At 31.6% G+C, this 63,251-nt stretch overlaps 3 protein-coding genes and 1 long non-coding RNA gene across 11 annotated transcripts in view; all 4 read right to left on the minus strand.

Moving 5' to 3' along the window:
• Positions 1–3,455: 3,455 nt before the first annotated feature.
• On the minus strand, positions 3,456–27,119 carry LOC132746810 (baculoviral IAP repeat-containing protein 8-like). Of its 3 annotated transcripts, XM_060736063.1 has the most exons (9): positions 26,975–27,119; positions 25,969–26,776; positions 25,272–25,423; positions 24,825–24,858; positions 7,300–7,428; positions 6,779–6,954; positions 6,263–6,437; positions 5,245–5,349; positions 3,460–4,881 (listed from the first exon to the last, which is right to left on the minus strand). In XM_060736063.1, the coding sequence occupies exons 2-9, from the start codon at positions 26,327–26,329 to the stop codon at positions 4,700–4,702; spliced, it is 1,314 nt and encodes a 437-aa protein (XP_060592046.1). In that variant the 5' UTR covers positions 26,330–26,776; positions 26,975–27,119; the 3' UTR covers positions 3,460–4,699. The 3 variants fall into 3 exon arrangements, with proteins under 3 accessions (XP_060592048.1, XP_060592046.1, XP_060592047.1); XM_060736065.1 differs by lacking the exons at positions 5,245–5,349; positions 6,263–6,437; positions 6,779–6,954; positions 7,300–7,428 and adding exons at positions 21,806–21,910; positions 22,762–22,939; positions 23,356–23,531 and having other exon boundaries at positions 3,456–4,881; XM_060736064.1 differs by lacking the exons at positions 3,460–4,881; positions 5,245–5,349; positions 6,263–6,437; positions 6,779–6,954; positions 7,300–7,428 and adding exons at positions 17,989–21,327; positions 21,806–21,910; positions 22,762–22,939; positions 23,356–23,531 and having other exon boundaries at positions 26,975–27,116.
• LOC132746811 (uncharacterized) lies at positions 7,473–11,493 on the minus strand. Its single transcript, XR_009628036.1, has 4 exons — positions 10,591–11,493; positions 9,358–10,155; positions 8,706–8,829; positions 7,473–8,283 (listed from the first exon to the last, which is right to left on the minus strand). It is a non-coding gene; the product is annotated as an uncharacterized LOC132746811 (long non-coding RNA).
• Positions 27,120–31,772: 4,653 nt separating the features above from the next.
• LOC132746813 (putative inhibitor of apoptosis) lies at positions 31,773–35,723 on the minus strand. The gene is made up of 8 exons (XM_060736066.1): positions 35,565–35,723; positions 34,534–35,136; positions 34,029–34,059; positions 33,413–33,550; positions 33,071–33,246; positions 32,757–32,913; positions 32,239–32,346; positions 31,773–32,019 (listed from the first exon to the last, which is right to left on the minus strand). The coding sequence occupies exons 2-8, from the start codon at positions 34,693–34,695 to the stop codon at positions 31,829–31,831; spliced, it is 963 nt and encodes a 320-aa protein (XP_060592049.1). The 5' UTR covers positions 34,696–35,136; positions 35,565–35,723; the 3' UTR covers positions 31,773–31,828.
• Positions 35,724–57,617: 21,894 nt separating this feature from the next.
• The window catches only part of LOC132746814 (baculoviral IAP repeat-containing protein 3-like), a 15,365-nt gene continuing 9,731 nt past the window's right edge, over positions 57,618–63,251 (minus strand). For 5 of the 6 annotated variants that reach the window (XM_060736073.1, XM_060736068.1, XM_060736071.1 and 2 more), the window contains exons 2-8: positions 60,537–61,333; positions 59,917–60,068; positions 59,739–59,784; positions 59,196–59,345; positions 58,623–59,083; positions 58,193–58,288; positions 57,618–57,863 (exon numbers count right to left, since the gene is read on the minus strand). In XM_060736073.1, the coding sequence (XP_060592056.1) occupies positions 58,869–59,083; positions 59,196–59,345; positions 59,739–59,784; positions 59,917–60,068; positions 60,537–60,921 (948 nt within the window). In that variant the 5' untranslated portion in view covers positions 60,922–61,333 and the 3' untranslated portion in view covers positions 57,618–57,863; positions 58,193–58,288; positions 58,623–58,868. Of the gene's footprint in view, positions 57,864–58,192; positions 58,289–58,622; positions 59,084–59,195; positions 59,346–59,738; positions 59,785–59,916; positions 60,069–60,536; positions 61,334–62,751; positions 62,867–63,251 lie in introns of those variants that run through there. The other variant, XM_060736069.1, reaches the window with a different exon arrangement.

The following is a 63,251-nucleotide window of genomic DNA, read 5'->3' on the forward strand; positions in this document are numbered from 1 at the left end:
ATTAAATACTGCTAGTAGTTTGTCCTGCGAATGCCGGACAAGGTTTTTTCTACTTTTAGCTCAGACGTTCATTTTGTGCATTGAACCAGAACGTGCCAGCCATATGCACAAAAAGATCTTATACTGATCACCCCTGAACTCTGTTCAATTTTTTCTGTATATATCTATAGTGGCTATTATGTGTAGCGAGCGGGACATGCAGAACGTGCCGCACAACTAGGGATGGTACTGATGAATCTGTTAAGTAATGTCGAAATCTTGCCAGCTGTTTAACCTGTGACAGGTGGAAAAGGTTTATTTATTCTTAGCACTCGTGGCCATTTTGGACAGCAAAGCAAAACGTGTAGGCGATATGCACAACTTGTCATAGTACTAATTACTACTCTGAAGTTGCATTAAAATACCACCAGCAGTTTGGCCTGTGAAAGCCGAAAAGATTTGGCTATTTATAGCTGTTGTTGCCATTTTGTTCAGCGAAGCGGAACATTCCGGCGATATGCTCAAGTACGTTTGGTACTGATCACTCCTGTGAAGACTGGTTGTAATTTCTCCTGTTTAAGGCGGCAAGTTTAATGACAGACATACAGACAGGAGGAGAAGGCAAAAACAAAATGTATCCCAATAATTTTGGGAGACATACTTAAATAATTATGGAGATTAGAATTATATTGGAATAAAACTACGGTATACAAAAATGTTGTTAAATACTTCAATGTTTAAAAGTTGAGCACATCGACTTTTTCAAAATTGATTATTTCCGCAAAATATAAAGACACAGACAGCAGTATTAATCAGTTTGATGAGTTTGCAAATCTGTTTCGTTTGAGACTGATATAAACAGAAACTAGAACTCCGCGAGTCGGATGTGTCGCCATGTGAACAATATCGTTTAGGAGAAATGGCCAGGACAAAAATGAAATACGAAAACTAACAAAGGGCAATAGCTCAAAAAATAATAAGTGCAGAGCAGCAGTTTCTATGCATTGCACTTCTTATCAATAAGATCTATCATTCTATGAAGTTTCAAGTCCATATCTTTTATAATTTATGAGTAATGGCCTGGACAAAAATAAAATATGAAAATATATAAAGGGTAATAACTCAAAAAAAGAAATGCAGAGTACCGGTTCTTGTACACTGCACTTTTTCTTAATGAGATCTATCATCCTAAGAAGTTTCATGTCTATAGCTTTCATACTTGAGGAGAAATGACCTGGTTAAAATAAAGTATGAAAATTAACAAAGGGCAATAACTCAAAAAATAAGAAATGCAGAGTACCGGTTCTTGTGCACTGCACTTCTTCTTAATGAGATCTATCATCCTATGAAGTTTCAAGTCCATAGCTTATATACTTTTGGAGAAATGGCCCGGACAAAGATAAAGTATGAAAATTAACAAAGGGCAAAAACTCAAAAAATATGAAATGTAGAGTACCTGTTCCTGTGCACTGCATTTCTTCTTGATGAGATCTATCATCCTATGAAGTTTCAAGTCCATAGCTGTTACACATTAGGAGAAATGGCCCAGACAAAAATAAAGTATGAAAATTAACAAAGGGCAATAACTCAAAAAAATAAGAAATGCAGAGTACCGGTTCTTATGCACTTCACTTCTTCTTAATGAGATCTATCATCATATGAAGTTTCAAGTCCATAGCTTATATACTTTCGGAGAAATGGTCCGGACAAAAATAAAGTATGAAAATTAACAAAGGGCAAAAACTCAAAAAATAAGAAATGCAGAGTATCTGTTCTTGTGCACTGCACTTCTTCTTAATGAGATCTATTATCCTATGAAGTTTCAAATCCATGGCTTTTATACATTAGGAGAAATGGCCCGGACAAAAATAAAGTATGAAAATTAACAAAGGACAATAACTCAAAAATTAGGAAGTGCAGAGTACCAGTTCTTGTGCACTGCACTTCTTCTTAATGAGATCTATCATCCTATGAAGTGTCAAGTCCATAGCTTTTTTAGTTGAAGAGAAATGGTCCGGACAAAATTAAAGTATGAAAATTTACAAAGGGCAATAACTCAAAAATTAAAAAGTGCAGAGTAGCGGTCCTTGTGCACTGCACTTCGTATTATTGAAAGAAGCATGCATACCAAGTTTGAAGTCAATCCAACTTAAAATGACTGAGTTATGCTCCGGACAAGCTTTAGGGGACGCCGACGCCGACAACGACGCAGACGCCGACGCCGACACCGCCGACGCCGCCGACAAAAGTAATCCCTATATGTCGCCTTTTTCAATGCGACACAATAAAACGACAGATCTCTCGCTGTTTTTTTTGTTCAATAAATAACAATTCAGAATACGAAAGAAGATAAAAAAGAATATTTTTTTACCATGATTGAACTGACAAATATTCCGATCCGAACCGCAAAAATATGTCAGATATTTTATCTTGCATATCCTGCCATATTCCAATATATTTTATACTCTTTACACAATTAAACAATTTTCCATGGTAATCTATGACTATTTTCTTACAACAGCTTATGAAGTTAACGTTAAAATAACGTGAGCCTAAGAGTGCCATTGTACAGCATGCGACTCATTTAACACCCCAATGCCAGATGCCAGATAAAATGCCCGGCATGGGTAAAACTAACGGAAACGCCAGTCTGAAATGCAAGAAAGGATAGTCTGATATGCAAGAAGTTTGCCTGCTAACTAGCAAGTGGTCAGCTGTATCAAGTTTTCACCAATATCTCAATGAAAATATGCATATCAGGGGGTACTTGTAATGTTTATCTAAGTTGTGGAAACCTGTCATTGTCATATTTAACAGTGTTAGTACACTGTGTAATAAAACAGACCGAAAATAACAAAATGACGTTTTCACCGTCAAAGAATAATTTAGAAATAACAGACCCGGAAGTCACATTGAATTTGTGTGACCTATATTCCGAACGATTTTTCATTATCAAATTTCAAAAGACCTGTCAAAGTTTCATTCATTTGCTTTGCTATTGAAAGTCTACCTATGTCTGACGTATATAGGACAAAAGAACGACGTAAATGCTGTATCTGTTAAAAAGTTAATTGAACATACACAAAAAGAAAATGAAAAGAATTTATAATACGAACAATCATTAACAAATATCAGAAGTGCTGCCTTTATTTATATTTAATATCACAGACAGTTGAAAATAATTATTATGAGCTATTGATGATTTTCTTTAGAAGCCGAGTTACACAAAGATTGTTTTAACAAAGATATATATTCCAATTTTGATTTACTGGCTTATTACAGTTGAATTAAACACATGGCAAAATTATTTTAATACATTGTATCAATGTTAGTAATTAAGTTTGTCACTTAAAAGAAAAACTTTACTGCTTTTAGTATATTTCAAAGATTTCACATTGTTAAACAGTAGTTGTAAATTAGTATAGTAGATTGATATAATATGCAGCAACGGTATGTAACACCTGTGATATATTAAGTAAAAACGTATAGCTATATAAATATTTATTTACAAATGTATATAAATATTAGTACACAAATGTAGTAGACGTTTTGGTAAGTTAAACGTAACAATACAGATAATGTTTTAATTATAGGCAGATCAAACAGTTGAATAAAGCAAAATAATGTAATAACATAAACTACTAATAAACTACATATCATAAATATATCATAATAGAATGTAGCAAAAATGAACAATACACACACAAAAAACAACAAAAAACAACGTGTTGCTATAATTGAACGTCACATGCAATTTTACAATAATTGTAATAATAGCAACAGTTTCAATAATAATAAATATAATGTACATGTATTGTGCAGCACCATTTTAAAATTACTAGAATTAGGATTTCTCTCTTAATATAATTCGGTCTGCCTTTGCCTCAATATTAAAAGAAAATGATGTTTTTACGGGATAGCATTGACATTACAAGTAGTGTAGGAATAAAATACAAATCGCATGTAAATGTATATACGTTTAAGTATGTAACATAATGTCTTATATCGAAAATGAAAGTACAAGACAATTGTTACTACTTCTAAAAGAATTTGAACTATTTACGAAAGTAAGTAGACGAAAAAAAACCCTAGTATATATATATTGGTCATACATGTAGATGCTTCAACAATTATGATTTACGCATGAGGTCTTCCAGAAAAAAAATGACGTCATCCATGCTCCAATATTGCACCATTTATTTATTTCCATTTAAAGGTTATATAAAGTTGTAATGTAACTATCAAATTAATATACATTTTATATACTCATGAATTAAAGCAATCATTGTTTTGACACATGTTTTGCAATTTTAATACATGGTATATATATACATATTACAGCAGGCATTGTTTTGTCAGAATTTGTCTTACACTAGCAATTGTTCTGATACCTATTTGTCTTATACTAAATATGTCCTTATCTTCTGTCGAATCTGTCTGTCACACACAGGACACTGAGTGAAAAGTATAGACAATGAAGCCATTTCAACATGACAATGATTGAATACCTCCAATTATCGTCATGATTCAATATTGCACTTTTGTTTATTTCCTTGGAAGTGTTTTAGAATAACCATGAGGCACTACATGTTTCCATTTCATGACACGTCAACCAGCGGCAAGTCGTGCAATGTCTGGACTGTTTAATGCACTTCAAATCTAAATTACAGTTTAAAAATATGTTTATTACACTATAAATTGTTCTGACACAGTGTTTGTCTTACACTAAGTATGTCCTTATTTTCTGTCTGTCACACACAGGACACTGCGTGAATAGTGTAGCGCACTCCATGCACACTCGGTGATGAGTGCACGGGAGGAATAAACAATTAACATTGTTTTTACCACATGTCATGCAGGTGTCAAAGCTTTTAAGACGTTGGTTTTCTTCAAGAGGAGTTTCTGAAATGTTCAAGATTTGAAGAGTTCAGTTCTTGAAGTGTATATGTATCAATATACATATAATATTATAATTAAAGATGTTTACATTGTAAATTATTATGCTACATATTTCTATTTAGACATATTACATTTAGACATACAAATTCCTATGATAAAAGTACTAGTAAATGATGACATACGAACAAAACGTGTCATGTATCCGTTCATTAAACAGGACCAGGCAAATCAATTTAATTCAGAGAGAGAGAGATAAATCACCTTTGGATTGGTTTGGCATACATATTTTCAATGATTTTGATTTATGTTATATTTCTTTGTAAAAAGAAGAAGAAAACAAATCGTTCTAAGTTTACTAATTCATACCTTGATGACGCTTCTCCAACTGGCGAGCTATCTCCTTACTTAGTTTTCTTTCTTTAACAACTTCTACCATGTCAATCAACTCTTCAATAGTTGGTGTGATAGTTCCTGTGATTTAAAACGATTTAATTCTCATGAAAAAGGATACATCAAGATTGAATGATATACAAAGCGAACAAAATTTCAGTATAAACGATGCAAACAATTGATATGAGTATTGGATGCGTAAACAAATTTGGAAATACATAATATACATAAATGTTTTAAGGAATCACATATACATGATGTAAGCTTATATTCCGTCATTATCATACTCATTCATAAATAACAAACTCCTCATGTTTATGATTGCCTAACATCTGACAGAAAATTTTATTAATGTGCTTATAATTTTCCTCTTCTTTTGATGTACCTGAATATAAAATGGACACATATTAATTTGAAAGTTTTATATTTATCAAGAGCATTTTTTTGTCTGCATCATCCGTCTAGAGTATTCATAACTTTTAACATCAATCTACATTGTATATAACATCTCAAATAAAGGTATAGCATGGTAAAATGTGAATATTTTGATCTAGGTTAGCAAATAATATCATGATCGCTATTAACAGGACTGTCAATTACCTTATAAATACAAGACAGATAAAACTTATGACATTTCTTCACTTGAAGGTTGTTAAAGCACTCAAATATCATACGTTCTACTGTTAAGTTTAAATGCCATGATTAAGCAATAAGAGTATTAGTGTATACAGATTTATTTAATGTAATGGATATATGTTAAAAAGTCTTTACTTGACTGTGTGATATAGATATTATGTTTTCATTCTTAAGTTCAAGAACAACACAAAATAAATTATTTTCGTGTTAAGAGTAAAATTAAATTATCAAAATGTTAATATTTCTTTTTTGATATTATTGAAAGCATTCACAAACACATACTTTAGTTCAATGCTTCCCATGGATTTTATCAAATGTGCAAGACCTAATCAATATATAATCAATTTAAAAAATTTACCCATATTCCTTAAATCATCTACAGCTTCATTTACGTCAGCAGTGTCATATCCCATTTCTAGACACGTGGTTTTGTGTTCTTCTAGCGCAGCTCTTAATACTGGATCTCTAAGTATCATCTGAGTCATTGCTCCTTGTAGATCCTCACTACCAACACTTTCATTATTCGTTGGTCCCTAAAATGTAAACATACTCACACGTCAGAATCACACGTATATGCCGATTGTTTCCTTATTTGCAAACAATGTTGACGGTAACTACAATATAATAAGTTTATAATAGACATTCTGAATGACTTGCATGACATCAGTCATTAGGAACACAATTTGAAAGGCTCTAAAGTGGCATTATAACCACAGAAAGAAAGCACCAATGGGTTTTATGGTTATAAATGATACATTTTTATTACAATCACTATAAAGAAATGAAGCGTATAATCTTTGAGAAACGATACACCTTATGTTAAAATGATAAACCCTCTAAAGCACTTTGAATAGTAACAAAACCATACACGGACCTCCTGATTATACGCTGAAGAAGCTAAGAGAAGAGCTATAAAGTCCTCGCCTTTCCTTTCCCTTGCATATGGGCATGTTGGGAACCAACGGCAATGCTCAGTCCACGGGACGTCTTCAGCATCCCAGCGCTTTAACCCTCCATCACAACTGAAGCATCGTACAAGATCTTCAACACCTGTTGGTACCAAAAACAATAGAGAAAACAAACAAAAAACACGTATAACAATAGTTAAATACAGCAAATCAATGCAAAGTTCATAGAGATTTAAGAACACATTAAGTACTATAATTTACATATACTTAATTGACCGGATATTAAAACTTTCTTGTTCGACATATCTCTGCTCTCTTAAATACAGAATCCTTTTAAATGCTTCACATAACCAATGTAAAAGATTACAAAAGGCATGTATTAAGGTCTTTTGACCTCAGTGGAGCTTCTTTTAGGAAGTAAAAGTTATAATTTTAACTGAAGTCGTAAATGAAGTCATAGAACAGAAGAGCAAGAGAAATATTTTACCTATGTAAAATAGCCCAGCATCTGCTAAATCTTCTGGTCTTTGAGACAGATGACTCGGCCAGCCAGTAAATGTAGAGAGACGGGATTCATAAGACTGATACTTTGGATGTCGACACTGAGTAGCGGAATCTACAGGAATAGAAGGCATTACAATCAAAATTTTATAATATAGGACATACAACATTTTTTTTCGATTAAACTTGACTTAACGTATTATATTTCCTTCCTTTTGACATTTAATGCATAAGGTAGTGTTATTTCTTTATGTATTTAGTAGCACGTATTGTTCCTTAAGCTTTAAAACATCCTAATGTTTCTGTTTTTACACGTGCTATACTCAATTTTTTTCACTTTTATTGTGAAAACTTCCGTCTTAACTTAAGCCGAAGAAGGAAATTATTACATTTGTTTTGAGATTTTTATATATGTACATTACTTTTATGTAAATTGTTTGTTTGGTTCTATTCTTATGCACAAACTCGCATTATTATTGCATGCACTTAAAAACTGATTTACATGAAAGTGGGCGTCCTCGACCGAGAAGTTTAAGATCCCAATCGCTGTTGTGCCGAATCACATCATGGACATTGAATTCTTTGGAATATTGTTACTCTTTATAAGCTCCTAAAACATTCAATACAAGTTTGTCTTTTTTGGACACTGGTTCAATAATTTGGAGACGTTAAGGACGCTGATTTATAATCACTTGCTCTTCACCGCTTTGATTTTGAGTTCCGTCAGATGCTTTTGATTCTTTCTTGTTAACAAGCTATCCAGCTAGCTTACGGAACGCAGGTGGTTCTATTCAGGTGCCCGCTCTTACCTGAAATAATGCACGAAGTGGCATTCGGGGTCCTCCTTCACTAGTACAGATGGTAAATTGCTAAATGTCGGTGTGACTTAAATAGCAACGCAACAAAACACAAAAAAAACCCCAGATATTACTTACTTCCTTGAATTTTTTGTGGTTTCTGACAGCTAGCCCTAAAATCAAAACGTAAAATAACATATAAGTAACAGACGTAACAATAGCATTGTTATTGACAAAAAGGATTATTCAATTACATGTTGTTTGTTTAATGCATTGTCAGAATTATGGCATGTGATTTTAGACGTACAATGAATATTTAGTAAAATACAATATGACCATGAATATATTATTGATATTCCGAAATAAATGATTACCCATTTTGCAAAACAATTCTTATATCGGACACCATAGACATTTGAACTTCATTTGTTTTAGAATAAAAATTGACACATCAGATATGATCATCAAAGAGATAATATATCAATTTTATTTAGTTTGAAGAGGTATAATAAATATCTAGTATGTTAACGTATCTTCCTTTGTATATAGGTTAATGAGATTGTGTCATTTTTTTATTGATATGTTTATATTGTACCTTTATGGAAGGAGGTACAGACAATTTCCAGAATTTCTGACGTGTTCCAGCAAAGGATCATCACGATCTGTAAAGTCCTTTAGGCCTATGCCACAACTGAAACATCGCACTAGATCTCCTTCATCTTAAATAAAAATAAAAATTGAAAGTAAATTAAGTTGAAATTTAAGAATATTCAACTCTTAATCATTTTAACCTCTTCGTCTTCAGATGACATACAATAAGACAATATAAATAGCTTGATGTGACTTGATGGGTATTGAAAACGGATTCAAGTAAAGATCGTTCAGACCTGAATTGCATTTAAGTAATATATACAACGGCAAATATTTGGATATAAAGTAAAACTTTTGCATAAAAATCGGTCTTTCTTATCATTTAATTTATGATTTTGACATTGCTTAAAGTACGGCGATTTTTTTAGCAGTATCCTGTAAATATACATTGACTACATTTATTGTTTCAGCAATATTTATAACAGTAGCAGTGATATCTTTATAGAAATCATATAGAACTATAAATTAAACTACCCACAGGGTTTGTATGAACCAGGAAAATTTGTTATAATTCAGATGATGAGGAATGATATGTCTACTACTCGTTATCGTTTTATTAAAATCATTCTATGGTTTCATGTATGTGATAAATATACTTGTAAAGAAGAATCCTGCGTTGCAAAGACAAACTGGATCAGGATTTGAACGAGTCCATCTAGCAAAGGATCTAAGTCTTTCACCGTACTCAGCATACATAGGATGTCTGGCTTGGTGAGTTAGTCTTACGGTAGCTCCGGTCACTCCATTATGTAAAGATGGTAGCCTTTTAAACGGGTTTAAACATCCATCTCTGACAAAAGGTATCTCCGAGTTCATGGAGTACTTATGTGCATGAGTTGGAAACGAGGGTCCGTTTGAAAAGGCAATTTCACTCCTGTCTTCACTTGCTTGCTCAGAGGAAACCTGTTGCGGATACTCATTTCTAGGAAGAACACAAGCAATAGTATTTAGTCAATTCAAGTTATGTTAACATAGAGTCATTTTTTTTAACTCATAATATAATATTCAATAAAAACTGTCGCACTTGTTTTGTTAGCCCCGTACTACACATTTTAAATTCAGCAATGTCTGGGAAAGTTAAATATCCCCTCTGCCAAGTGTTCTTTTATTCAGCATTACGTTTGAAGCGTCGTTCACACTTGTGTACAAATGAGTGGAGTATTCCGCACATATGTCGCTTGCAATCATTTGTCTCGAATTTGTCTCTGCTTTCAATTCAGAACGAGACAAGCATTTTGCTCCGTTAGAACGTTTTCTTAACTGACATCTCTTTTTATAAAGTACAATGAGGTCTGATTTTGATGCAAACTTATAATTTATGATTTTAGTACAATTCCATTCCATTTTTTCTGTTCCAGGGTAAGCTGTATATTTTGGTCATTCGTTTGACATATCTGAAATAAAAAGAATTTGAAAGTAACAAAATTTGAATTAACATATTAAAGATGGCTGTAATGCGCATTTCCTAATATAATCTGGGACGGAAGAGTATCTTTCTGTCCAAGATATAATAAAGAATAATATCACACTTTGGGAATGTCTAAAAGTCATTGAAAAAATCTCTAACACTTATTTGAGATAACAGATATGAAAACCTAAGACAAAAGCGCTAAATTAAGACTTATGAACAAACACTTTATTCGAATGATTGTACCCTAAATTCTGATTATAATAATTAGGCAAAGTGTACATTTACCTATATCAAAACAAAAGAAGAAATAAAATATTTAGTCTAAATTATATGAATGTTCAAAGCGATACGTATAGCCTAAAATCAATTAATACGATTATGCGATTCAATTAATGTTTCACAATATAAATAGTTTAACCTAATTTTGCGTCAATAGTAGTCCATACAATAACTTAAAAATTTTATCGATCTTCTTCGAACTTAACAATGCAAATCACTTACTTTCCTCCTACACTCAGCTGTTTGTTTGTTTACTAAATTTATTGCGCGTGTCAGTTTCTATATTTATATAATGATTATTAGATCAAACAAACACTGATCTGTTCTTTTTTTTAGCTGCTCTAAATCTTGTTTTTCCTTATTCATATCTATCTAATAAAACAGAAGCAGGTAGTATGTTATGAACATAGGTTTATCTCATGAAGAGAATCAACAAACTAAAATAGGGCAGATAAACAAGATACAAATACACGTAGTTGCATTTTGAAACGGGATTGATCTATCGTGAATATATTATGATTGTATGTACATTTAAAAAAAATACAATTCATTTCTTAAAACAAGTATTATTTATCATAACTTAGATATATTATGGAATGTCATTTGAAGACGACAATCCGGATAACAAGATCAGCTGTAGACGTCCAGACGCATCTACTCCGTTATTACGAGGGGATTTTAATACATTTGTAGACTGTGCATATAACTTTCTTTTTAGGCAAATGTAATTCTTAAAAATAACATGACTGGAAACGGCAATTTAATATACACTTGTACATGAAATTTCAATCGCGTATGACAAACTGTCTGTATATGAGGGCGCATAAGGCAATGCCATCCGACTGTGACCGCCCAAGATCACGATGGTGTTTTCTGACGTCAGCGACGTCACTGGACGTTACTTAGATTTCTGATGTGTTGTACATCGCTTATAGTCCAAAAGTAGCGTCCGTTACGTTCAATACATTTCTGATGTCGATAAATCAACTGATTAATAATGTTTTCGTACCATTTTGAAACATTTTGATAATTTATCTATTTTAATGGAAAAAAAATATTAAAAAATATTTAAAAATCCACTGTAAAATTAAAATATTACAATTTATGATTTAGGAGTGTAAAACAACATAATTTGACTAGTGTGATTATTTAAAAAAAAATGCAATATAATAAAATAATCGTATTAAGTCTGAAATAAACAAGAAATTAGATAAGAATATAAAATCTAAAAATAATTGGGGTACATAAAATTTTTATATCATTTTTTTATGCTTTTCAGTGGATTACTGATATATCCGTGAATATTATATTTGATAATTTCACAGTAAAAATTATCAAAATATAATTTCACTCTTTTCAATGACGAAACTACTTTTTTCAAGATTTTCCCCATGTGATACCTCAATTTTATTTTTGCTGGCAATTCTGACAATGTCAGGTTGTTTAAAGAAAAGCAAAGCTGAAATTGATAAATAACTTATATGTCAAAAGTAATAAAAAGAAGAAAACTTACTTCTATTCATTCAAATTCCAATCACCAAATTTCGTCTCTATTTTTTTTTCATTTTTACAGTCTGAAAAACACATTCCTTCCACATGCAAAACTGCTCTTGATGACATTTGGGCATATTAAAGTATCCTACGAGCAATAACTGCCGTATGCTTTATGAAAACTTGAAAAGCAATGACAGCCATCCCCGTAGAATATGTAAACAACCCAGCGTTCCTGAGCCAGCTTTTGAAGTTTTCCATTTTCGTAGCTGCTTTTTGAATGATTTCACATCAGTCAACTCTTATTTTTTGTCTGTTACAATCCTCAAATAAGTTTTCTTTCTTTTAAAAAGATGTATGACTAACAAATCCAAATGATATCCCTCTGAATCAAACACAATTATTTTCCTCCCGTGAAATACACAAAAATGGCTGCCGGTTACATTTAACAAAGCCAGGTCTAATATAAATTCGCTGTAAGTAACGAAAATATGGATGGATGGTTGGACTTTTTCTCCTACAAGAATTGTTTGTTTTTATTTTTAAAACAAGCGATCATTCATATTTTTTTAATAAAATGAATAATATCACCGTCATTTAACGTCGATTGTCGAACTAATTTTTCAGCTCAAGACTTCTTGTATTTAATGAGAAATTCCGACTAAATGGGGCTCTCAATGGGGAAAACAGATTTTAATATTAACGTTAATGTTATGGAAACTTCGTTTTAAATTGTTTTTAAGCATAAAATAAAAAGAAAATTTGTTTGTTTGTTTTGTAAGATGTAATTTTATTTTTCATCTCGTGAACTTTAAAAACAATATTCTCACTCGTAATTACGCCACTCGTGAGAATACTGTTTTTAAAGCCCACTCGATGAAATAAAATTTCATCTTACACACAAACAAACAAATATTCTCTATTTATTACGCTCAAGACATCCAGCGTTTTATTACAATTTTAATCGTTCCCTGTAATACAATCTTTTTCTTTTAAATATAAATTTTACCTTACCACTTTAAAAGAGTAATATGCACGGTGCCTACACTCAAATCGGCACTCTCCTACAACTCCCTAACTGTCACACGGCGATCAATTCCTAACACTTCCTTGCTTCCTCCCTGATCATGAGTCGTCCTGAATACTTTCTCGCACTTCAGAGAAATGTTTATGCCATTTAAAAACAAGCTCACGGCTATAAGATGTCTAACCTCGACTTTTTTGCAACATTTTATAAGTGTCAGTCGGTTTTTTCCTTGTTAAAAATGTTATAATTGCCCTGGTTTCCAGCTTATCTTGGGACATCATTTCTGACGTCAATTCTGTTGATGCTCTTACAGCGAAAATGTTGTTTATTCAAACGCCAAAGTCAAACAGACGTCATATTTTCAGGTAAAGTCGTAATAACGTCATACATTACCTTTCCGGATTTTTAAGTGTTTATCTTATTGAGAAAGTAGTATGTTTACACACTTAATAATAAGTTCATTCTGGGGGCTGGCGCGTTACCATCTTTATGAAAATGGCTGGCGCAATTTTCAATCTGAATTTTCATTGTTTTGAAAAGGAGTAACAACGCTATCAGTTGATACAATTTACATGATTTAATGAAAAATTTCTGAAATGAAAAAATGAGGACATTAGTCTACGAATATATTGAACGCCCCTCGTATATTTAATAATAAAAAATGACCGAAAATAAGAAGAATACTTTGCCATCAAATAATTGATTTAAACAATAAACAAATGAAACATGTGAGAATAAGTGTTTATTTATGAAGCATATGTTAAATCTATAGATTTTTACATACTATACAATGAATCAAATGGCGTTTAATTAATTTACCCAAATTTAAAGTGACAATATGCTTGTTTTTTCGATGGAGAGTTGAATAAGATATATATTTCTAGAGATTTGCTATTATTCTAATGATAATTGATAATAAAAAACGTGTATGATACAATATTAAATGTACCACAATACCCATGTTTTCTTAAAAAAAAACAACAACAAAAAACAACAACAACAACAACAACAAAAGCGTTACCGACTTATTTCTGGTCGCTTATAATGAAATATTCTGTTGGTCCAATGGATTATTGACTAAGTTTTCATAGTAAAATATAAAATTGAACGCAATTTTGGCAAAACATCAAGTCTTTAACTTTATTTTTACCTATTCACTAACCATTTATACCTGGATTAGCATAATGTCAGTTTAAGAAGCATGTCGCATTTATATGTTGGGTTTGTTTTTTATTCCAATGGTGGATAAACTGTTACGTAACTAGTTAACCTCTTAATTAACTAGTTAGGTATCAGGTTAACTAGTTACGTAACTAGTTAACCTCTTAATTAACTAGTTAGGTATCAGGTTATCTGGTGGCAGAAATATGCCACCATACTATTATAATAATAAGATATATATAATTTTTAGTATCTCTATTTATTATTACAGGTGACACTAATACTTTTGTTATATTAATAAATTTTCATTATAAACAATTTAATTTTCGTAAAATTTGATTTAGATAGCATAAGAACATTGATATAAAAATAATAATAAAATATAGAAATATCAGTTAATTACGCAACGTACTTCGTTAGGAGTAATCCGGTACGTACCGGGACCAGAGTTTAGCTAGATTTGCAAAAAAGATCAATTATTACATAAAAACAATAAAATTTACATAGTGTTTAGTATATTTGGATAGTTAAATCTTTATACTATACACTCACAATATTAACATGTTCTTTCCTACTTTAAAACAAATTCATATGTAATATGATTCTTGTTAACAAAAAATCCTTTGACATAGATGATTCATGAAAGTTTTTGTCGAAGCCAAGATATATAACTGAAGTCAAATGACAAAAGAACAGTATAATTTCTCTATTTATCTAAAAACATAAATAAGTATACTTATTTATTCACCTTCATAAAAAAGAAAACAAGAAAAAATATGGACTGCTATAACCTAAAATATTATCAAGGATGAGAAAAACTGCCTTATTTATCGTTGAATATCACAGATACAGAAGAATTTATGGCAAATAACAATAACACAAAAAGACGAGCTGGATAAACGATAAAAATATTTCGTTCTATATAACTGTGATTATAATTTAAAACCACAATACATTTTATGAATAATTTACAAAGTGCTCAATGATTAAATTTCTTTAAAAAATGTATCACACTTTGATGATTTAAAAAAGATATAAATACAAACACCAACAATAGTTGATACACGCCATGAGGGAATTTTTTTACAAATGGATACGTGTATGATTGTTAAGTGTATTTATAAACATGAACATTGTTTGATTGAATATTGAATCTGGTATATTAAACCTTTATTAATCAATAGGTTACGTGTATGATTAGGTTCCGATAAATTTGGCAATTAAGCTGTAATCATTTTAAAATTTGACTAGCTATTTACAAAATTATTGTTCATTCGTTCCCAAACCCTTTGTTACGTGTTGTTTCGACAGGAAAATGTATTAAATTAAATATTTATTCAAATATTGTATTACTGGTTAACGCCTATTATACTGACGAAAAGGCGGATTAATTTCTTCAATACATTATATAATAACAAATCTTTCACATTGTAGAATAACAAGTGTTTCCTTTCAATTTTCAATTAGTTGCTTTTAGACTTTTGCATTTATTGATATCTTAGAAATACATAACTAACTATAAAACAATTAAATATTTGATGTTGTAGAGATACATACAGTATTATAGCTACAATATATTACTAGAGTATACCTGAGAGTCGAATGTTTATTTACAAATCTGCCTACACACGGACGCACACAGGCAAACACTCACGCACACACAGAGAAGTAAAAACAGTACGAAAAATTGGCACACAGCAGCCGGTACTCGAAACACGGGTCTCTAGATTGCCGGTTCTATATGCTAACCACTACACCATAGCGGCCGTTGCAAATCAACCGTGCTAATTGTCTTTTTATTGTGAGACAATCATCTTTATAACCAGAGGGGCAATCTATTTATAGCCAAATTTACCGCTGACGCTGCCTATATACATAATAATACATATATACGTTAGTTAGTATTGGTTTTAAAATCCCATGACATTAAACAATATGTACAACAACATTTCAATTAAAAGACGGAAACGGCACTTATGTAGTTAATATTATAGATTTAATATCTACAAGTATATAAACATTTTAGTAATTGAAATAATGTCTAAATGGCAAATTTCATTTCTACATTTACTTGTGAAGGAAGACCTCAGATGCAAATCCTTGCATAAAAGACGCTTTTCACATAACAATTATGTCTCCCCTGGCCGCCAATTTTGGAGTCACTCTAAATATATCATATAAACAAGAGGGCCATGATGGCCCTAGATCGCTCACCTGAATTATCAAACTCATCCAAACAATTACCTAGACAAGCATTCTGACCAAGTCTCATGACAGGTGAGTCAAAAATGTGACCACTACAGTGTTGACAAGGATTATCCATATTTGAGCAGTGCGACCTAGTTTTTTACCCAGGTGACACATATTCAAACTTGACCTAGAAATCATCAAAACAAACTTTCAGACCAATTTCTAGGATACTTGGATCAAAATAGTAGCAACTAGAGTGTTAACAAGATTTTTCTATTTTTAGCTCCGGTGACCTAGTTTCACATGCGATTTCGAACTCATCCAAGCAATTACCTAGACAAACATCCTGACCAAGTTTGATGATAATTGAGTCGAAAATGTGACCACTAGAATGTTAACAAGGTTTTTCCATATTTGGGCGGTGTGACCTAGTTTTTCATCCAAGATGACCCATGTTCGATCTTGACTTAGAAATCATCAAAACAAACTTTCAGACCAATTAACAGAATATTTGGATCACAACAGTAGCCACTAGAGTGTTAACAAGATTTTTCTATTTTTAGCTCCTGTGACCTAGTTTTTCATCCGAGATGTCCCATGTTCAATTTATTCCCAGCAATGACCTAGACAAGTTTCCTGACCAAGTTTGATGACAATTGAGTCAAAATTGTGACCACTAGAGTGTTAACAAGGTTTTTCTATTTTTAGCTCCTGTGACCTAGTTTTTCATCCGAGATGACCCATGTTCGAACTCATCCGAGCTATCACCTAGACAAGCATCTTGACCAAGTTTGATGATGATTGATGCAAAAATGTGACCGCTAGAGTGTTAACAAGGTTTTTCTATTTTTAGCTCCGGTGACCTACTTTTTCATCTGAGATGACCCATGTTCGAACTCATCCGAGCTATCAACTAGATAAGCATCCTGACCAAGTTTGATGATGATTGATGCAAAAATGTGACCGCTAGAGTGTTAACAAGGTTTTTCTATTTATAGCTCCGGTGACCTAGTTTTTCATCCGAGATGACCCATATTCGAACTCATCCGAGCTATTATCTAAACAAGCATCCTGACAAAGTTTGATGATGATTGGGTCAAAAATGTGACCACTAGAGTGTTCACAAGGTTTTTCTATTTTTAGCTCCTGTGACCTAGTTTTTCATCAGAGATGACCCATGTTCGAACTCATCCAAGCAATTGACTAGACAAGCATTCTGACCAAGTTTGATGATGATTGGTTCAAAAATGTGACCACTAGAGTGTTCACAAGGTTTTTCTATTTATAGCTCCTGTGACCTACTTTTTCATCCGAGATGACCCATGTTCGAACTCATCCAAGCTATCACCTAGACAAACATCCTGACCAAGTTTGATGATGATTGGGTCAAAAATGTGACCTCTAGAGTGTTCACAAGGTTTTTCTATTTTTAGCTCTTGTGACCTAGTTTTTCATCCGAGATGACCCATGTTCGAACTCATCCGAGCTTTCAACTAGATAAGCATCCTGACCAAGTTTGATGATGATTGAGGCAAAAATGCGACCGCTAGAGTGTTCACAAGCAATTGTGGACGGCCGGACGGACGACGGACGACGGACGACGGACATTCACCGATCCTAAAAGCTCACCCTGAGCAAGCTCAGGTGAGCTAAAAATCGCTCATAATCCAATCATTTCCAAGAAAACTGATAAAAACCTTTTACATATGATCTTAAGATTTAAAATAGATAAATTTTATTTTAACCATTTTCATATTTTGTTCATGGAACATATTGGAACATGGGAATATGCACCATATTATTAAGTTCATTTACCAGACTCAATCAAAGATTAAACATTTAATGTTTTTTTTTAAGTAAAATATGTTTCTTATTACATGGTACACTTAACTCAATTACATATAAACATACATACAAAAACATGTGTACATAGAAAATACATATATTGGCAGTATTGGAGGGATTTCTAAAGATAACTATTTTTACATTGTTTAAATATACAGTAAGTAAGTAAGCAAATTCTTTATTAAAGTGACATGTGTTATACGTATATACATACACAAAAATACACAAAGATGAACGCCCGGCCCATAGGACCTTTAATTCACTTTAACAAAAGATCATAATCTGAGCACGTGATATAGTTTTTAACACGTTATTTACATAATAGTAAATTCATATCAATACATGTTATGCATTTACGGACAGTTCAATTTTACGATATGACATACAATTATCAATAATTAATTAATCATGTATTGATCTATGATATAATAAGTCTCTCCTTAACAGATATGCTTGTACAATAAATTTAATAACTTTATTTTGATGGTTGTTTACGAGGTAAAATAGTATACATATAGGATGAATTGTGTATATATAACCGAAACTGTAAGGACTGTTTCCCTTTAACATAGTAAGTTCTTAAGAACACTAAGTAATACTTTCACTGCGGATATAGTACATTTAATTGAATTATTTGCAATGTATACATATATGAATATTGTGACACATTCATTTTATTACCCGAGCAGCAATCTATGTATAGCTACTTTTACCGTTGATGCTGCCTATATACATAATAATACATGTATATACGTTAGTAAGTATTGATTAAAATCCCTTGACATTTTACAATATGTTCAACAACATTTCAATTAAAAGACGGAAACGGCATTAATGTAGTTAGTATTATAGATTACAAGTATAATTATATACGTTTCAGTAATTAAAATAATGTATAAATGGCGACTTTCTAGATTAAGTAGTGCAGGAAGACCTCAGCAGCAACTCATTGCATTTAAACGCTTTGCACATTACACTTATGTCTCCCCTGGCCGCAATATAGGAGTCATTTTAAATATATCATTAAAAATCTATCATAACCCTATCAATTTTATGAAAACTGATAAAAAATCTTTTACATAAGATCTAAAGATCTAGATAAATTAAAGTTTAACCATTTTCATAAATAATAGTTTAACCATTTTCATATTCTGTTCATGGCGGCATATTTGAACATTGGAATATGGAACACTGCCTTCAGACTCAAACAAAGATTTTAAACTTAATGACTTCTTTATAAAGATACGTAAAATATCATTAGACATGTTTCTTATTAATTGGTGCACTTAACTTATTTACATATAAACATATATAAACAAAACATATATACATAGATACATAGGATACATATATTGCCAGTGATGGAGGGATTTCTAATAATAATAATAACTATTTTTACATTATTTAGATATACAAACATGATGAATTGTGTCTATATTAACGATATTGTAAGGACTTGTTATCCTTTATCATCATAAGTCCTTACAATGACCCAGACAGAGCACTCAGTAATACTTTTCCAACGGATATAGCAGTTAAATTATTTGTAATGAGTAAGTGTATATTACAATGATCATGAACGTATTAACATCATGTTATGCATCGAAAATGATCTCACATGTCAATTGCTACTACTATTGAAATATTCAAGAATTATTTTAAAAATAACAATAACTGCAATAAAAAGACCCCTGTTAACTGGCGACAAACATAAAAGTTGAATAACAAATGCTAGCAATAATGATATGTTCATGTACATGCAAATTACTACTATAAAATAACAACACCAATATCATAAACATCACTCAGCATATGTGGCATGTTTAACTCAGAATGAAATAATTGCCCTTCATCGAAACAAAATATAAAGAGTCACACCAAACATGCAATGTTAATTTAATCGTTTGTTTTTGTATGGTTACAAGTTGTAAAATGATGATGAAAGTATTAACATCAGCAGCAGCAAAGTAATGCGTATCAGTAATTAAAGGGAACTGTAAGCTGCAAATACCTGATATGATAACAGTCCCTTAGCACGTGTGGCATGTTTTTCTCAGAATGAAAAAAATGCCATGTACATGTCACTCTTCATCGAAACAAAATATAAAGAGTAACACCAAACATGTAAGGTAATTCTAAACGTTTGTATGTGTATGGTTACTTGTTGTTGTATGAAAAGATTTGCAACAAGTTGTTTATCTGAAGATATACTGTGCTCATCTTTGAGCTTAGGTAAAGCCTGTATTATGAAAAAAAAAGACAAATGACAAGCTTAAAGTTATACGCCTCCCAACTGATATACATGTATATACAATATGAATTTTAAAACCACTATATAGAATACTGAGTATATACAATACAAATCAACTCATATTAAGCAGTGTAATTCAAATGAAAATTTGGTAAACTTAAAACATAAAAATTAATATGATTTATGAGTTGCGGCATAGCCGATTGGATAACGCTTCTAAGGATCGCAAGTCGCATGGGGGTTCAAAATCGGTCATATGCAAACCGTTGAGCAAGAAACTTTTCAATCAACTGACAGCTCCCTACACAACTAAAATAATTTCTGTATAAACCAAATATGATTCATTTCAATAGTTACTACTTATTGATGCACCAAAGCCTCTAGGAAGAAATCTTGAGCAATGATCTGATTTTAGAATCACTTTCGACACAAAGAATCCATTTCAACATTGACAATGATTGTATACCTCCAATTATCGTCATGATTCAATATTGCTCTTTTGTGTATATCCCTGGAAGAGTCTTAGAATAACCGTTTTGCACTACATGTTTACATTGCATGATATGCAACAAGCTGTCAGTGCAATTTCTGGACTGTGTGATGCACTTCAAATCTAAATTACAGTAGAAATTGTCGTGACATAGTATTTGTCTTACACTAGAACTTGTTCTGACACGGTATTTGTATTACCCTAGAAATTGTTCTGACACAGTGTTTGCCTTACACTAAGTACGTCCGTATCTTCTGTCGAATCTGTCTGTCACACACAGGACACTGAGTGAAAAGTGAAGCGCACTCCATGCATACTCTGTGATGCGTGCACGGGAGGAATAAACAATTAACATTGTTTTTACCACATGTCATGCAGGTGACAAAGCTTTTAAGTCTTTGGTTTTCTTCAAGAGGTGTTTCTGAAGTATTCAACATTTGAAGTTTTCAACATTTGTTCCATATTAAAAGCTATCAATATTTGAATTGATCCATATTTGAAGTCTTTCAAACAATATTATATTCTATTGACTGATGGAAGAGAATAGTTTTTATAAAGAATATGAATATTATGCATATCAACACAAAGTGATTTCAAGATAAGATAATATACTAATTGAAGGTGTTTTCAATGTTAATATATGTAATGCGATATGTTTCAATATATATTTAAATTAGACAGAAAAATCCTATAATAAAAATACGCATAAATGATGAATAACGAACAAAAATGTTATGTATCCAATTCATTTATCCTGAACAGGCAAATCAGTTTAATTTAGAGAGTAATCACCTTTGGATTGGTTAAAACATATCCATATTTTCAATGATTTTGTTTAAAGTTATGTTTTTATTTTGTAAAAAGAAGGAAAAATCCGTAATAAATTTACTAAATCATACCTTGTTGACGCTTCTCCAATTGGCGAGCTATCTCCTTACTTTGTTTCCTTTCTTTAACAACTTCTACCATGTCAATCAACTCTTCAATAGTTGGTGTGATAGTTCCTGTAATTTAAAACGATTTAATTCTAATAAAAAGGATACATAAAGATTGAATGATATACAAAACGAAACTAATGGCAGTAAGAACGATTTAAACGATTACTGAATGCGTCAAAAAATTTGGAAATACATAATATACATAAATGTTTTAATGGAATCAAATGTAAGCTAGTATTACGCCATTATTATTCTTAATCATAAATTTCAATCTTTCAATGCTATACATTGTTATGAATGGGTTTAAAACCCTTCTCTTTTAATGTATTAGGCATATATTAATTTGAAAGTTTTGATTTTAAAATATCAAGAACAATTTATATATCTGCATCACCCATTTTGCAGTATTCTTAACTTTCAACATCAATCTACACTGTATTTAGCGCCTCAAATAAAGCTATTACGTGTTAAAATTTTAATATTTTGATCTAGATTAATTTACCAAATAAAATATGGTTGTCACAATGACGGTCATTTATCTTGTTAATACAAGACAGACCAAAATTATGACCTTTCTTTTCTTTCAGCGAAACTTTTCCGACTTGTAAAACATTTGGAAACACATTATTGTTAAGTTAAATGCCACCCTTAAGCAATTAGGGTTATTTAAAGTAAAGAATATATGTTCTTGACTGTGTCATATAGATATCACTAAATGTTTGCATTCTAAAGTTCAAGAACAAAACAAAACAAAACATCTTCATGTTACATAGCACAATTAAATCATCTAAATGTTATAAACTTTATTGATATTATTTAAAAGCATTCAAAAACACATAGTTCAGTACTTCCAATGCATTTAATCCAATGTGTAAGCACAAATCAATATAATATTATGATTTATCTAACAAATTTACCCATATTCCTTAAATCATCCACAGCTTCATTTACGTCAGCAATGTCATATCCCATTTCTAGACACGTGGTTTTGTGTTCCTCTAGCGCAGCTCTTAATACAGGATCTCTAAGTGTCATCTGATCCATTGCTCCTTGAAGATCCTCACTACCAACACTTTCTTCATTATTCGTTGGTCCCTAAAATGTTAACATATCAAAACGTCAGAATTAATAGATCTATGCATTAAAATTACAAACACATTTGATGAGGTTTGTTAAATTTTCTTCTTTATTGCAAGCGTTAAATATGTCACAGCGAGGTGATTTTAATGAAGCTTCTTTTTCAAGTCTTAGTGAATTGCAGAATTATAATCATCATCTAGGGCCAGAATATGAATGCTACAAAAATTGCATTACAAAGGTTCCATTTACACCACAGAAAGAAGACATGTATAGTTAGTATTCATACTTTTATGTGTTTTTCAAATATGATATTTTTCAATATTAATCAAATTTAGGAGAATTGATGCCTAAGCGCTTTAAGTAACATACGCCTAAAATAAATTGATTAACACTCTTAAGCACTTTGAAAAGTAATACAATCAAAAACGGACCTCCTGATTATACGCTGAAGAAGCTAAGACAAGAGCTATAAAGTCCTCGCCTTTTCTTTCCCTTGCATATGGGCATGTAGGGAACCAACGACAATGCTCAGTCCACGGGACGTCTTCAGCATCCCAGCGCTTTAACCCTCCATCACAACTGAAGCATCGTACAAGATCTTCAACACCTGTTGGTACCAAAAAACAATAGAGAAAACAAAAAACATGCACGTATAACAATAGTTAAATACAGAAAATCAATGCAAAGTTTATAGAGATTAAAGAACACATTAAGTACTATAATTTACATATACTAAATTGACCAGATGTTAAAACTGTCTTGTTCGACATATCTCTGCTCTCTTCAAAACAAAATCCTTTTAAATGCTTCACATGACCTATGTAAAAGATTACAAAAGGCATGTAGTTAGGTTTTTGACCCAAGCGGAGCTTCTTTAAGAAAGTTAAAGTTATCATTTTAACTGAAATCGTACAAGGACATAAAACAGAAGAGAAAGATAAATATTTTAAATATTTTACCTATATAAAATAGCCCAGCATCTGCTAAATCTTCTGGTCTTTGAGACAGTTGACTCGGGCCAGCCAGTAAATAGAGAGACGGGAATTCATAAGACTGAATACTTTGGATTGTCGACACTGAAGTAGCGGAATCTACAGGAATAGAAGGCTATTACAATCAAAATTTTATAATTATAGGACATACAACATTTCTTTATTCGATTAAACCTGACAAAACGTATTATAATTTTTCCTTTCCTTTTGGCATTTAATGCAAAAGGTCGTGTTGTTTCTTTATGTATCAGTAGCACGTATTGTTCCTTAAAGCTTTAGAAAATCCTAATGTTTCTGTTTCCACAGTGCTATACTCAACCTTTTTTCACTTTAATTGTGTTAACTTCCGTCTTTAACTTAAGGCGAAGAAGGAAATTTATTACATTTGTTTTGAGATTTTTATATATGTACATTAATTTTATGTATATTGTTTGTTTGGTTCTATTCTTTTGAACAAACTCGCATTATTACTGCATGCACTTAAAAACTGATTTACATGAAAGTGGGCGTCCTCGACTGAGAAGTTTAAGTTCCCAATCGCTGTTGTGCCGAATCACATCATGGACATTGAATTCTTTGGAATATTGTTACTCTTTATAAGCTCCTAAAATTTGTCTTTTTTGGACACTGGTTCAATAATTTGGAGACGTTAAGGACGCTGATTTTAAATCACTTGGTCTTCACCGCTTTAATTTTGAGTTTCTTCAGATGCTTTTGATTCTTTCTTGTTAGCAAGCTATCCAGCCAGCTTACGGAACGCAGGTGGTTCTATTCAGGTGCCTGCTCTTACCTTAAATAATTCACGAAAGGGGCATTCGGGGTCCTCCTTCACCAGTACAGATGGAAAATTGCTAAATGTCGGTGTGACTTAAATAGCAACAAAACACAAAAAACCAGATATTACTTACTTCCTTGAATTCTTTGTTGTTCCTGACAGCTAGCCTTAAAATCAAAATGTAAAATAACATATAAGTAACAGACGTAACAATAGCATTGTTATTGACAAAAGAGGATTATTCAATTACATCTTTTAATGCATTGTCAGAATTATGCCAAGTGATTTAAGACGTACATTAAATATTTAGTAAAATACAATATAACAATGAATATATAATTGATATTCAGAAAATAAATGATTACATGTTTTGCCAAATATCGGACACCATAGACATTTGAACTTTATTTGTTTTTGAATAAAAATTGACACATCAGATATGATTCATCAAAGAGATAATATATCAATTTTATTTAGTTTCCAGAGGTAGAATAAATAACTAGTATGTTAACTTATCTTCCTTTGTGTATAGGTTGTTGAGATTTTGTCATTATTTTTTATTGATATGTTTACATTGTACCTTTATGGAAGCTAATGTTTCTGTTCCAAGATGTTCAAGGAGGTACAGACAATTTCCAGAATGTCTGACGTGTTCCCGCAAAGGATCATCACGATCTGTAAAGTCCTTTAAGCCTATCCCACAACTGAAACATCGCACTAGATCCCCTTCATCTGAAAAAAAAAGAATATTGAAGTAAATCTGCTTTTATTTTGCGACGACTGTCACAAAATTTAAGAATATTCAACTCTTAATCAGAACCTCTTCGTCTTCATACAGTGACATACAATAAGACGAATTTAAGAGCTTTATGTGAACTGATGAGTATTGAAAACGTTTTCAAGTAAAGATAGCTTAGACTTGAATTGCACTGAAGTAATACTTAAATTGCAGTGATTTGTGTATGAATTAAAATTATTGCACACAAATCAGTTTTTCTTGATCATTTAATTTATGATTGAGACATTGCTTACAGTACAATGATTTTAGAGCAGTATGCTGTAAAAATACATTACCCACATAAGAATATCAGCAATACTTATAACAGCAGTGATATCTATATAGAATTCATATAGACATATTAATTTAGCAAGACTACACCCAACTTTTTTTATAAGACAGAAAATTTGTTATCATTCAGATGATTAGGAATGATATATCAATTATTCGTTATCGTTTAAATAAAATAATTCTAGGGTTTCACATGTGTTAAAAATACTTGTAAAGAAGAATCCTGCATCGCAAAGACAAACTGGATCAGGGTTTGTTCGAGTCCATCTAGCAAATGATCTAAGTCTTTCACCGTAATCAGCATACATAGGATGTCTGGCTTGGTGCGTTAGTCCTAGGGTAGCTCCGGTCACTCCATAATGTGGAGATGGTAACCTAGCTGGGTCTCTTTCAGGCGGGTTTGAAAATCCATCCCTGACATAATAAGTCTCAGAGTTCATGGAATATCCGTTTACATGACTTGGAAACGAGGCTCCGTTTGAAAAGGCAATTTCACTCCTGTCTTCACTTGCTTGGTCAGCGGAAACCTGTTGTGGAAATTCGTTTCCAGGACGATGGAAAGCAGCCATGATGATATATAGTCAATTTAAGTTATGCTTGTAAATAGTTGTTTTATTATTTAATTCATTTTATTAATAAAAAAAGAATATTGCACTTGTTTTGTTAGCCCCGTACTACAGATTTTGAATTCAGAAATGTCTGGAAAAGTTACATATCCCCTCTGTCAAGTGTTCTTTTATTTAGCATTACGTGAGAACCGTCGTTCACACTGGTGTACAAATGGCTCGAATATGCCTCACAGATGTCCCGTGCAATTATTTGTCTATAATTTCTCACTGCTTTCCATTCAGTACGAGACAAGCATTTTGTACCATAAAAACATTTTCTTAATTGACATCGTTTTTTGTAAAATGCAATGAGTTCTGATTTTGATAAATACTTAGCGTTCATAAACTTAGTGCAATTCCATTTCATTGTAATGAGCGTACCAGGCCAACAAAGCTCTGTTGAAATATCTGAAAATTAACAATAAAATATAACTGAATTTAAACCAAAAATGTATTACTTTTGGTAAACAGAAGTATTTTTTGTCAGGAATCTAGACATATATGTTTACGTACAAAATTAATTTATACTGTTAAACGATGCACATTTAAGCATATTTGATAAATGATCATAAAAAAATTAAACAGCAAAATATAAATATACATGACCTTGTTGTACAATCCTAATTTGCTGTTACCGCCGCAATATTTGCAATAAATGACATTTAAGCACACATATTGATTGTTTTTAGCAACGAAAAAAAATCTTTAACCGTAATAAATATATAATGCACCCGGCAAATACTCTTATAAGTTGAAGTTTATTTCCCCAAACAAACACTGTTTGTAAATTGCTGTAAACAAATGCCACAAAAGAACTTTATCAATGTTTTTTTGAACTTCTGAATTCAACACTATGGTAAACATGTTTATAAATATTTTACGCACTAAAGTAAATAGTTTAACTCACTTGGCTATTGATGAAATGCATTTGAAGCAAAAGTATCGAAAAAAGTTATGCTTTTACTAAAATTGATTAACTAGCATTGATGCATAGACAATTTAACGATTTAAGAGTGAATTTATATATAAAACGAATCTACGTTCTACTTACTTAAATAGGGCAGACGATTCAATATCTTTGTACACAGCTTACACACAAATAAATGACCTGATTTAGTTTCAGTATGTATTCCTTTATACATTATTAATATTTCACCAAGTAATCTGCATATATTTCCCTTTTAATAATCACAAATTGATTTAGTTTAATTTAAAAAAGACTCCCTTCATCCGTTCACACAAACTATAAATCGACAGAATTTAGAGCTAATGTTTACAAACACAGAAAATGGGAAACCATTATTATTAACTGTTTCTATTTTTAACATTATTGTAAACACATCCTGGTGACCTACAAAATCAACATTATTATTTACATTACCGGCTGATCTGAACATGGATTTACATAAATGTTTGACAAATGTTAAGGTAGTATGGAGTTATTGTTCCGGTTGAAGATTATCTTATGATTTTATAAAAAAACATATTGATTTAATTCATAACAAAATGTATAGCTTACAGATACATTTACAAATCATTGACGTGTATGCTTTATTATAATTACATTTTGACTGACTATAATTATAATAATTTCTGTGAACATTAGGTAATATAGGCTACAACCTGACTGAAGGTCAGATCTAATGAGAAGCGTTAATTAGGAGATTATTTGCAGATATAATGGAACAATTACCAATTATGACTGTTTTAAAACATTCACTATAATTGGATGCATCTTGAGGCGTGCTCCTTTGATATATCAGAAACTTAAACTGTAGATGATATTTTATAAGTAAATTCAAAATGCGAGCAAATATGGTATTTCTTTTTTTTAAATATTATCTTACAAAGACTGCAATTGACAATTCCTGAAAAATATACTTAAAATGCATATATATGAGTTTTTATTATTTTCACTTACAGATCTTTGTTGTGAAGATTCTCATGATATAACACGGCATACATAATGGTTATTTTCACACATTAAGTATAACAGCAATATCAAACATAACTAATGTGGAGTCTGTATTCCATATTATTGTTAACTTATTTTCAACTATGCATCTGATATTTAATGTGTAGAAACTGCATTATTTGAAAACTTACAAAAACAAATGGATTGCAAGCACAATCAATCATTTTAAAATAAATTCCACTCTCTATGCGAGTCTTATTGAAAAGAGTACCATTTTATCAATATCCATCTAAGATAAGTAAAGATAACAGAACTAATTGCAAATCTAAAAATTGTCAAAAAGTAAATACTATAAACTGTTTTGTCCTCGCACTTCCTATTTAAGACACTTAAATCGTGGTGTTCAAATTTTCTGACATTCAGTCAACTTTTCAAAGTCACATTCAACAAACTTAAAGGACAATTATTAATAATGTTATATGATTTAAAAAAAAAGACTCGATCAATTGATTAGATGTAAAATAAGCTTTGAATTCGAATACTAACTATAGATAATATGTCTATGTAATTTATACTAAATAAGTTGACACGCAAATGTTTAATGGACAGATTTTGTTATGATTCTATTTTGCTTATGATAAGTTATTATTAGTTGGAAAATTAGACGATGTTTTTATCATTTTAATTCATTATCTATTTCCAAAATTATCTTTTTAGTTTCGCGAGCGCCAAAAACACACTTCTAGAGACCATTCTCTATAGAAAACAAAGACACATTACTTAAGCAGTGTTTATCTTTGTATGGCTGAATACATCTGCACATGTTTTTTTATTTAAATTTATCTTTATCTGGGACAAAATTACGACTTCGATTTGATGCAGTGCTAGGGATCACAGAAAACATCCCGGATAAAAGCGGCCTTCAGATTTTCTAAAGGTTAATATGTTATCTTGAAATAAATCGTTTCACATAATTGTCAAATTAAAAGAATCAAATGGAAAATGAAAATTGCCGTCAATAAAATACATAAACAATTAGTAAATCCCTTGATACATCTACTCTACTGGTCCGCGCTGTAAATTTTTAAAGCGGACGATTCGTTAAGAGCTGAAGGCCGTGTCATCATGAACAGTCTTTATCTTAACGAATCTGCAACATTTACAATATTTCAATGATGTTTAACGTTTGTTTTCTAATTTTACCTCTTTATAAAAATACGATCAAATTGATAAACGGTGTGTGGCTGTACTCTTCAGAGAAAACAAACCAAACGGGTGTGATATTATTGAAAGGCTACATGAAAAAAATGCTGTAACGGTTATTCCAATGTTCCACAAAACAGCTGATTTGTAGTGCATATTTTACACAAGTTTAACGTTAATGTAATATTAGATAAAAAAAAATCATAATAAGAAGTTGATATATCAACTTAAGAAATAAATTGAAGGACATCTTTTACCATTTCAAAGTAAAAGCACTAAATCCAATTATTTTTGACTTCTGTAAGTTCATCAAAATCAAGAAAGGTTTTATGAAATAATGATGATATTAATATAAATATAATATATATAAATTCAATAAACTTGATATGTCTGTATTGAAATCATGCTTTGAAATTCTTATCATGAACTCATACATGTAAGATTTAAGCAAATTATTACAGGCAAATTTTAAACATCTTTAAAACCTTCCATAGAAGTCGATATATTATAATGGTTAGGATGTAGATAAATAAAGAAACTCATGACTCAGTTTAGTGTTTATAAAACAAGAATTGTAACAAAAAACGAAAAGAATAAATACCTTGAAAACATGTTAAACCTTGTTTGTAAAAATTCTTCAACATTTGAATTTAGCACGCTTAAGCCACGTTTAATTTGATTGGTTAATGGTCACGTGGTACCTGCTGGAAAATTGAAAATCCGGTATTCAAATTAGAAAAAACAAAACATTTAAATTTTATTTTGCAAGTGCTTTTCTCTTGCATTAAATTTTTGCATAGTTACTCACGGGAATTCGTGTGCATTAATCATAGTACATTAAATGAAAACATATCTAGAGTATGTGTTAACAAATATTATTGATACACTTACCAATTTCGTTCATAACTTCCTTGTTATAGTATGTCACGGTCTGTTTGAAATAGGCCATATGATTATTTGTTTGTTTGTTTCATTTACGCCTTTTCCCAACAGTATTTCAGTCATATAGGCGGGTAGTTTCCTAACCATCGTTCCTTGAGAGTTACACCAGTACTAGACTACATTCCTTCGCGCTTAACTACCAAAGCATCTCCCGGGGATCGAACCCCTGCCAAAGAGGTAACTGGATTAGAAGTCATCGACTCTAACCCCTCGACCACGAAGGCGGTTGTAGGCCATATGATAAAAGCTTTAGCCATATGATAAAAGCTTAGCAACTCATATTTACAATATTGTTTTTCTTCCCGGTTATGCTAAATGGACTTGTGTAAATGATCCCGTATTAGTTAGAGCTTTTAAATGTCAACGGGGTTGAAGGCTACAAGTAATGTAGAATACCAGCTTCAGATGTTTTATTTTCCAAGTACATCAAATGATTATAATATGAATGTTTACGATTGAATCGCACATCTAGAAAAAATAAAGGAAATTAACAAATGTCGCAAGACATATTGGTGAGTGAATAAGATTTATTTCGTTTAAATAAAAAAGTAACTCGGAAAGTCATATATACTTATGAAGAATTTAATATCTGTATCAGTTCGCAGCTGAAGACGTAAATGAAACTTAGATAACGATATTATTTAATTGGCGACACTACCTTAACCGTGTATACATGTACGTGTAATAAACAATTAAACAATACATGACGACAATACAGCTGCTGTAGAATTATATGAAATATATAACATCACAACCTTTAGCGTTTAATGAAGTCTATTTTACCAAAGATTACAAATTAATACTTTATGAGAATTTTTCTTCTATTATTATAAGTGATAAGATATGATTCATATCATCATTATACGTGTTTAGTCTCCTTTAATGTCATTAACATACACGGCGTAAAGACGTTATGAATGATAGTGTTTGTACATTGTACACAATCAATACGGGTTTTGTTATGGCACGAAAAAGTAGTGCTTACAGTCAGATTATCACAACTAAATAATTTTTTTTTACTCCGTCCGGTATTTTTACACGGCAATTTTTCTCTAACGACTTAACTAAATAATTATAATTTCATGCTTTTAAAACTGACATTGTCTGAAATAAAATTTTATTCATTGCAACAGTAATCTAAAGCTGCATGTCGAATATCTAATATCAAAACACAACTGTGATTTCTTAATAAATTTGCAAACTTAATGACATGTTAGTTGTGATAGAAATTAGGATGATTCGAAAAACACATTTTGATAAAGCACGCAAGCGTACTTAAACCAATAATGAGGTATGGAATGCATTTTCGTAGAATTGAATGCTAAAATAAACGACAAAAAATGATGTAATAAAATAAGTTTTATTTGTGTCTGCCTTAACAGTAATTGATAACATGTTCATCATTGAAGTGACGTCTCTATTTTCTCTTGAATCTGGTAACCGCAAGCTGGACACTGTAACAAATCTTTTCCACAATCAGCACAAGTTTTGTTATGAGCACATGGAAGGAAAAGAATACCAACAATCCGTCTCATACAAACCATACAGAACAGCATGCTTTTAAGACGCCGGTTTTCTTGAAACGATTGTTCTAAAAATATTGAACAAACTATATAAATTCAAACCTCGTTATTATGCTGTACAGTCATTCAAAAATGTAAGGTATTTACTGCGTTTCAAAGAATGTGATAAGTAATAAAATAACTCCAAATAAATAATAAAAACTAGCTTTTGAAATGAATTTACAATTGTTTACAAACAACTTCTATATTCATATTTGTTTCTATAATAAAAATAATTAAGAGTTTACCATAATCATCATCATCTTCTTCTTCATCGTCCGTCATATTCTCAATGAATCCATCTTTTACAACAGCCACTAAATTTACAATATCATAAACTGATGGCTCCGTGATACCTGAAAATCAAAACAATATGCAGTATTTTATAAAAGAGCATTTCTGTTATAGAATACAGGTAAAAATCTAATATCAATTACATAGAAATGAATTCATCTTTTGTAATAAAATTATTTAAAGTAATTTAAGTTCTAATGTGAATTTCTTGAAACTTTCTAATCCGCTTCTTGGTACTAACCATTACTAGTAACACATGACAATACACGGCCGTGACATTTTTTTTGGTTATAGTAATGATCCCTGGAACGAGGGGCGTACATCCCAACCATAGGCCAAGAGCTCAAATTATTGAATGAAATTGCAGTTAAATTCATGTGTATATCATCTGATTTCAACAAAAGACATTGATAAAAAGCAACAAATATCGGTATAATAATCATAAATTATATTACCCTCTATGGCAACATACCTAAGTTTCTTAAGTGTATAATAGCTTTCATGAAGTAAGAATCTGTATATCCCATTTGTAAAAGCCTGTTTCTGTTTTCTTCAAGAACAGCTCTCTGTAAATGTTGTTCCATTCCTGAACGGGTTCGATCATTTGTATCATCAGGGCAATGGAATATCTTTATCAGTAAAAAAACATCAAATAAGTCGTCTACATTTGTACTCATTTCACATATCTAATGATAACACATATAAAAATCTTTATTATCATAAATAAGTAATTTGAAATGAAATACAATGAAACTTGATAAAATAGAGATACATGAACAAAATCACCTCATTTTCAAAATCTGACCCAGAAAGTGCCTGGTTTATAAATTGCTCTCCTTTATGCTCCCAGGTAAACGGACACAAGGGAAACAGCCGGCAATGCTCTATCCAAGGATCATCTTCAAGTGCCCATTGACGTATGTGTCCTCCACAGACGTAGCAACATACACAGTCATCATAACCTCGTAGAGAAAAAAACGAACATATCTAAGATAACGAAAGACAAAAAGGGACTGTTGTGGGGAATAGTAAATTATTCAGTATCAATATCAAAACTCATAAAAATGTCATTGCTCTAAAATAGGCGAAATCATATGATAAATCACAAATGCTAAATTCAATACACACCAGTGAAGAAAAGTCCAGCCCTTGTCAATTGCTGCGGACTCTGCTTTATTTGTTTTGGCCATCTTTTATAAGTCGAAAGTCTTGTTGCTTCGGATTGAATTCTAGAGTACTTTGGCACATACCTCGGTGAACGTGACTCTGTAATATACAATGCATTTTATCTTCCAATCTATCTTATTCATGAGACCCAACCATGCGCTTTCTTGACATCTTGGATTAAACAATCGCAAACAATTTATATGAAAGGCTCACATTTAAAAAACATGATAAACAGTAGAGTAAGGATTCAATTAAAAAGAGAATACAATCATACTTATTACATGTATGACTTTAAAATGTCGCTTCAGATTGCAAAACAAATGATTTCCTATCTGATAAAAACATCAGTATCAGTATAATTTTTATCTTGTTGTAACCGGCGAGGCACATATCACATAATTATGTGTTGTTATGCAAATAATGCCTACGATTTCAATCTCACTCACCATACAGATCTGAATTTACATTCAAGGCGGTTATGTCCTAGTATACCTTATATATTGATATAATCAATACATCGTAACAAGACAAACAAAGTTATTTAAGTTTGACAAACCAGGTTTTGTTTATAACTTACGACAGCTTTCAGTACGACTTGGTCTGTCATCCTGTAACAAAATGGCAGCATGAATTGTCATAAAATAATATTAAAATGTCATTCTTAAACCTGTGTGTTATTATTTCCGTATTGAAAAGCATTGTATACTAGATTAATCAAGAAATGAAACTAATTGTATAAATTGCTAGCATTGAAAGATTGGAACTTTTCCTGTGAGTGAATGCTTTTCATGTTAAAGTCAAAACACAACCCGCATTTTGTTTACTATTGGTAGGTAATGTATGTTAGACATAATAATATTATATAAATTAATCAAATTTTTTAAAAGTTCTAGCATTACAAGCTTGGAACTATTCAGAATGCCTTAAAAAGTGTAAAGTGAAAATGCAACACACTATCTTTATTTCCTTGAAAACATATGCCAATATAAAAATGCCTTAAACTACAAATTTTCTTATTTAAAAACGACATAAAATCAAACACTACAATTGGACAAAAAGCTTTTGACTTATAATTTAATTACCATGCTCGGTGTTTCAATCATTTCTACCGTCAGAGAACAGTTGAACGCAATACTCTGCCCACAAGGCTCTGTTTCTAATTGACTGCCATTTGAACTTTCATTGATGTCAGGATCCTGAGTACTTTCAGTTAACGATTCTTGTATTGGATATTTGTCAGCCATATTCGTAAATTATATCGTGTTACTATTTGATGAATTCAATTAAGCCAATTTAGTATGTTAAACACTATAAACACGACTGATGTAGACACACTGATATGTTTTAATAACAATTTACAAAATCAAATATGGTGTCAAAATAAGAGTTAAATGAAATTTAAACAATACGAGTGTTGGTAATAATATTCTTCTTTTCCCCTGTCTATAGTCCTTGAGTTTAGCATTGGATGCGAGCCGTCATCTCTGCTAGTGTACAAATGACTGGAGTTAGCTTCACATATATTGTTGGCAACTATGTAGTCAGAATTCGTAGGACAGTGTATGTAGTTATAACGTGTTTGAAATCTGTATTGACCTGATTTTGAGAGTGTATTTTTCCCTTCAAAATTTACAACTGACCCCACTGAAACCTTTTGTCCCATTCTTGAGTCATAATTGATGATTCTGAAACGTAAAGGCGACATAGCGATTTTAGTGCAAAAACGTATTGTTTATAATAAATTAGTTCTGGATTCGCTTTGTCGTTTTTATTTTGACGTTTTGCGACAGTAAACAGGTCTAACAGTACTATAAAACCTATTTGCGTAACTCTCTTTAAATTAGTTTGTTTGATTGGGTTTTACGTCCCATCGACACAGTGTAGGTCATATCGCGACGTTCCAGCCCTTCCCTGCATTATTTCAGGCACAAACGGACACCTGAATAGAACCCCGACGTTCCGTAAGCTGGATTCGAACCCACAGCGGTGAGGGGAAAGTGGTTTGAAGTCAACTACCTTATTCACTCGGCCACTGACGCCCCTCTTTAAATTAGCTAAAAAATAAAAATACATGTATGCACACTTAAATTAACTTTTATATGTACATATTTACCAATATTCATTTAATTCCAACAAAATTTGTATCATCTTTCACAAATCTAACTTCGTTTTTCCAACACTCACTCATGAAGTAACGTTGACAAATAATGTCTGTTAACGTTGCAAAGTTTTACTTTTGTAAACAAAAATCAGCTGATTTTCATTTACCCAGGTCAAGGTCATATATTCATTTTCGGAAAAGCACTAGATATAATATCATGTTGGGATTCCAATATATGACAAACATAAAACGCTTGACTACCTATCCCACACGAAAGAGAAGAAAAATTCACATGTCCTTGAAATTGTTCAACTGTGCAGAAATCGATAACACATACGCTAAAAAAGAATACGGGTCTTAAATTGTTTAAAGTGTTTTGTTAACCACGTAATGTTAAACTAGAGCACAATGACAAGTTACCGATTATTGCACTACTTAGCTGGTATATGATAATATGTGTAATAATATACACGATTGTTCATTAACAAACATGAAACATGAACCATTTTATTTGATTAAACGCCTATTTCAATAACAATTTTCAATGGCGTTGTACAATGGTACATATAAAACGTTTAAATGGATAAAATGATAAAATCTTACTACAAAAAATAAAAAATAATTGTGAAATCAAATCAAACAATAAAAATAACATTTAGAAAGCTAACGTACAAAGAACTCCTCCCTCAAGGACCAAAACACACGCAAGTCTCCTATGCTTTGTGTCTACATTAGTCTTCACCGCAAGAGTATGCAAACTGGGCTGATCCAACCAATATAGACACACACACGCACGCACACACGCAAGTTTAAAATAAGTACAATATATAGAAGCTGTATGAAAAAAATGTAAGTCGTTATCACATTTGTACTTTATCAGATCACTTTTCTATCAGAAAAAAAACAACAGAACTATATGAATATCCAAACTAGAAAAAAGAGAAATAGTCTCTGAAGTACCATGTTTTCAGTTTACTTTTGAAAATGTCTACAGAGTCTGACTGACGAATGTCTATTGGAAGTTCGTTGGAAAACTGAATTCAAACTTCCAGAATCATTTGAAGAAGATAAAATAATTTGTTTAAATATGTAAAAGTATCAAATTAAAAAACTCAAGCATCTAAAGGCTTAAACAGTTTTGGCAAGATAAAAAACCGTCTTTTTCATATTCATTTTTTTCCCCAATATATGAGCTGATCGATCGTTTGCTATTACCATTTCTTTGTAATGAGGACAGTTAGTTTTGTTGCAACACAATGACTTTTCGTTATTGAGTAATCGCAATGTACAACCGTTTTCTTTTTCGTTGCTGCATAACAATGTATACTTGCTCTATATCAGAAGAAAATGTTGCAATAGAGTCTTGTTTCTTTTCAAAAGTTGATTTCTAACATTTTCTAATATAATAATTTAATTCCCACTACTGTGCACGCCAGCGTATTTTAGGCGCACATCTTGTCTCTAAACTCTGCTAGACAATCTCGCCAGATAAGACATTTCTTCGTAATATGTGTTTGACATACCTGTTTGATAGATCCCTAGAAGATTCTACAAATGTCTGAGAATATAAATCTTCTTGGTCATCTTACTAAATATGAAGACCTTCTTTTAGCTATCAGTTCTTCAGAGCTTCAGATAGTAAGTGGTTATGCCGGGATTAATTAAATGTAAAGGAAGACAATAATAAATGCCAATTTCTTTATATGAAATGCTTATTGATATTCCGATAAGACATAACAATTCAAGAAGTTTCTGCATGCTACAGGTTTCATATTAATTAGGCGTTGACTTTTATTATTCTTTTTGTAAGAAGAAACCGTATAAACGATATAAATTTGAATTGAGTCTACATTTATCGAAGGAAACTAATATTTTATTCAGTAGAAATGTTGTACTTTGTTTAAATATGTAAAAATATCAAATTAAAAAACTCAAGCATCTAAAGGCTTAAACAGTATAATATTTAATCACAGGAAAGTTTGCTTTTAAAGGTCTTTCTGTCCTGCGTTGACTAGATTGTATTTATTTAATATACACTTACATGAATGTGGACTCCTGTTATAGCACGTGTATGGTCTGCGTTGGCATAAATCTGAACGAAAGGATGGTCCATATCGTACTTTCTTCAACTACTTTTATCATTTCATTAGTTTAATGGGAGACAGTGTAGAGCCCGGTGATTTCTGCTTGGTCAAATATATCATTACATTGTACGAAAAAAGTGGCTGTTATCTTACAATAGAGTAGATCAATTGTCTGGATCTGATATATTTCATTGTTAAATGTTATTATTAAATCTTCCATTTTACAGACTTATTAACCAACATATTCTATTTTGGTGGTTCAAAACCAATTCCCCAAATTTCACTTTTATGTTATGAGAGCACTTAGTCGCTAAGAGAACCTACATTCTTTGAATAGTTTTTCAAGGCTTTGAAATAACATTCAAATTTACGAGGCCATGTTTACCACCGTATCAATATGAACTGAACACATCTGCATACCATTTCTGGACTTAACTCGAATCATAGTCATGAGTAGAACCAGGAGTTAAACAAGGAGATGCTTTCCATTATTGAGGACAATTTACATTAACATTTGCCGTTCATAAGCAGTCTATATTTTACCGAGTCTGCAACATCTGCAATTTGTCTATGTTGTGAAATCGTTACATTTTCACTGTTACTATTTTTGTCAGAATATGATCAAACAAGTAAAAGATGTGTGGCAATTATTCTTCAGTATTGACAAATGGAATTTAATATGCACAGAAACAATGCTTTACTTGACACAAGTAAGGGGTCATTTCAAGGTTGAAATAGCAGATTGCTCGAACTGTTCGCATACTTCATATCCTTTTAACGTAAAGATCGACAATACTTACTGACATGTAAGTTTTGGTGGTAAGATATACATTCAATATATCGTAAAGTGGTTATTAAACAGAGACCGTTTGTAATTTTTACAAGTTTTATGTCTTACTAACTATAATTTACATGACAAACCTTTCGTCTGTCTGCTTAATAAACACTCTGTCAACTGCGCTGTCCAGCTTTATATCATATACAATAATGAATATACGAACTATAGAGTTATTAATGGAAACTATGACATATTGACCAACCAGTGTGCATTTTCAAACACACATACTGTCATATACACTACTATTAATATTTGTCAAGTTTAACGTGCATATGCATGTTATGAAATAAAAAAACTTGTGTGCATCATTCATTTGAATCATAAAACTATATATTATGTACAATTAATCTTAAAGTTAATTCGTTAATTTAACGAACTGTATGTTATTTTCATGTTACTTATATACATGTAATAGCATTATTTTTGCAGTTTCCTTTTCAGTGGAATCATTTGTACAGATCTTTATTTCCAGACTATTACAAAAGTAAATGCTTTTGAGTTACAGCTCATTATTTCAATCTGTGCAACTTGCATGTATGATTCAACCCGTTTTTGTACACAGCTATAAATCGAAAAAAAAAATTAGAGTGTAACCTGTTTTTGCACACACATATGTAGCCTAAACAGATTCACTATATGAGTGCAACCCGTTTCTTCACACACCTTTATACCCTTAAGAGATTCAAATTAAGAGTGCAATCAGTTTTTTGTACACATTTATATACACTTGACACATATAATTTTAGAGTGTAAACGCATAAGTACTCTACATATATTGAATTTAAGAATACAACCCATTTGTGTACATACATAAAACCTTAATTAGATCAAATGTAAGAGTGCAACCTGTTTTTGATCAATACTATATAGACTTAATTGATATAATGTAAGTGTGCAACCCGTTTTTGCACACGCATAAACACCTTATATAGATTTAATTTTAGAAGGCAAGCTAATGCTGTACAAAACATAAATACTTTAATTAAAGTCAATATCTAAGTGTAAAATATAATAAACAAGATCCACAAGGAAAGGCGGCGTTCAAAGAACGCAACCCGTTCTGCGCCCACCTTTATACCCTAAAGAGATTCAAGTTATACAAATCTATATACAATTCTAGAGTGCAACTCGTTTTTGCACATGCATAAGTTTAACCAGTTCATGTTTTTTGGTCTTTTCGTTTATTTACCAACTTCATTCTTAAATATGGTATTCCAACTCGTCTACACTCAGATCAGGGAGCTTATTTTGAAAGTGAATTAATTAAAGAATTATGCCAACTTATAAACATTAAGAAATCACACACAACATATTACAAACCACAAAGGAATTCGGGTTTGGATCGCTTAAACCGGACATTGCTTTGCATGCTGGGGACACTGGAGAACTCGCAGAAACCAGACTGGAAAAATACATCTATAGATCCATTGGTCTTCGCTTACAAGTGTACAGCTCATGAATCTACAGGACTCTCGCCCTTTGAATTGATGTTTTTAAGAAAATCAAAACTATAAAAAGATGCTATGTTTGAATTGGCAGGAGAAGAAACAGAAGCAAGAAACACACAGAAATACATACAGCTTAGAGAAAGAATGAAGAAAACCAGAAAACCAGTTAATTAGTTTCAATACACTGTATATAAAAGTAACCTGTTTTTTCACATACATATATAACTTAATTTAAAGAGTGCAACTCGTTTTTGTAGACACCTTTATACCCAGATAGAGTCTATATAAGAGTGTAACCCGTTTTTGTACACATTTATATACCCAAGGGATATTTAAATCCAAAGAGTGCAACCCGTTTTTGTACATATATTTATATCTTTGATTGATTCAATTTATTAGTGCAACAACTATGCACAACTATATATCGGAGACAGATTCTATATATGTGTGCAAGCTGCTTTTGTACACACTAGATTCAATATCAGAATGCCGTTTTTTCACACACACACGCACACGCACACACACACGCACGCACGCACGCTCACACACACATAAAATTTAAACAGAAATATGTATATAATTATGTAAACATTTTATCATAAATAACAGTTATTACAATATATATATTTGATACGTTTCATTTCTGTTTAAATTTATGAATAACATATATATTTGTCGTTTTTGTAAACAAATATTGTAATTTTTTGTTTCATGTGCACTTGTTAGTTTCTATATATCGAACTTCTAACATCAGAAAATCTGCGGTTTATTGGTTCTTTAAATACAAAGTGAATAAATCATGTTGTTCTTATGTGTATGTACTGTAGAACCTGATTGTAAATATATGTCTGTCTGCCATTATTTCAATGAAGATACATGTTTATGTATTAAAAATATATTAAATTGAATTTCCTACATTATACTGTATTTGCATACACATTGGCAATATCCCATTTTCATAGTAGCACTATTATAAATTAATATAAGACAACATTTACAGTGTGACAGTGTCAACAGAGGCATACAATGTATAAAAAACATACTTTCATGAGTCGGACTTTTTTGAATTTAATATAAATATTTTGGAAAAAAAGGTAATAAAATGGGCAAACGAAGTTCACTATAAGCAAAGTAACGTATAACAATTCATTTCCCAATCACAAACTCGGTTAAAAATTAAATGCAGCTATTGTTTATTTAGTACAACAACAACAACAACAACAATTTAGTGATTGACAGGATATTTTACACAAGTGTTAAATACATGTACAGTACCGATATTTAGCGCACCACTGATGATTAAATTATGGAAATTTGAATAAAATTATAAAGATTTAATGACGCGTGATTGATATGATTTGGCATGCGTATTCACAAGATTTAGTTGAAAGATATTTAGAGGAATGAATATTGAATTTAATATGAAATTATTTAAAGATTTGTTCAAAATGTCGTTTAAAGATAAATTTTTGAACCTTGTTTAGGCAAAACTACATTCAATATATGTGAGAAAAATGCATACATGTAATGCGAGATCTATACATTATATTAAATAAAAAAAATTGTGAATTAACTTTATCTTTTTATGTTAAAAATTATCATATAAAATAAACGAAACTATCTCAGTTTATAAATGTTAACATCATACTATACTATACATTACTAAATATAATTCTCAAATTAAGTTTAGTAGAAAAAACGAAATAAGTTTTTTCTTTATTATTTTTAAATTGCAACCAATAATTCATTGATCGTTTGTTAATTGAATTTCTTTTTCATAATGTGAATGCCATAATTTTAAATGAAATAATCGCAACTTAAATTGGAACCACAGACTTGTAAGTCAATTCAATATACGACATCAATTACATGTGTCTCACGTGGAATAATATTTTATCCGCAATATTAAAGTATATTGCGTCTTGAGCGACGTAGTTTCAGAGAGTACGTGTTTCACTTTGCCGCAGTATCCCCTGAATGATTTTGAAAGAGGGTCGAAAGGAGCTTTCGTCGTGGTATACTACTCTCTTGACGGACAATTTCAAAGGAGATGCCGCTTTAATTGTGGACTGTCAGACGACGAACACGCGCTCAAAAGAAAATTTGTCGTCGGCGTTCTCCTATGTTTGGACTTTTTATTTCAATTGTCAGATTAACCGTAATAAAAATGTATCTTCTATTATAATGCACGAGGAACTGATATAAATAAATAATATGTGACAATGTTGCATTCGATGCCTTTAATGATAAAGCAGAGGGTTTTCCAAGAAAATCTAATTTTAGAAACGAGTTCTGGATTTTCCAGAATCGCCAGAAATAGAATCTACATTAAATTGTGGTTCCAAATAAATGCATATTTAATCATCATTATATTGTTTTCCAGCCCACGGAACAAAAATATCTCAGATGTGATATTGACATTACAATTCCGATTTACTTAGGTGAAAAATAAAGCGGTAGGTTACCTTTCCAATGCTGTAAAACCTACGTGTTTGGTTTGATTCTCAATTAACTTAAAATCTTGAAAATAAACTTTGCGATCCAATGATTTACGAATTACATTGTAGTAGCTCCTTTGGTCGACTCTGAAAACGCCTACGCCGTAATTTAAAAACATGTACAAAGTGCTATATATATACTGTTTTTAAGCGCGATTGCAAATAAATTACCGAATGGGCAAGTGATTAAAAAGTACATGTATGTGAAAATTCACGGCAATTTCATAATCAATAGTCTTTTTTATAAACGTATTGTTCACCAAACAGAAAGAAGAAAACCAAGATATTAAGTAATTTCATAAGTAAGCCCACAGCATATTTACGTTGAATAAACCAGATTTACAAGTCCACGAAGAAACTGTCCACATTTATATAATTACAAATGAAGGCAAGTACAAAAAGTAAATATAATAGAATAGATAAATAATAACATTTTAGCAAGTAGTTAGTACCGATTTCATAAAACTAAAGTATTCATTCGTTTAATCAATATACATGCATATTGAATTGAAGGCAACTTAATTTGCGAATATGGGCATTTACAATCAATCTTATCACGAAATAACAAAATCTTATAGCAACTCTATATCGAAAATGAAACTGAATAAACTACTGCAAAATACATAGAACGAAAGCTTATACAGCAGAACTTCGCCTGTAGAGATCTGTGGTAGCATTTTCCATTTGGTCATTCTCGTCTGTTCGATCTATCAGGCGCCAGATACATTTTGTGTTGTCTTTTGCATGTTTCCAGACATACACACGTCCAGTCCAATCTTCGTATATACAGCGATTTCCTTTTGAGCCCAATCTGAATACAATGCAAGGGTTATGGTCTGGTGTTTCTGGTTCAATTTCCACAACTTGCCATTCTCGGGACTGTTCTGCCGGATTCGAAGCCATTCTAATCCAATCTCGATCGTAAACAAAGAAATCTAGACGTGAAAGGGGATGAATCGTTACAACACTGTTCTGTGTTACTCTGATTTGGAATAAGGTATGGTCTCCCTCTGTCCCAGCTTGACTTCGCATGCATGTAAAAAGTCCCAGGTTGTGGAACGATAGCAATTTTTCCGGATTAGTAACTGAGCGTATCTGATAGATTCTGTTAAATCGATTCAAATCGGTCCCAAGCCTTCTTCGCTGAATGAATTCGGCAACGATAGGCCATTCATTTGGGTCATATTTTAAAAATATGTGAAGTGTGTTTCGATTTGGTTTATAAAGAAATCTTAGCAATTTTTGGTCATCATCTCGCTGTCCTTCGAGAACATTTACCACAGATTGAGGACTAATACCATATGAGGATTCAATGGTGAAACGAGCAAGCAAAAACAGTTCACGAAATGTAGCTAGGCAGCAGTACATTTGCACTTTATTCATTAATAAGGGCATGTCGGGTGTCTCTGAACCAATCAGCATTTGAATTTCTACTCCCAGTATAGCAAAATTTCCCTTTTTTAAAATATTTTTTTTTCCCATTTTTTTTTATGGGCCCATTACGCTTCCTTTCTAAATCTTTAAAATCTTCAAGGTTTTCGGCTAATAAATTTAAAATACTAAACAAGTCTTGATTGTAGGCTTTTGGTGCACCAGGTTCATTTTTTATCCAGGGCCAGCCTTTTTGTTTTTGCATTTTCCGACATAACCTTCAAATCCTTTCGAAAACGACCGTACCCCATCAAAATGATTTTGGTTGGTGGCAATTTCCAACTTTGCCCTTTCCCCGGGTGTTTCCATTAACCTTTATTTTCTTAAAACAGCGCGAAGGCAAAACTTCGTTGTTTCCTGTTTAATGGGTTTGGGTCTTCCTTGCCATCCGCGTTGCATCTTAAAATTTCCCATTGAACACTTGTTTTGAAGAACCTGGCGAATTCTGTTTTCTTAAAGAAAAAGGTCCGCATTCGTCAATGTCGTTTATGACTGACTGCAAATCTGGTAGCATTGCACTGTTTGTAGATTGTTTTCAATCAAGCTTATTTAATTTGCCTTTAGAAAGATAACACAATTTTAATATTCCACAAATTTGCATATATTGATAATATACTAGTTCAATATACTATCGTCTCTCCGAACAAAGTTGAACACGTAACAGATGCGACAGGAGAGTACAAAAGCAATAATGTGAGATGAATGACACGCTCCAGCTCTTGTTATGATATCAGTCGTATGCGGTTACTATGATAACGCATTTGCTTCTATGCATCAATAAATCTACATATATTTTGAACTAAAAATAGATGGGTTTTTCTGTTTTATTTGCCGTGTTGGGATTTCTTTAGGGATTCTGTTTATCACTATTTCTGAAGGGTGGGGGGATAACTTGCAAGAACAATCAGACATGATATTCTATCACACACACACGAAGGCACGCGCACACTCTCGCCTATATTTAAAAAAAACTATTTTATTTTTTTTAAATAAACTTTTTTCCGTATTTTATAAATCCGAAATGATGCTCGGGTACTAATGCTACTAGGGAAGATCATTAAGCATTTGGTTTTACAAATAACCCTAGATTGTTGCCGTGCACACCTACACATATAAATTGAAGTGCCTGTATTCAAAAACAATAACTCTCTCTTCCCCTTGGTATGTGCGGCACTAGGCATCGGTAGAAGAGATTAAGGGGCACGACTTAGATTGTATGAAGTTGCCGGTGTCCTGAGTGGCTATAAAATATATAGCATGTATACGAGTGCCTGCAAATTTGTGACACATTGTTTTGTTTGTTGTTTTTTAATAGAAAAAAGATGGATTAACAACTATAATAAATCTTGTTTTTGCAAGAACTATTTATGGTTAAAACTTAAACTCATTATCAAACTCAAATAATTTTATTTTATTGCACAACATATCCATAGGCAGAACCAGAAAAGAAATATTCTTTAAATAAATGGCATAATCAAGCTGATGTTTGCAAGCGTTTTGGCACCTTCGATTCGACCTTGTAAAATTACACAAGTTTATGAACTTTATAAATATGAAAGTAAAGAAAACATTACAATATTGTTTATACAAACTCACCTGTTTTGTCAATATGAAACAAACAAAGTATTTAAAATGAAAGAAAATGGAGACCAAGGCTTATTAGTCATGATTTACTACAGATATAAACGTAAAAATTTACATACAACGTGTAGTTGCAGCAATCAATCATATATTTCTTTACATTTCTAAATGACCATGAAAGATTCACACTGGACATAGCTTTCGCACAATGTATAAACAATTCCATTCAAGGTAAGTGTCGCTGCGACAATTCCTAATACAGAAAACATGAATAAGCGCACCTTACCCGGATACCATTTGGCTTTTTAGGAATACTATATACAAAGACTATTATCCACGCATTTTTTGGAAGAATCGAACACAGTTTGGTGTGTCAGAGACAGAAAGATAAACTATAAGTGGAAATCTTTATTTTTGTGTACAAAAAAGAGATTTTGCTGGTAAAGTTGCACTGCATGTACGCATAGGGTCAAGCAAAACATAATCTGATATGAATTTAAAAGAAATTAAGCTATTTGGAAATATCTTGGTCTGAACACTTATAAAACTTGTACACAAAAATAAATATTTCCACATATAGTTTATCTTTCTGTCTCTGTATTTATAAAGCTTTTAAATGTGTGTGTTAAACGGGTTGCACTCTGACAGGATCTATTATGGGTATATATAAAATCATTCACGTTTCCCATTGTTACTTTATTCCAGTTCATAGTTTAGTTTATGCTTTGATAAGTCTACAACATATTTTGTTTCATGCATATCTTATTACATGGCACGGTCTCACGTGTTTTCTATCCGTGTGTAGGCATACATTCGGTGTTTAACTATTGTTTCTCACTCGAGTGTCCAGTATTTGACAGCTTTTCACACATTCTTTGAAGTCATAGTTATTTAGAATACTATGTCGCGGGAAAATTTTGGCCCCCAACTGAAATTTTTTTCAATATTTTTCCAAAATCCGAATTTAAAAGGGTTTGTATTTTGATGAAAAATTTTTAGTTCGCTTAAAACATGAATTTAAAAAGTGATGCGAGTGGACTGTTTCTTAAAGCGAAAAAAGAAGGAAAAAAAGGATTTTTTAAATTTTTCTTTTTAAAATCAGTTTTTTATCAAAAACGGGGAAACATTTTCGAGTTTCAATAAAAACTTTTTTTTAGATTTACTTGGAAAAATTTTGGGGACAGGGGGCAGTTTCTTACAAGAAATCGTTTTTACAACTAAAGGACTTTTTGCTAAGCTAAGCATACTTTAATCGTAGAAATAAATTGATACGTATTGCGGCCCGGTTCAAAATTTTGGGAGGGGTTTTCCCAAATAAATAAAGTACGGGGTTACTAGAAGAAAAGCGTCTGACTCAGATGATGATAAAAGAATTCGTCGTGCTAAAGAGCGAGCTAAAAAGAAGGCCGATAGAAATGCTTATTCTTATGATAATCGTTTTGCTAGTTCGTTTCGAACAAACAGAATTTCCCGATCCGCAGAAGGACGTCGTTTCGGTCACGGAGACGTGGTAGGACGAGGTTACGTTCAGCTGTTCAGGGATACTTGGTCGTACGACGTTCTTTCTTAATCAGTTTCCCGATAGATAGACGCTTCTCTAGACACTAAGAGTATATAAGTATGGAAGAAAAATTTATAAAAAAATCTGTATGCGTCCTCGTCTGCAATGAAGAAAATTAGCGCCAATTTGGCACCGGAACGAATAGAGTTTCGAAAGAATGGCTCCAGTAAATGGGAATGGCTCAATTAATTATAAATTAAAAACAGACAAAAGTATTAATAAACTTTGTATGTAAATTGAATACAAGTATAAAAATTGAGAACAACCAAAAATATCAATCATCCGTCAAAGTCTTCCAAGAGTGTTAATTCATGTTTAAATTTCTAAGGAATCGGAATTTGCAGGTTCTCTTAAGCTCAAACTTTTTGTAGGTCAGTTCTTGACTTGTAACGCTTGTATAAATTCTGACCTGCCAAACACTGTCTGGGGAGCTTATGTAGTTGAAGGACAGGGCTATTAGCATACATTTTGGTCGGAATACTGATAAGCTAGTGGCAGCTACTAGCTTCAGAGAGTTTTGGTTAGAGATTAAATACTCTTAACGTATTTGTTCCTGGAAATTGTCTGGCAAACATATTTTATGGTATCAACTGTGTTCATATTGTAAATAAGGGCAGTGTTATGGAAAATTTGCTGGTTGTTGCCTTAGATATTCATTCACTGTGTGTAAAATTTAGTATTTCTTTGAACATTCAATGGATCAAAAGAGATTTAAATAAACTTGCTGATGAATACAGTAAAATGGTAGATGTAGTTGATTATAGTGTGTCCGACGAGTTCTTTGATTTAGTAAATTCCATGTATGGGCCTCATACTGTGGACAGGTTTGCTAATGGCTACAATACTTGGTTGCCAATATTTAACTCCCTTTATTGGACTCCTACTTCTGAAAATGTTGATACATTCATGCAAGACTGGTCATCTGAAAATAACTGGTTCGTACTTCCAGTTGCAAAGGCAATAAATCATCTCGTTGAGTGGTGTCAAAGTCAGGGTACTCTTGTCGCACCTTATTGGCCGCCTAGTCCGTTTTATCCTATGATTTTTGGACAAACTTCAATGCAAAAGCATTTTATTACAGATATTCTTTTATTTAAGCCCACACAGCGCATTTAGGAAAAGGAAAGAATAAAAATTTAATTTTTGGTACGGAACATTTTACTAGTAAAGTGCTTGTTATACACTTTGATTGTAAATCAGGGGAGATAACTGTAAAAATAGGTATCAATTTAACACACGTTTATTATCTTCTCTTGTTTTTACCTTTGTATATTTTGCCAATTTGCAGGCTTGTTTGATTCATGTAGATAGAAAGACATAACAGACACATGCAACAGTTCTGGTCTTCCGATGTCCGTTGTTTCAGAAGTAAAACACACTATCTTGGGTAGCAGAGAACATAGTACAGTGAAAAATTATATGTATGCTTTTGAAAAAAAATTGTAATTAGTGCGATAAATGCAAGTTATCTTCTTTGCATGCTTTGCCTGTCACAATCGCGCCTTATTGAGTTTCGCTTATTCAGATATAAAAACATACTCATGCGGAAATCTAAGTTAAATCAAATCTTCTATGCTATAAATTGGGCGCATGAAACTGCATATTTTAAAGAAAATCCTTGTCAAGATAGATGGCTTAAATTATGTTTAGAAGGCTGTATACGAAAGATTTCGAGGCCTAAACAGAAAAAGGAGCCTATTACTCCTGGTATGCTGAAATTACTCATTAAATGTTTTGTTTCTGAAAAGTGTTCATTGGCAAATTTAAGAATTGTGACATTGTTTGTGATTTGTTTCGCTGTTTTCCAAGAATTTCAGAAGGTCTTTATTTAAAACGTTGTCATGTTGATTTCAAAGATGATCATTGTTCATTATATATTGAAAGTGCCAGAGCAGAATTATATAGAGAAGGAAATAATGTTGTTTTGGCAAAACTGGACAGTTTTCATGTCCGATACAATTATTACATAAATATATAACATAGGCCGGTTTGATGGAATGTTATGATCAGTTTATTTTTAGAGAAAAAGTCTAAAAGTATGTATTAAAACGAAAAAAAAAATTTCTCCGCTTTTTACTCGAAACAGGGGAAAACCTTTTAATAAAAACTTACTTCAAAGACTTAAAAGTTATAAATAGGTTTTGCTTTCACAAAGGCCAGGTTGAACTATTTGTGCTATTCTGGAAATAAGATATAGTGGGGAAAAAAAAACATGGACGTTGGGTTTAGAACGCAAAGGGATGGTTTATTTAAAGACAGTCTGAAACAACGTATATGTCTGTGTATTAAATATTTAACAATATTAATGATTTGTAGCAGCATATTATGAAATGAATATTATCAATTTTGAATAATTTTTTATAACTATGAAAAAGTGATATGACTTGTGATTATAAAACCTTCATTAATGATTATTTAATATAGATGGAATTCAATTATACATAAATAAGTGTAATATAAACCATAGATAAATAATATAAAGCAACGGATCAATAAATGGTGAATGATTGACAAGGCTTCATACAGAAACAGAAAATAATAAAATAAAATAAAAAAAAAACATAAAAAATTTAAAAACGATGATTATTAATTCTAAATTTTTATTATTCATTTGCAATTATTTATTCTTAACTGTTAAATATTTTATAGAATATTTGAATAAGTAGATTTATAAATGATATATATACATAAGATTAATGGAAATGGGTAGTGAAAAAACTGTTTATTGAGATAATTTAATTTTGCTGCACAGGCTTTAAATTTCAGTTTTAAATCGTGAAATATAAAATTGTTTGTTATAATTTTTCAGGTGATCAATTCATATGTTGTCGTTGTTGTTTATTTTTTGTGTTTTGTTTTATAGCTTCTTACGATGATTGACATGAGGTTTTGACGTTTGTCACGAGAATGGGAAGACCTGTTGTGTTTGCACAAAGTTACAAAGGGCTTTTGATTCCAGTTCTTCGTAACGACTTATCGTCATGGATGAAATACAAAATGCTTGCAACAAAGAATGTCATCTTCTTCAGCACACACATTAGCAGATAAGTATTTATTTTCAAAGTTGAATTAATGCTGATTAAGCTTACCAATTTTATCATGATGCTGAGATAGCTCACCGATTTGTTTTGTGATGCTGAGATAGCTCACCGATCTGTTTTGTGATGCTGAGATAGCTCACTGATTTATTTTAAGATGCTGAGATAGCTCCCCGATTTGTTTTGTGATGCTGACATAGCTCAACGATTTTTTGTGATGCTGTGATAGCTCACCATTTTCGTTTTGTGATACTGAGATAGCTTACCGATTTGTTTTGTGATACTGAGATAGCTCACCGATTTATTTTGTGATGCTGAGATAGCTCACCATTTTTGTTTTGTGATGCTGAGATAGCTCACTGATTTATTTTGTCATGCTGTGATAGCTCACTATTTTTGTTTTGTGATGCTGAGATAGCTCACCGATTTGATTTGTGATGCTGAGATAGCTCACCAGTTTTGTTTTGTAATGCTGAGATAGCTCACCGATTTATTTTGTGATGCTGAGATAGCTCACTGATTTATTTCGTGATGCTGAGATAGCTCGCCGATTTGTTTCGTGATGCTGAGATAGCTCACTGATTTATTTTGTGATGCTGAGATAGCTCACTGATTTATTTTGTGATGCTGAGATAGTTCACCGATTTGTTATGTGATGCTGAGATAGCTCACCATTTTTATTTTGTGATGCTGAGATAGCTCACTCACTTATTCATTTTGTGATGCTGAGATAGCTCACCGTTTTATTTTGTGATGCTGAGATAGTTTGTTGTTTTATTTCAGAATCCGTAAATGCAGCCAAATACCAAAAGGCATATCAATTGCTTTGCTTTCGTCTACAAGATTAAAAGTTCATCATTCCAGGACACAACACAGCTTTCTATAGATGAGTATTATTTTCAAGTATATATCATTTTATTTGAATCAAGTCTCATAGAGCAGGTTTTATTTTATTATTTATTTAATATGATAGCGTGTTTTAAATTGATGAATACTGTTGTTTAAAATATTTTGATATAAATGCTTTCTTTGTTTTGTTCGATTGAAAGTTGTCGAATACAATGCGTAAATCCTATTCTGTTGTTTTGGTTTCTTTCTAGTAACATTATAAGTAATAGTTACCGTACGAGGAATAGGTCTGCATAGTATTTACCGACCCGGTGGCGATTTGAAGACCGAGAGAGCGTATTCATTTTCTATGGGAGTATTATAATATTTGCACAAGTTCACTTTTAATATGTAATAAAAATGATTATATCCTATCGCTTCAAAGGTAACCTAGATATCCCTGTTGCATAACATTTCGACTTATTTGACAAAATAGATATGTGATGGTGACAAACAAAATTGCTGCATTAAAAAAAATCTTCGCTTGATTCTTGTAGTACTCTATCTCCGTAAAAAAGTTCGTCTCCACTTGTATATTTATATACGTGCACCTAAAATAAACGTGAGTTCTGACAAATATCCCTAGTAAGCTTAACTGTTTGCGCAATCGCCAAAGTTACATTATACCCCTACAATTTATCAAATAATTGCTGCATGAACATAAGGAAATGCTCTTATTCAGTTCATAAAAGTAGAAAGATGTTTGCTCTATTTCAAAGCGATGTACAAAATGCTTCCAAAACAATGGTAGAAATACCGTAATACAATTATTTTTGTTTTCAAATTAAGCACATTTCCACAAGTAATATGCCACTTTCATCCAGGACAAAATTCAAATTATAGGTTTGTTAATTATTTTCAAGCGATGTTATTAACATTGAAAACTGTTAGTTTAAACATTGGTACACTTAGGACGAAATGTTGATTTCCCTTTTGAAATAACATGTTTAAAAAATAACAATTTGCTAAATAGTATAAATTTTATATGATCTATTTACAGACTGTAAATATACTTATTTTCCTTTTTCAGAGACACCAGCAGAAGAAACCAAGCGACTAAAGAAAACCATACTTTGTAGGAAATGTGGTCTTAACGTCACAAATTGTCTCTTCCTACCATGTACTCACCATCGTTTATGCATGGAGTGTGCAGAACCACTGTCAAAGTGTATAGTATGCGATAGAAATATCCGCCAGAAGATTCGAACATACATGGTGTAATTGAATATGATGAACCTAACATCATTATTATTTTCAAGAACACTAGAAGTTTTCCGGCTGCAAAGCGGATGATTTTATTTATCTTTAGTCATTGTTAAATTATCTATGTTAAGCGTAACTCTATATACATTTTTATGTTTAAGGCAGTGCATTTGAAGAAAATTAGCACCCTTTAAAGATGCATGCCTCCAGATTAGCCAAAATATTTCAAGAAAATCCGTATTTAAAAATATGCACGAAGATTTTAATAAAAGTAAAACTATTTATAATTCCAGAAATTATATGCATCATGACTGTTTTTGCAGTATTTGTCACAAATTACTACTGACTACTGCGTAACTAACAGATTAACGGCTATTTTTGCATATGTTGGCCTATTTTTTGGTAATTTTCGTAGATTTTAAGTTCAGTTTGCAAAGTGCAAATTACATTTATTGTTCACTGTTCAAAATTTTACTTTTTGATACATTTTCAAAATTTTATAAAAATAAACACGGATCTGGAGAACGCTGTTTTTAATATTTTGGTAAGTAAGATGAAATTCTTTACATTGTTTGGACTTGACACTGTGTCACATATAGAAGAAGATCTGTGAGATGTGAGCTGTAATAACTTTAAAATATTATGCATTATTCTTGCCAAGGAAATTACATTATGCTCATTTAATTTACATGTATGTATCATGTTCTCATGATCTGATTTATACAGCTTTATCATCCACATCATATCAAAGAATCCTCATCAAGGGTGTAAAAGATAGCTTTTACTTACTGTATTAACAGTCTCAATTAAGCGGGTCTGCAACATTTTCAATTTTGTCTTCTGGGCGTTTTTTTGTATTCTATTTTTTATTTATTGTATTTTCTGTGGTAAATATAATTGTCGTTACATCACTTGTTTAAATCTCATCTTTGAAACAGCATCTGACAGTTTCTCAATGTATGATCAATTAATCAAGGGCACTCGAAGTAGTAAATCAATAAAATCAACGATAAATGACTATTGAAAACTGATGTTCTTCCTTGAAAAGCAATGGTAATTTTACCCTGCCTACGTCTCAGTTTTATTACATGATCATATCAGATGAGATGTTATGGTGGTCACGCTGACTATATATTTGAAGACACTTGCGTGTAAGCTAATTAAAAGCCTTGATAACTCAATAAATTGTATGTTGTTTGTACTCTCGAATGTTTCACTATTGCTCACTTACTTCAGCAGAGATATGTGGGAGACGCTATTTTGTTCATAAACTGGCGAGGAAATGCCCGTCTATTAATAAATGTTGCAGTCACGTCATCTGCTTCAACCAATGCAAATGCGTATGAAGATTTTCGCGTCAAACGAAATTTTGTTAACTTTCATCGGTCGATCAAAGTTGACTAATACAGGTCAAGATAATAAAATCTATGCTCATTAAAGCAACGGTCTGAAGTAACGGTAGTATATTCAGTGAGCTGCGAAGGGAGTGTCTACAGGCTGTTTGTAGATAATCAATTTAAAAGTTAAATTAGATATTTTATCCCCCTCTCGCTCCACTATTACAGTAATTATATTCAAATAATAACACTTAGTACCAGTATAATGTAAATTGAAAATTTCTACCAAGTGTTGACACGGTTTTACACTTGGGTAGTGTTTTTCCCCAACAATACAATCGTTGCTAAAAGCTGTGTTAAAGAAAGTTGTGCGAGTTAAGTATTCATTTGACCTTAAACGTAGAAACCATATTGTCAATCCGTTAATTTGATGGACGAAATGCACGGAAATGTACATTCATTGCAATCTGATTCGACTGTCTGAATCATTCAAAATGATTAAGTTCCTGCTAAATTAAGTCATGTCCCTTTTATACGTGTTCGTAAAACCTTCTGTGCGTTTAGGTATGTTTGAAAGAGGACATCAACAATTGTAAATGCTTTTTTATAGATTCAAATGTAATCTTCATAAAATTGTAATTAAAGAATTTCAATTTTATTTATACGTATGCATAATAAAATTTACTTTATATTAACAAACATTGTCACTATGACTTTGATTAGAGAGATAATAATTATGCAAAAGTAAATGTCTGATTATAAACTACTGTCGTCGCTTTTCTTGCCAAGAAATATACAAATTGAAAATATTTTTTTCTTTTGTGTGAGTGTGTGTGTTGTTTCTTTTTTTTTAATACATTATTAAAAAACAGCCAATACCAATAATTGCTCTCACATATACATGTATAATGCCAATATTTGACAAAAATGACATAATCTCAAATATGAATATCTCCGGATATACTAAAAGAAAATCCAAACGATTTTCCAAATTTAGCATCATCTTATCGCAATGTTTGGAACTTTTCCTTAGTTCTTACTAACCCATTTTACTCAGTACACTTTCAAAGAGCATTTGATCATATAGGAAAAAGAACTCAGCTGCTATATAGCGGTTGAGGTTTTTTTTCGCACCTTGTATATATCAGTGTAACTTTTTTCACTGAGGCTCCAATGGGGCCGCGGAAACGAACATTCCCAGTAGCAAAAAAAAAAAGAGAAGAAATAATAATAATTTTAACGATAATAAGTTAAAAAGAAAGTTAATGAAATTACTTTTTCCCATATAATTATGCAGCTGCTGAAATCAAAAGGTACATCCGCTGAATGAATTATTTCCACTGTAAAGCTGTCAGGTAGCTTACGACATTATTAGCTGGTATTCGTTTTATCTGGGAGTGAGAAGGTGAGAAAGTGAAAGGGCACAAGAGAGAGAAATGCACGTTTTTTGTATTTTTTTTTCTGATTTCTATTACTAAAAAATGAAAATGTTACGGGGGTATAACACCACTTGCTGGGGCGACATCTCGGGATGTTTCTGCACAAAAAAATTGTCTCAGCCTAAAGGTCTCAACAGACGGTAGGATTTAGCTGTACAGCACTAATTAGAGATAAGATGTACAATTTTCAAACCAATACAACACTTATATTCAGACGGTAATTCTACACTGTAGGAATCATCTGATGTTTCCCTTAAATGGATCCCTCCCAATTGATACTTTACATACTTTACTCACAAAATACTTTTTTCGCCATGAGTAATGATCGATACACCTCCATTTAAAAATATATATATATATATTTTTAATGTGAAGCCTGACCGAGACTCAAACCTGGGACCCTAGGAATACCGTACTGCGGCTCTACTGACTAAGCTATCCGGCCGCCTACACACTACCTCCCCTCCTCTAATTAGAGAACAGTTCAATACCGTGACATAATCATTTTCGGAATAATTTGGGATTCGAACATAACACAACTTTGGGTCTCCTGAAGAGTTTTTCAACATCATTTTTATCCCATCTTACTACTATGTTTACCTTTTAGCCCTAATTGTTCAGGAATTTCATTCACTACACTCATTATCAGGAGATAATTTGGTAATCTGTTACTTGTAATTGTGGGAGGTCTGTAGAAATCTGTACGACAAGATTTTCAAAATAGAACATGTCTTATCCCTTACATCTAGACTTAAGGTGTCCGAATTCGAGAAATAGTAGTCTTCACACATTAAGATTTGCTTCGCCTGTACATCTTAGTTTTAATTGATGTCGTACTTCAAAATCCTACCGTCTGTTGAGGCCTTAACGGGCCCGACATTTTTAGCAGAAACACCCATTGATGTCGCCCCAGCCAGTGTTATATTCTCGTAATATACTACGTTGTCAAAGTGCTCCATGATGAGGTATATATGTTGTATGTAATTACTGTTAAAATACAAATTTAAGTCATAGTTCAGTAATTTTTTATAAATGTGTTCGCTAGATATGTATATTTTTGCTGACAAAATTTGTACAACATATGTATTATTATACAATAAAAATGAAGAAGTATATGAACTTTCCGGACATCCCTCGTATAACTAATACGTAATTAAAGTCGAAGGAAATGATATCTCGAAAAATGTTGACATTTTCTTTGGTTCACCGCATAATGAGTTTATATTTCAGTACGGAATAAATCTTCCCATTATCTTTTATTTAGACACTTAACATGAGCATTGCGTTTAAAATTGGAACAATTTATTTGAATTAAGTGTAGGGGGATAATACATTTAAAATTTTAAAGCTGTTTAGGGTTTGTCAGATTCGAATATAGTATAACAAGCCAAACTTTAGTTAAGATTCGTCCTATCTTTCCAATAAAATAATTCGATTTTTTTCTCATGCGATAAATAAAGACCAATATATAATCAAACATTAATTTATAAGTAAAAAATATCGTACGACTACGTGTCATATTTACAAGTGAAGTATCAACTTTTTTATATGAATCAAATTTTTTACTTCATATGATTGAAAACACACGGAGCAGATTTGTTGTTCGATATCATAGTTTAGTAAAATTATTTAGAATGACTAATTTATGATATTTTGTAAAATTATTTAAATGACTTATTTATATTTATACGTAATTAAATTGATTGGTTTACAATAAGCATATTTTCCATAAGTATTGAAACTATTTGTTAAAAACAATAAAAATGTTCAGTTCAATATTTTTATTAAATATTTCTTGAAAAAGAAAATTAATGCGGATAAAGTTTAAACTGTTCGGTATGATCATTTATATGATAAATAGTACTCGTTATCATTTGTTGTAGAAAAATTAATGAACTGCAATATATAGACATGTGATATCCACACTTACAAACATATATACCATATATAGATCTTTCGTGGTGTGCTGTCATGTATCGTCTAAATACGATCTGAATAATCATTTATGTAATGACAGACATCATTTTATGGACTTATTTACTAAACCTACTCGTTAAAACACAATTCGAGAAAGTCTTAAAATGAAACTATTCTATCAAGTGATGTCAACAGAATTTCTAATCATGTGTACTTAAATTTTTTTTAAATAGTATACTTAAAGATAAATACGCGTGTAGATAAATATGTCCTTAAACGTGTCGTATTCTTAATCTCTTTAAGGTATTTGTGAGATACGAAAGTATGATATAACATAAACCAAGCTAAAGTTGTAAATTGTCATCATTCACTGGTTATCTAAACGTTGATTTTAACTATCAATGTTTCGTTTTAATTATAAAAAGGGATCCCAAATTATCGAATTAGTATTTTGTTACTTGCACTTTGTGGTCAGGAAATAAAAAGAAGTCTGGTAATTTCGCTAGAAAACTAGAATCACTAAATGTATATATTCCTAATATTTCCTATACTAATTTCGACTATATATTTTAAGCAGCATATCACCGTTAAAGAAATGTCATATTTGACAGTTTAACGTATAGATGTAAATGTAGATATTATTCATAAGTTAAGTAAACGCTTGAATGTTTTCGCGATAGATAAAGAATTTATTACTTTATATACAGCAATGTTGCACACGATGCAATCAATGCTAGCATCTATTTCCTTATCAGGTTCTGTAAATATGTATCCGCCTGAAATATGCAGAAAACAAAAGAAATGCAGATCATAAAATGTAATATAATTTGAATTACAAGATATTCGAATTTCTAATTTTAAACTAAGTATGTGCGTATCTTTTGACGTATAACTTTATCGCAAACTGGACACCGTCTTAATGGTTCTGCGCATTCCATGCAGAAACGATGATGAGTACAGGGCAGAAATAGAGCATTAGTGTTGTTTTGTTCACACATCGTGCAAATGATGATAGTTTTTAGCCTCTTATTTTCTTCTAAAGGAGTTTCTGAAATTACACATTATCATTTATCACTACATCGTTTCTTTATTACGAATAAAATCAACAAAAAATGTTAAGCTTGGCCTGTGGCAAGTCTTGATAATCATTGACAAAAAAACAGTGTAATGAATGCAATGAAAAGTGTCAGCGTATTCATCAAGTAAGGTAAAGATTGTTTTGGTTTTTGTCTATATTAGTGCCGTCCATAAAGTTATATATTGTACTGGGGAAAATGAGACACTAACGGGCATGCCTAATACATGTATATAGGTGTCAATATAAGAGGTTAATTATAACTACCGGCTATTACAAAATTATTATTGTAATTACCGTACCATGTTCAATGATCTCTTGTTCTTTTTCTATCCGGAGTTGTGTTTCTCTGTTATAGATTGTGTCTATTAGTTCATCTATTGTAGGTTTCACCTTACCTGTATGTATTGATTAACATTTTTAAAGCATAACAAACAAAAATTATAATTACAATAATGATTATAATAATCATTGATCCTGGCACAAAATTTCAGGACGACCTTAACTGCCTTCTTATCGAGGAATATCATACTTATTTTCCTTTACAATCCCATATGACTTTAATTAAAGAAAAATGTCTTTACTTTCTTCAGATCAAAAGAAACATGTGCATTTTTCGTTAGTCAAACAAGTTTTAATTGTTCAAAATTATATGATGAATTATACAATTAAATAAATATCAAAGGAACGTCATTGTAAACATAATGTCAGATACTAGTAACTCATATGTACCTTGCATGATCAATTCTTCAGCAGCAGCGTTGATATCTTTTAACTGAAAGCCCATTTCTAAACAAGTGTCTTTATGTTCTTGCAAAGAAGTTTGAAGCTCTGGATCTCTCAGCGTCATTTGCTCCATTTTACTTGAAATATCCGCCGACTTTTCAATATGTTCTGTATGACTTGACTGGTCGTCATCCTTAACATAATAAAAATACATTGGTTGTATTTCATTTCGTACACGTTGTGATGCACATGTTAAATTAAAAGATTCACAATTAAGAAAAACTTATCAGTTACCCCATTTGTTAATTTAGTAGACGATTGAATCAATGCTATCAATTCTCCTTTCATTCGTCTGGCAAACGAGCATGTAGGAAACCAACGGCAATGCTCCGTCCATGGGTCATCTTCAGGGTCCCATCTCCGGAGTCCACCATCACATGTAAAACAACGTACTTGGTCATCAATACCTAAAGTACAAGTTATCAAATAAAACATATTAATTTCTAGGTCAGAAACAATGTTGAATGTACTACTCTTATCCTAGCAATTATAGGTATTTGAAAAGCCAGGTTACATTACCTGTATAATATAAGCCAGCTTCCGCTAAATCCTGTGGCCTTTGTAATATATGTCTTGGCCATCCAACAAAAGTAGCAATCCGTGACTGAACGCTAGAATATTCCGGATGTCGACAATCTTCGTTTATATGCGTGTTTGCAAATAATTCAGCTGAAATTGCAAGCATAATGATATACATTAAATGAAACTTTGACTATTGTTACTTATTTGCTTTTCTATGTTTTAATACTTAATTCTGACTAATTTTACTAATTTGTTTGTGTGCGTTTTTTTTCTTTAAACCTGAATCTAATGCTTTAGTACATAATTCAACGCTCCGGACCTTTGAGTAATAAAGTTGTTAAGTTGAAGATATTCAATATTCATTAACAAGTTCCGTGACGTACAGTCTCTCATTACATCAGAACTATACAACTTTCAGTAGTATGGGCAATATATATTTCTACGCAATCTTATCCTATTTCAATTCAGCTTTTATTTCCCATCTGGTTTTTATCTGATTTGTAAGCAAACTCAACTATAAGCTTATATAATGATACATACGTGTGTTTTGTTCATGATTTGAATCTATGGTTGGTTGAAACTTTTCCTGAAATATAATCATTAAAATGCACATTGCATAATGGACAGAATTTGATGTAATTTTGTTATATTTTAAATGCGAAAAAAATATATGAAGAGGACAAAACAAACTGTAATCAATAATTATCTTTTGTTATACCTTTATTGCCGACAAGCGTTCTTTTCCAAGATAATCTTCCAGATATTGGCAAGTCGGAAAATTTCGCACATGCTCTTCCAAAGGATCATCTCCGAGGTAGAAGTTTTTTAAGCCTATCCCACATTGAAAACAACGGACCAGGTCGTATTGATCTACACAAAATAAATAAAGATAATCAAACTGAAATATTGATGAGACAGTTCCTTTGTTTGCACTTGTGACAGACATATAACAATTTCAAGCGTTTGTTAATCGATCAGTTACTCTAAATATTAATCGATCTACAATTTAAAAAATGTTGTGTTGAAGGAAAGGGTCTTATTGAGAAATGTTTCTGAAATTTTATCTTCAATATCTCGGCAAAGTAGTTCTTGTCCATAAAAATATTTTAGCAGGGTCATGTACTAATTAACTTATTTTTTTATTTTTATTCATTAGTCTGCAGCATATGTGTCAAAAGTTGCAAATCATAACGCTGCATGAACAAAAATATTTCACTAAATCGAAAGAAATAAATATGAATTTGGGAATGATGAAATCAATAAGTTTTTAAAAAAATGAAACAACAAGCACTGTAATCTACAAAACATTTCAAAAATTAAAAATGATGTAATTCTCACTTGTAAAGAAAAATCCAGCTTTACTTAAAGAAGTAGGATCGGGATTGTTTTTGGTCCATCTTGCATATGAACGCAACCTTTCGCTATAACCCGCATATTCTGGGTATCTAGGAGGGACTGCGGGTCTGCCAGACGGCTTTACATGTACTGAATTTGTGACAGGCGGCTGTGTTCTTGATCGTAGCTGATTTCTGAGAAAATTTTCTGTAAACAAGTGATGATTTCCGGTTGGACTTTTATTTTCAAGGTCAATCGATAAATATGAAAATCCGTTTGAAAAGGCAATTTCATTTTTTCCTTGACTTGATTGGTCGTCAGAAACTTGTTGCGGCTGTGTTTCAAGCCTATGTTTATTCATGTTATTTACAACAAATCTTTCATTCATATATCATTCATCGTACCCTTTTAGAAAAATAATCATATAATAAATGAAAGCAAATAATTACACGATAATTCTCATGTCAATTTGAAACTATTTTTTTCTGTGTCATAAAAAATGTTGGGAAACAGTTCCTGGTAGGAAAATGGTCTGTCGATTTAACATTGGATGTGTTCCATCATTCCTGCTAGAATATATATGTAGTGCATGCGCTTCACGAATGTCACGTGCAAACATCACTCGCGCTTGTATTATGCATCTTCTTATTGCGTTTTTTAAACTTTTATGATGTTTATGTCCTTGACAATTCGACTGCTCTGTATTCAAATATGGCTGCTCGTGCTCGGATGAAAAAGGTATACACATTTGGGTTGTTTGTAAAAAATGTTTTAAATCCTTTCAAGACGTGAATTCATATCTGAAAAGAAGCACGTGAAATGGTAAGATATATAACGTATCGAAAACAATAGGAGATTTCACAAGATATAAACGTTTACGCACAATTAAGTTTTTATATTATTCACTATTTACAAATATTTATATCTTCGTAAACTCATCGCATTTTTATATCCTTATTTTTTTTATATATTTCTCTCTCCCATATTTGATGTATCGTTTTTAAACACATGTTTAACTTTTTCTTTAATAAAAAATAGGTGTGGCAATATTTGAGACTAAAGTATATTTGTGGTCATTATTTCGTTCCCATCTATTGAATGCACCTAAAACATATCTTTGGTTAACCTTAAATCATTTTTTTCAATAGTGCCTGTGTATGCCATTCTACCATTATCAAATTCAGAAATAGAAGATTTATATATAAGTTCAAGATATGAAACACCTACACTCATTGACGTGACATTTTAACAATAACAATCATTTGAAAAAATAGCGTGTTCCTTTTTTTTTTAGCAAATAGTGATTGTATTGAAACTAGAGATAAAATGTACTACAATTATCATTCTTATCTGACCTACGCAAAAAGATCGTGTCATAAATCAGTCATAAAAAAAACTATTTAGGACAGGTTTATAACGATTTATGTATCATGATTTTAAACCTAATACACCATATCGACTATGCAGAGACACGTTCTGATTATTTTGAACTCAATTACACACTAATAACGTTTCCAATTTTTACGATGTGCACTGGAATATTTTAATTGTATGAAATATATTTAATGTTTGTGGTATATTAACTAGTAGCAGAAAGTACTTTACAGCATCATTCAAACGTGTTTTTAGTATCTACAATACATTATTGAATTTAAATTGTCATTTTATGAGATATATGTTTCAAACTTGTTTTTACCGAATCTTTTATCATATGCATAGTAGTAGAATTATGCATAAAGCATAACAAATGGAAGCAATGTGGCGTAAAAGACACATGCACTAAGAAAACAAAACGAAAAATGCAATAACATTATTAATATGATTCAGGTTAAAGCAACAAAAACAACAAAAGCAAAAACGACAACAACAAAACACAAACGATTAATACACGGAACTAAAACTAATAATGTGTGTGTTTGCTTATTTAGATTTCCAAATGCTCGAAATTTAATAATATTCGACAGTCCATGGCACACAATAAATACATAAATAAAAATAAATAAATAAATAAAAATGAATGAATGAATAGATAAATAAGAAAAGGTGTTTAGTATTGCTTTGAGTTGTCGTTCATGTTGTTTATCGAAATTGTTCTTTATCTAGATAACAAAGAAACACATTTTAATGCGACATTGAATTTGTTCCGAATCTTTAAAGATACCTCGTATCTTTAAAAACTTACACTATAATTTTTGAAAAGGTATGTAAAGTAACTTACACTTTCATACATTTTATACTTCTAAAACTTCCTATCTTACATCAAATGTCAAACTGCTGATAAAACATTGTTCAGAAAGAAATACGTACAATAAATTCTTAGCCAACAAAAGCAATGCCAAACAAAATACTTTATAACTACGTCTCGTGTATTTTAATATATTGAAGGTCTGTTCCGGGTTTAATTGAATAACTTGAGCACAGTATATCTCTTAGAATAAGAAAAAAATAAGAAGGAAAGGAAGGAAGTTAAAAAAGGACACTGTTTATTAATAACTGTTAATATTGTAAGCATGATATTAAACTTACCTTTAAACTACACACATGTCATTTACAACATGATCGACACGTTAGATTTATATATATCAGTAATGTGGGTCGATTGTCATGTGATTTTATTGTCATGATTTAAATAAGAAATTTACGAAATATCTGTGCCATTCAGTGCAGTGTAGATAAAACACCTTATTTCCCGCATGGTATTTATATTCGTATTTTTTT

This window comes from Ruditapes philippinarum, unplaced genomic scaffold (genome assembly GCF_026571515.1).
Source record: "Ruditapes philippinarum isolate M1 unplaced genomic scaffold, ASM2657151v2 ctg1392_1_1_1_1, whole genome shotgun sequence".
In the NCBI taxonomy this organism is placed as follows: Eukaryota; Metazoa; Mollusca; class Bivalvia; order Venerida; family Veneridae; genus Ruditapes; species Ruditapes philippinarum.

Bases quoted from the DNA above. Each gene is read 5' to 3' on its own strand.
- LOC132746810 (XM_060736063.1), bottom strand. From the start codon at position 26,329: ATGGCTGCTTTCCATCGTCCTGGAAACGAATTTCCACAACAGGTTTCC. The intron at 7,429-24,824 runs GTAAGTAATATC...CTATTCCTGTAG, and splicing joins ACAACAAAGAATTCAAGGAA to ATTCCGCTACTCAGTGTCGA. The intron at 4,882-5,244 runs GTATGAATTAGT...TGAACATTTCAG, and splicing joins GTTGGAGAAGCGTCATCAAG to AAACTCCTCTTGAAGAAAAC.
- LOC132746813 (XM_060736066.1), bottom strand. From the start codon at position 34,695: ATGGCTGACAAATATCCAATACAAGAATCGTTAACTGAAAGTACTCAG. The intron at 34,060-34,533 runs GTAATTAAATTA...ATTTTGTTACAG, and splicing joins TGATTGAAACACCGAGCATG to GATGACAGACCAAGTCGTAC. The intron at 33,247-33,412 runs GTGTGTATTGAA...TTTCTCTACGAG, and splicing joins GGCTGGACTTTTCTTCACTG to GTTATGATGACTGTGTATGT.